Source organism: Rhamphochromis longiceps, linkage group LG10, assembly GCF_057381845.1.
Source record: "Rhamphochromis longiceps isolate RC_006_pf linkage group LG10, R_longiceps_female_GT1.1, whole genome shotgun sequence".
Taxonomy (NCBI): Eukaryota; Metazoa; Chordata; class Actinopteri; order Cichliformes; family Cichlidae; genus Rhamphochromis; species Rhamphochromis longiceps.
Window position 1 is genome coordinate 8784702 of NC_140566.1, and position 61844 is coordinate 8846545.

The 61844-nt window shown below is 42.4% G+C and overlaps 1 protein-coding gene across 2 annotated transcripts; it reads left to right on the top strand.

The window, feature by feature from the left end:
* Positions 1 to 27343: 27343 nt before the first annotated feature.
* mlxipl (MLX interacting protein like) lies at positions 27344 to 58958 on the top strand. Of its 2 annotated transcripts, none has more exons than XM_085420024.1 (17): positions 27344 to 27892; positions 29320 to 29426; positions 29588 to 29670; positions 29761 to 29850; positions 30083 to 30124; positions 33045 to 33219; positions 34853 to 34933; positions 40432 to 40583; positions 40709 to 41306; positions 41411 to 41484; positions 45745 to 46015; positions 52413 to 52528; positions 52682 to 52804; positions 53009 to 53136; positions 57539 to 57662; positions 58358 to 58487; positions 58592 to 58958. In XM_085420024.1, exons 1-17 carry the CDS (start codon positions 27546 to 27548, stop codon positions 58738 to 58740), a joined length of 2790 nt encoding a protein of 929 aa, XP_085276150.1. In that variant the 5' UTR covers positions 27344 to 27545; the 3' UTR covers positions 58741 to 58958. The 2 variants fall into 2 exon arrangements, with proteins under 2 accessions (XP_085276150.1, XP_085276151.1); XM_085420025.1 differs by having other exon boundaries at positions 45748 to 46015.
* Positions 58959 to 61844: the final 2886 nt, after the last annotated feature.

Consider the following 61844-nt stretch of genomic DNA (forward strand, 5'->3'; position numbering starts at 1 on the left):
TTATTTTTCCAAAGGAATTCGGACATACATGAAACTAGAGATCTGAACCAATCTTGTGGCGGTTTATTGGGATCATTGAGAATAAATAATTTATTTTTGGTAAGACCATCATTTTTATAGCGGCAACCCTTCCCATGAGTGATATGGGTAGACATTTCCACCTAGCCAGATCGCCTTCTACCTTCTTTAAAAGTGGGAACTCAATAGTGTGGATGCTTTAAGCATCCACACTATTGAGTTCCTCTTGGGACTTCCGTACACTTTTTGGCACTTAACTACTTCCACAATTTTCAGCCGATTTTCACCGTTCAAATTTTAAACTATTCTGCTATTTCTGCTAATGATGGCTATGTCTTTTGGTATTTTTCACTATTATACTTTTTAAAATATTAAGCTTAATTTGTCCCATTGAAATGAATGGGAAACTTCTGCAATTCTGCTAAAATTTTCTTGTTTTTGAAACTTAACTACTTCCTCATATTTTCACGTAGAACAACCATTCAAACTTTAAAATGTTCTCAAATTATTGGGCTATTCAGGTATAAATCAGCTTTTTCAAATCTTTTACCGTTTTACTTTTATGCCTCTTAAAGTTTTCAGTTGCAAAATTGTGTAAGAATGACTGTTCTGGCCAATACAGTTAGGAAATTATGGTCATTTGTTTGAGGGGAATCCTCACTATGGTAAATAGACTACAAAAATCCTGTTTCTGTGCTGGGTGTGTGCACCTGTTTTGGCGGGGAAAAGTACACAGCCTCTGTGGATTCAAACTCAGCAGCTCCCAGGCTGCTTGACTGAAAACATGCTTCTCTCTCCCTCTGTGTGTGTGTGTGTGTGTGTGTGTGTGTGTGTGTGTGTGTGTGTGTGTGTGTGTGTGTGTGTGTGTGTGTGTGTGTGTGTGTGCATGAGAGAGAGGGAGAGAGAGAGAGACCCTCTTTAGGGCAGCATCTCATTGTTGGAAAAAAATATAATATATTCTGACTAGTTGACTGGCATAGACCCTCCGTGTGTCTCTCTCTCTGTGCATTTGTGTATACATATTTGATTTTGTGTGTATCTGTTGGCTGTTCCTTCTTGTTTTTTAAATTTATTTTTATTTCTTTATTTTTTTTTCCACAGGTGAACAACAATTAGTTTTGAGGGAACTTAACCATGTTCTGTTTATTTTTCAGCTTGTCATCTTACTTTTCCAGTATTTTCACTTAAGTTATTACTATTCTGCTCAATCATAGTATTTGTTCTAAATCATTGTTATTATGCTATATTGTAGTATTTCTGCTAAATCATACTATTTCTACTATATTATATTTTTCTTTCTAAATATAGCATTTCTGCTATATAATTGTATTTCTGCTATGTTATGATATTTGTGCTAAACCAGAGTATTTGTGCTGAAACATAGTATTTCTGCCAAATGATAGTATTTCTGTCAAATTATAGTATTTGTGCTAAAACATAGTATTGATTTAAAATTACAATATTCATAGTTCATCACAGTGTCTCTGGTAAATCACAGTATTTCTGCTCTGTTGTACTATTTTTCTAAATCATAGTGTTTCTGTAATGCTTAAGTATTTTTGGCTAAATATATTCTTTCTGTTATCTTATACTATTTCTCCTAAATTCTTGTATTTTTGAGAAGTTATCATGTTTCTGGTAAGTTACAATATTTCTGCTAAGTTCTGCTATGCTATTGTATTTCTGCCAAGTATTATGTTTCCTCTAAGATATTGCAGTTCTGCTAAGTTATTCCATTTTAGCAAAGTTCCTTTGCTTCTGCAAAGTTTTTACAATTTATGCAACTTTTCAGCTTTTTCAGCTAGTTTTTGCATACAGCTTCAGCTTTAAAGCATCCACACTGCATTTTCGCAGGAAATGCAAATTTTTCTAGTTTAGTTAGATCTGCAAGCTTGGGAGAAACATTAATACCTAAATATTTTATATTTCCCAATTGCAGTGGTGTAGAAGAGGAATTATGGAAGGAGCAATTAATCGGAAGGACTGTAGATTTTGACCAGTTAATTGAGTAATCTGATATTATTGCAAAGGAGTTTATCAATTCAATCACCCCAGAGATATTGGTTTGTGAATTTTGGAGAAAGAGTAACACATCATCCGCATAAAGGCTGATTTTATGTTCCACGTTCTTGCATTTTATGCCCTTAATTACTGAATTGTGTCTAATTGCTGCTGCTAGTGGTTCAATAAAAATTGCAAACAGTGAAGGGGAGAGTGGGCATCCCTGCCTGGTGCCCCTCAAGAGACAGAAGCTGGAGGATGTCTGGTCATTTGTTCTGACACAAGCTGTTGGGGAGTTATATAATATTTTTAACCAGTTTATGAAAGAGGATCCAGAACCAAATTTGTGTAAAGTTGCAAATAGAAATTTCCAGTTAACTCTGTCAAATGCTTTTTCTGCGTCTAAAGAGAATATTGTAGTTTCTAGGTTTTTACTGTGTGAGTAGTCTATCAAATTAAGTAATCTACGTGTATTCATTGATGAGTGCCTACCTTTTATGAAACCAGTTTGGTCAGGATGAATTACGAGGGGGATTATTTTCTCCAGTCTCTTTGAGAGAGCTTTGCAGATTATTTTAAGGTCTACATTTATAAGGGATATTGGATGATAGCTTGAGGGATATACAGGGAGTGCAGAATTATTAGGCAAGTTGTATTTTTGAGGAATAATTTTATTATTGAACAACAACCATGTTCTCAATGAACCCAAAGAACTCATTAATATCAAAGCTGAATGTTTTTGGAAGTAGTTTTTAGTTTGTTTTTAGTTTTAGCTATTTTAGGGGGATATCTGTGTGTGCAGGTGACTATTACTGTGCATAATTATTAGGCAACTTAACAAAAAACAAATATATACCCATTTCAATTATTTATTTTTACCAGTGAAACCAATATAACATCTCCACATTCACAAATATACATTTCTGACATTCAAAAACAAAACAAAAACAAATCAGCGACCAATATAGACACCTTTCTTTGCAAGGACACTCAAAAGCCTGCCATCCATGGATTCTGTCAGTGTTTTGATCTGTTCACCATCAACATTGCGTGCAGCAGCAACCACAGCCTCCCAGACACTGTTCAGAGAGGTGTACTGTTTTCCCTCCTTGTAAATCTCACATTTGATGATGGACCACAGGTTCTCAATAGGGTTCAGATCAGGTGAACAAGGTGGCCATGTCATTAGTTTTTCTTCTTTTATACCCTTTCTTGCCAGCCACGCTGTGGAGTACTTGGACGCGTGTGATGGAGCATTGTCCTGCATGAAAATCGTGTATTTCTTGAAGGATGCAGACTTCTTCCTGTATCACTGCTTGAAGAAGTTGTCTTCCAGAAACTGGCAGTAGGACTGGGAGTTGAGCTTGACTCCATCCTCAACCCAAAAAGGCCCCACAAGCTCATCTTTGATGATACCAGCCCAAACCAGTACTCCAACTCCACCTTGCTGGCGTCTGAGTCGGACTGGAGCTCTCTGCCCTTTACCAATCCAGCCACGGGCCCATCCATCTGGCCCATCAAGACTCACTCTCATTTCATCAGTCCATAAAACCTTAGAAAAATTTTGAGATATTTCTTGGCCCAGTCTTGATGTTTCAGCTTGTGTGTCTTGTTCAGTGGTGGTCGTCTTTCAGGCTTTCTTACCTTGGCCATGTCTCTGAGTATTGCACACCTTGTGCTTTTGGGCACTCCAGTGATGTTGCAGCTCTGAAATATGGCCAAACTAGTGCCAAGTGGCATCTTGGCAGCTGCACGCTTGACTTTTCTCAGTTCATGGGCAGTTATTTTCCATGAATCCACATGGTAGGATTTGTAAAGAATTTATTCGTAAATCAGGGTGGAAAATAAGTATTTGGTCAATAACAAAAATACAACTCAATACTTTGTAACATAACCTTTGTTGGCAATAACAGAGGTCAAACGTTTACTATAGGTCTTTACCAGGTTTGCACACACAGTAGCTGGTATTTTGGCCCATTCCTCCATGCAGATCTTCTCGAGAGCAGTGATGTTTTGGGGCTGTCGCCGAGCAACACGGACTTTCAACTCCCGCCACAGATTTTCTATGGGGTTGAGGTCTGGAGACTGGCTAGGCCACTCCAGGACTTTCAAATGCTTCTTACGGAGCCACTCCTTTGTTGCCCGGGCGGTGTGTTTTGGAGCATTGTCATGTTGGAAGACCCAGCCTCGTTTCATCTTCAAAGTTCTCACTGATGGAAGGAGGTTTTGGCTCAAAATCTCACGATACATGGCCCCATTCATTCTGTCCTTAACACGGATCAGTCGTCCTGTCCCCTTGGCAGAAAAACAGCCCCATAGCATGATGTTTCCACCCCCATGCTTCACAGTAGGTATGGTGTTCTGGGGATGCAACTCAGTATTCTTCTTCCTCCAAACACGACGAGTTGAGTTTATACCAAAAAGTTCTACTTTGGTTTCATCTGACCACATGACATTCTCCCAATCCTCTGCTGTATCATCCATGTGCTCTCTGGCAAACTTCAGACGGGCCTGGACATGCACTGGCTTCAGCAGCGGAACACGTCTGGCACTGCGGGATTTGATTCCCTGCCGTTGTAGTGTGTTACTGATGGTGACCTTTGTTACTTTGGTCCCAGCTCTCTGCAGGTCATTCACCAGGTCCCCCCGTGTGGTTCTGGGATCTTTGCTCACCGTTCTCATGATCATTTTGACCCCACGGGATGAGATCTTGCGTGGAGCCCCAGATCGAGGGAGATTATCAGTGGTCTTGTATGTCTTCCATTTTCTGATGATTGCTCCCACAGTTGATTTTTTCACACCAAGCTGCTTGCCTATTGTAGATTCACTCTTCCCAGTCTGGTGCAGGTCTACAATACTTTTCCTGGTGTCCTTCGAAAGCTCTTTGGTCTTGGCCATGGCGGAGTTTGGAGTCTGACTGTTTGAGGCTGTGGACAGGTGTCTTTTATACAGATGATGAGTTCAAACAGGTGCCATTCATACAGGTAACGAATGGGGGACAGAAAAGCTTCTTACAGAAGACGTTACAGGTCTGTGAGAGCCAGAGAATTTCCTTGTTTGAGGTGACCAAATACTTATTTTCCACCCTAATTTACGAATAAATTCTTTACAAATCCTACCATGTGAATTCATGGATTTTTTTTTCACATTCTGTCTCTCACAGTTGAAGTGTACCTCTGGTGCAAATTACTGACCTCTGTCATCATTTTAAGTGGGGGAACTTGCACAATCGGTGGCTGACTAAATACTTTTTTGCCCCACTGTATATTGTGTTCCCAGATAAATCTTGAACAGCACATATAGTTGTTTTTTCTTTATTTATTTTTAGCTGGTTTGCTAGAGATTGACCAGATTTATTACCATGTTCATAATTTTGTAAGCGTAGTCTTTGTACTAAGAATTTTGTTTGTTTTTTTATCAATTATCTCATTTAATTCTAGTTTTGTTTTGCGTATTTTGTTCAATGTTTCCTGATCTTGGTGGGACGCGTAGGCTTCTTCTAGTGATTTGATGTTTTTTTCTAATTAGTGTGAATGCTTGTAAAAGCATTCACAGTATTGTTCTTCTAATCTTTATTAGTGTGAATGCTTGTAAAATGAGGAAATGCCAGGCGGGCATTTCCCCACACCGTCGGTAACACTTTCGGTCCGCTAGTAAAACGTAGTTCTATTAATCTGCGCTTGAATCGGAACCGGATGTAAGTTCCAAAAAACTGAATTTTGGAACTGAAATTGAATTGTAGAACTGAAACTGAATGGTGAGAAGTGAAACTGAAATTATTCAAGAGCTGAATTTTTAAAGGATAAAAAAAATTTCAAATTCGGTTTTCAAAAGCATTTATTCAAGTTACAATTCAGATTCAGTCTGAGCAATTCAAATTCAAATTTAACTTATTCAAATTCAGTTTCTGATGGCACAGATTTCTGCCCATAGTCACACTCCCCCCCTTAAGGCACTCACTCCTCCATGGAACGGGACAAAAAATCAGCCACCACATTCTTGTGCCCTGGTCTATACTGGATCCTGAAGCGAAATGGCTGTAGGGACAGATACCATCTAGTGATTCTGGCATTAGAGTCTTTCATTCTGTTCATCCATTGTAATGCACGATGGTCAGTTTCCAAAACAAACTCATCACCCATTAGATAGTACTTCAATGTATCCAGAGCCCATTTTATTGCCAGTGCCTCTTTCTCAATAGTGGAATATTTCATTTCCCTAGGAAAGAGCTTACGGCTTATATACACCACTGGTCGTTTATCCTCACCCTCACCCTGCAGCAACACTGCTCCAAGTCCTTCTCCGGAAGCGTCCGTCTGCAAAGTGAATGGCTGGGTAAAATCCGGGCACTGCAAAACAGGTTCACTACACAAACAGTTTTTAAGATCAACAAAAGCTGCATCACACTCTGCAGTCTATTTAACCTTTGTGGGGCTGGATTTACAAGTAAGGTCACTAAGGACCGCTGCTCTAGCAGAGAAGTTGGGAATGAAGCGAAGCGGCGATACCACCCCGCCAGACCCAAGAACGATTTCACTTTCCGTTTGGTCGTAGGAGGTGGGTAGGCACCCAGGGCTTCAATCTTTGACACCTGAGGGCGGATGACCCCACCCCCGATGACGTAACCCAAGTACTCCACCTCAGACTTAGCAATGTGACATTTGTGTGCATTTTTTTAATCCGTTGAAAGACATCAGAAAGGTGCTGAACATGATCCTCCCAGGTCTCGCTAAACACCACAATGTCATCAATGTATGCTGCAGCATACCTATCTGCACCTCTCAAAACCTCGTCCACCAACCTCTGAAATGTGGCTGGTGCACCGTGCAGACCAAAAGGCATTGTTCTGAAGCGATAAAGTCCACTGGGAACTCTAAAAGTTGTCAAATCTTTCGAAGACTCAGTCAAAGGTACTTGCCAGTAGCCCTTGCAAAGGTCTAGTGTCGTAAGATACTTAGCGTTCCCCAAGCGCTCAATCAGTTCCTCTACTCGTGGCATCGGATAAGCATCAAAAGCAGAAACAGCATTGAGTTTAGAGAAATCCACACAAAATCTCTGTTTAGGGTCATTTTTCTTCGGCACTAGCACCACTGGACTACACCACTCACCTCTAGATGGCTCAATGACCCCCATGTCAAGCATGTCTTCCACCTCTTGTTTTAATGCTGGCATCAGCTTTGTAGGAACCCGTGAGGTGGTGTCCCTAATAGGTTTTTGATTGGGACAGTGGAGTCGTATCTCATGTTGGATGAGATTGGTGCAACCTGGTTTGGTGCTAAAAAGATCAGCAGGCATAATTGCTTTCACCTCTGTCTGTTGTTTGGAAGTAAGATGACTCACATCAGGAACTAGTTGTTGACCTGCTGGAGAAGGAAAGAACAGCTCCCGTGGTTCCTCCTCTTCGACCACGGCACGAGCCCAACACTCTAGTGAAGATGCTGGTCGATCACACCATTCTTTCAACAAATTTACATGAAATATCTGATGCTTCTTGCGACGCTCAGGCATGTACAGTTCATAGGTAACTGGGCCCACTTTCCTACTGATCACATACGGTCCCTGCCACTTGGCAAGGAGACTGTTCTCAGATGATGGAAGAAGCAGCAAAACCTTTTGTCCCTCTTGAAAAATCCTCCTACGAGCTGCTTTGTCATAACTCTGCTTCTAACGTTGTTGGACACCAACCAGATGAGTATTGGCCAGCTCTTGGAGCTCCTCAAGCTTATCTCTCATTTTCAGTACATATGAAAGAACATTGCATTGTTTTCTGGGATTTGGAGCCTCCCAAGCCTCTTTCAACACATCAAGGGGACCCCGGACAGCGTGGCCATACAAGAGCTGGAAAGGAGAAAACCTTGTGGAAGCTTGAGGTACCTCTCTGTAGGCAAAGAGCAAGAAAGGAAGCCACTGGTCCCAATCCGCTCCTGTATCTTTCACAAACTTCCTCAACATAGCTTTAAGGGTTTTGTTGAAACGTTCAACAAGGCCATCTGTTTGTGGGTGGTAGGGAGTTGTCTTAATACCTTTGATCCCCAGCAATCTATAGACTTCTCTCATGAAGTTAGATGTAAAGTTGGACCCTTGATCAGTAATGATTTCTTTTGGGATGCCTACCCTCGAGAACATTTGTATTAAGCAGTTGGCAATCTGACGAGCTTTAACCTTTTTTAAGGGGAAAGCCTCGGGATATCTTGTAGCGTAGTCACACACTACCAAAATATACCTGTGCTCTGCACTGCTCCTCTCTAATGGGCCTATGATGTCCATCGCAACACGAGAGAATGGGGTGTCTATGACTGGCATAGGGATCAGGGGAGCCCTGTCACCTTTCCTTCCTGGTGCTGTTAACTGACACTCGGGACAAGACTTGCAAAACTGCACAGTGTCTGTAAACTGCTGTGGCCAGTAAAATCTAGTTGACATACGAGAGAAGGTTTTGGCTTGACCCAGGTGTCCTGCCCAAGGGACTGAGTGAGCTAACTGCAGTACTGTGGATCTTAAACTCTTAGGCACAACCAACTGGTCTCCAACCCTACTGCAGCGATATAATAGCTCACCCTTTAGGAAAAATAGCTCTCTGCCTCTCTCAGTGACCTCTGTTGCGTTTGTGACACTCTTTAAAAACAGGGGAGCTAAAGATGGATCCTCTCTTTGAAGCTGAGCTATTTCACCAGGTATGACTGGTAATTCATTACATTGTGGCACTGGAACTGGTTCAGTGAACTTTGTCCCCCTCAGCTTAACCTGTCGCCTCTGGGCTCTGCTCTTTCTTATGCGACCCTGACTTAATCCTTCAAAATCAGGAACATCACTGTTAGCAAAAGGAAATTCACCCCAACCTAAACCTTCTTCTGCGTGATGCTTATGTTTTGACCTGGTGACTGCTACCATAGACTCAGCTGTAACACTTGGGTTGATTTTCTCTCCCCTGGCTATCAGATCTCGCAAAATTGGAAGATCACGGCCCAACACAACCTGATATGGCAGTTTACTCATAACTCCCACGGAAAGTAAATACAGCTTGCAGTCAATCTGAATATTAGTGTTGGCAATTGGGTAATCCACATCATTACTGTGAACACACCAAACTTTTACCTTGCCACAAAATGTAGCATCCCTAGGAAGACATTCCTGCCTAACCAAGGTACGGCTACTTCCTGAATCCAGAAGAGCCACACATGGCTTTTCCTCAATAAAAACGCATGTGGTGCGCTCATGCTGAGAAGAGGGCGCTGAAAACTCAACTTCATCTTCGACACCCCTTGAAGAAAAGCACATATATGTGTTACTGACAGTCTGACTTGGACAATCTGCCCTAAAGTGACCTGTTTGACCACAAGAGTGACACACTAAAGGCCCACATTGCTTGATTTCCCTAGCCCGACTACTAGAGCAGGGCGATATGGGCAAAAATATTTATCACGATATATATTTGAAAATTTGCGATAACGATATAACTGACGATATAATTTATGCGAGACAAAATACAACTCCACAACATTACTAGCGCAAAAGGACAACCTTCCATTTATTTTCACTTAAACAAGAAGCTGGTTTTTATGTACATTAAAGCTTTATAAAAATGTAACAGTGCAAATGCAAATTCCTTGCTGAAAGTTTAACCAAAAGGCATTTCCAGTAGAAATGGGCTGACACATCCTGAGCATAACCATGTATAATATCCACTGAAGTTAAAAAGAGGCGCTTTGCAACATTAAACTGCCGTGTGCAGTACGTATTTTTTGGACCATAAGGTGCACGGGATTATAAGGCACATTAAGCGAAACAAAGCAGTCAGATAAATCAAACTTTATTCAAGCTTCCTCCACTTCTGTACCATTGATTCATTAATGCTGAATTCTCTGGCAGCTGCTCTATTACCATGTTGTTGCAGTATATTAATGACTAACCTTGTATTGTGGATGGATTATCTCAGTTGTTCTCCTGACTGAAGTTTGGTCCGTTTACAGCATCCTGCCATGCGATTACATTTGTCTCTAACTGTTAAGGAAAATGTTCTAAAACACTTCTTCAGTAAAGACTCAGAGAAGAGAAACACACAGAACTTCTTGCTAGCAAGAGCAGCCTCCAGACTGAGACTCGCACTAAGAAACTGCCCCGGTCTTTATTTATATTTCAGTGAGCGTTTGTTCTTTACATTGGAATGTGGAGGTGTACGTGTGTGTGTGTGTGTGTGTGTGTGTGTGTGTGTGTGTGTGTGTGTGTGTGTGTGTGTGTGTGTGTGTGTGTGTGTGTGTTACTGATCAAAGGGTCATATAACATGAAAGCACAAAAGGAAACATCCTTGGTCAGGAAGAGGGTAATCTCCCTCTCACCCTAGATGGTTCACCCTAGATAACACAGTGAAGAAGTCCAGCAGTTCATCTAGACAAAAAGGCACTTACACTAAAACAGACATAGCTATGTTAAAACAATAAAACAATAAAACAAGGTGCGACCTCTCTCATGCTCCCAGGACGTGGGGGTGAACACCCTAGAATGTTACAGACCTCCTAGGATGAGACATTCTTTCAATATGCCACCAACTATATACTTCTACACACAAATGATTACATGCAGCATTCTACCATATGCAAACTTATATCACTAAAAGATTATACTGACTACTAAATACAATTTTCCATTGACACTAACCATGAGGAACTTTAACGTTAACTTTTATAAGTGGAAAAATGTTAGTGTTCGTCCTCCAGGTTCACTGTTTATGTTATGCTAACATAGCTGTGTCGCTAGCGATCACGTAGCACATCATTATATACCAGCTAGCCCAACTTCAGTAACCCTACAAACGTCACTGCTGTTTAGTTTCCTGTCTTCATTTATGTTGGAAGTGATAGCAGAGCTGTACGTTTGATTTTTTTCAGAAGTCTCTCAGTCAGAACATGCAATATCATGCTTAGGTAACTAGCGAAACTAGCGAGCTAACTTCCGCTAGCTTCCTGCTAACTTCTAACTCCGTTAAATGTAATACATTTTGTTTTCATGGATGCCTTTAAGTTAAACTTCATAGTTACACCTGGTAAAGCAGCAATGCTGATCGTTTTATTAAAGATGAAAGAATTTAGACAGTTTTTAACTCTCAGTGATGCTGCAGTGTTCGTTTGACCTGAAGAGGGGGGTTTAGGACCCAGATTACTCCCAGATTTAAGAGCATCTTAGTCCGACAAATACGACAATAACGACGGCCGCTTGCATGTTCTGCAAAAAAATGTGCGTTGTGTTATGACCCGGGTCATTACTTGCAGTACGGTGTTGTTATTGTTTGTATTTGTATTCAGTGACGCTTGTTATGCAAGTTTCCAGGTGGAGGCCGCCCATTGGTGGAGGAAGGAACGAGGCCAGTTACAAAAGGGGTTGGACTGGGCCGGCGAGAAGACTTCCTGGTTTCCCGTGAGCTGTGTGTCTGGGGACCGTCGTGGCGTGTGACTGCGCGGGGCTGCAATATAAATGTTGAGAAAGGGTTGTACCTGGGCCTGGTAGCTGTAGGGGTTCTAGAGTTTTGCCTGAGGTGGGGGGCGTTCTCCCCCGCTCTCGCGGCGCAGCCCTACGGTGGCCGCTGGGGACCGCCGATGTTTTTATTGTCATGAGCTCGGTCATCTCGTTGCTTCTTGTCCCGTGCTGAGGGCGAAGGAGGTGGCGCGGACCAACATTTCGCCCGGGGGGGGGGGGGCGTGCAGTGTTGTTCTGCGGTACCCCGCCCTGGATTAATGCCGGTTGGCGTCGTGCCGCGGGGGATAGATGAGGTGTTTTGACCATTTGTTTCGACGGGGTTTTTATCGTTGTCTGGTGATGCGGGGGACTGGGTTCCGATCACCATCTTGAGGGATATGGGGGCGAAGCATTCTGTGGCGCGGCGTGGAGTCCTGCCTTTTTCTCAGCAGTCGTATTGTGGCTCTGATTTGCTGGTGTGGGGAATCAAGATGAGTATTTTACGCATGCCACTCCATACGGTTACTTTGACCTCGTCCTTTGTATCGGGCGCTGTGCGGGTGGGGGTTCGAGATCAGCTACCAATTAAGGGCATTGATCTTATTTTGGGAAATGACTTGGCCGGGGGAAAAGTGTTTCCGGCTACTCCGGAAGTTACTGAGTGTCCTACTTCGGATCGTTTATGCCAATTCCCGTCGGAGCTGGGCGACTCCACAGTTTTTCTGGCATGTGTGGTTACTCGTGCTCAAGCTCGTCGCTTGGGTGGCGTGGTGGACATATCCGAAATGTTTCCGGACGGTTCTGAGCCGCATGTTAGTTCTGTTCCGGGGGTAGATGGTGAGACGGCGAAGGTTTTTAGTGTGGTGTCGGAGGATTTGTGCCTGGCGGTAAACAGGGAGCAGCTCATTGCGGCTCAACAGGCTGATGATACGTTGTCTGCCTGTCGAGCTGCTGCCCTGCAGCCAGGGGCGTTGCCTGGTCCTGCATCTTATGAAGTTGACCACGGGGTTCTGTTACGCAATTGGGCTCCGGTGGGTGGGGTGGGGGGTGAGGTGGTCACTCAGGTGGTGGTGCCGACGGAGTACCGACCCCAGGTTTTGAGTCTGGCCCATGAGCATCATCTGTCGGGCCACCTGGGGATTAAAAAAACATATGACCGAGTGCTTCGTTATTTTTTTTGGCCGGGGCTTAAGTCTGATGTGGCGTGTTATTGTCAGTCCTGCCATGTGTGCCAGGTGTCGGGTAAGCCCAATCAGGTTATTCCACCCGCCCCGTTACATCCAATTCCTGCAATAGGGGAGCCCTTCGAGCATGTTATTGTGGACTGTGTAGGGCCTTTACCGAAAACTAAGGCGGGTTACCATAATGTGTGCGGCCACACGGTTTCCAGAAGCTATTCCCCTGCGATCGCTTAGGGCTAAGGCCGTGGTGAAAGCCCTAGTGCAGTTCTTTTCTACATTTGGGTTACCGAAGTACATTCAGACCGATCAGGGCTCTAATTTCCTGTCGGGGGTTTTTGCTCAGGTGATGTCTGAGTTGTCGGTTAAGCACCGGGTGTCTAGTGCTTATCACCCAGAAACGCAGGGGCCATTGGAGCGATTCCATCAGACCCTGAAGGCCATGTTGCGGAAGTACTGCTTTGAAACTGATTCCGAATGGGATGTGGGCCTGCCGTTATTGCTGTTTGCCATTCGAGAGACCACACAAGAGTCCCTGGGTTTTAGCCCGGCGGAGTTGGTTTTTGGGCACACCGTGCGTGGACCCCTACGTCTGCTCCAGGAGGGGTGGCTCGCGCAGCCAGACCGTCGTGGCGTGTGACTGCGCGGGGCTGCAATATAAATGTTGAGAAAGGGTTGTACCTGGGCCTGGTAGCTGTAGGGTTGGGAAGCCGTTTTCTTTCATTCCCCTCTTTTCTCCTGTTTCGGGTAGGGAGACAGGTTAGAGAATTGTGTTTTGTTTTGAATCGTGGGAGGTAAGTTAGCTCTGTTTTCCTTTCTAGTGTGTTTTGTTTGTTGTTTTGGCATTGCCCACCCTGAAGCTCGCTACCTGTTCAGTCAATAAATTAACTAATCCTCGTCAATCTGCCACGGTGTGATTTATTTTGTCGTTACTATGTATAGGGTTTACCTTTTTGTTGTGTTGCACCCCGGCCTTGGGCCGGTGTGTAACAGTTGTCGTGTATCTGACGGACAAACACCAAACCAGTTCCACATCACTGAAGTTGCACCATTTTTACAAACCAATTCTGGTTCATCTGTTTCACTCAACAATTGGCCATGTGCGTATGAAAACAAAGGCACTGCGCATGCGCGTTTTACTCATATTCTATCGCGATATTTCATTTTCCTATCATTGCCTAACATTATACCGGTATTACCGTGAACGGTATAATATGGCCCAGCCCTACCGACTACTAGTGGAATTATGGGGGCCCTGCCTGAAATTCCTAGTTTTTTGACTGTTACCACTCTCTGTCCTACCTGCTATTACAGGGGCTAATTGTTTGGGACTTGCATAGTTCTTTAGTGGCCGACGGGCTGCAAGAAAAGCGTCAGCCAGCTCTGCTGCTTGCTTAGACGTGGTTGGGTTATGCTCCTTTATCCACGTGCGCAGTTCAGGATTGAGAACTCTCAGGAACTGCTCTAAAACAATGACATCACCAATTTCATCTTTGGACTTTTCTCTTGGAACTATCCACTTATCATACAGTTCTTTCAAGCGTGTCCTTAACTCTTTAGGTGTCTCGCCATCGCCCAACATAGTGGAGCGAAATCGGAGTCTGTAAGTCTCCGCACATATTTCAAACTTTTAAAGAACAGCTTTCTTCACCTTTATATAGTCCATAATCTCATCAATGTCCATGGCTACAAAAGCAGCCCGTGCCTTACCAGTGAGAAGTGGAGCAAGATGTAATGCCCAATCCTCGTGTGACCACTGGCACCCGCTTGCGATCCTCTCAAAAGTTGTTAGGTAATACTCAATGTCTTCATCCTCGTTATAAGGCTGCATTTTAGGCCCTTTCCAAGCTGGTGGTCTTGTTAAGGAGGCAGACTGAGATGCTGTTGCGGCCTCCATGACGTTAGATTGTAACTGAGGCATTGCTGGATGCTCCGCAGTAGGCCTCAAACGTGTCTCTGTATCTGCTGTTGCACCTTCCACCAACAGCTGGTGCTCTCGACGTTCTGATTGCACTTCCTGCTGGAGCTGAGTGAACTGGTGCTGAATTTTCCGCCAGCGATCTTCCTGCCGCTGCTTCTCCAGTTCCCATTGGGCCTCTCTGTCACTTTGTTGCCTCATAAAACCACGCAGGAGGTTTGAAAGTTCAGCAAGGTTATGCAGTTCAGTACCTTGCTCTTGCTCTGCTTCCTCTAGCTGATTGAGCACTGGAGGCTCCTCACTTGCAGAGCCCATTGGCACTTGGTGCTTTTTTGGTCTGGCCCCTTTCTGCATTGCTGCTACCTACTGGCCTGGAGCCACTGCTGCCACCATTTGTGAAGTAGTCAGACTCGAACATCAAGGAAGGTGGTAGGGAAGCAGACTATGCAGACATTTTAGGTTTCCAAGGTGAGCAATTTATTTACAGTGAACTTAATTTAATGTATAACTTAACAAAACTTCCCCCAAATCAATTCAGTTAACAAAACTCAACATAACATGGCTCTGGTGACACAGCTCACCTCTCCTCCCTCCTGCATCTGGTAGAGACTGGCTTTAAATAGGGCCATCAATTTCCCTCCAATTGCCCAGCCAGTACCACTCACTCAACTGAGGGATCTAAAACTCTACTCAGGTTATCTAAAAACACAAAACCTCAACACACTTCTAATATGCACATTTACACAACTAAATGGCAGTATTAACAATAGGAAAAAACATTCAACAAATCCCTTTAAACCTTAACACAAACAAAAGGAAGCATCTCTCTGGAAAAAGAAACCCCTCCACTTGGTTTGACCTGATGATGTGACATGATCAGGACTTTAAAATGAGGAAATGCCAGGCGGGCGTTTCCCCACACCTGACCCTCATGATGACTGAAAAGACATACAAAGTAAGTATGAACAAATGACTAAGGCTACGTTCACACTGCAGGCGAAAGCGCATCAAATCTGATTTTTTTTGACCCTATGCGACCCATATCCGATCATGGTATGACAGTGTGACCGGCACAAATCCGATATTTTCAAATCTGATCTGGGTCACTTTCGTATGTGGTACTGAATCCGATACATATCCAATGTTTTAGAAAGCGACTGCTGTTTGAACGGTCAGGTCGCATTAAATCCATCTTTTACGTCACTGACACAAGACAGACGCCAATTATCAGCGCCAGAGAAGCGCCAGAGAAGACATCGCGAACGCTTCTCTGGCCATCCCGTGTAGATATCAGTGAAACTGTTGGGAAGACAATGTTGGAGAAACGTGAACATTTTATTTGTACTGTATAATCTGCAGATTCTGACAGAAATCTGCAACTATCCTTTGAAGCACCGCTCCTCTCTAAAACAGCAATAAGGATCATTATTAGGTTATTTACATTATTATGTAAATAACAAAATAACTTAAAGCAAAAATTGGGAAATGTAAAGTCCGAACTCTTTATATTAAAGGCCATCTATCAAACAATACTGTTTGCTCTGGGTCTAAACAGAGCGCGTTGTGTGTGAAGTCTTCTTTTGCGCATGCGGGCCGCTTTGAGCGTTCACACTAGAGCGCGTTTGCTGTCGCATTTTATTTGTAGTGTGAACACGCAGACAAAAAAATCGGATTTGATCAAAAAATCGGAATTGAGCATTAAGACCTGCAGTGTGAACGTAGCCTTAATCTGTAACATAATAAAGTATAAAGAAACATAACTTAGTATTTGTCTTAATTTGTAGAATGTTTGATTTGCCGGCAACAAAACGCTTACACAAACAAACCCGGGATAGTGAGTGAAGCAATGTTACTTGACAAATAGCAAATCATAGCAAATACATAGAAACAGAATAATGTGTACAATGTGCAAAAAAAAAAAAGGTAAACACAAATGGCACAAATGGAGAGAATTACAACTGCTTCTCCACTTTGTCACAAGCTGCTGACCAAAAAAGAATCCAGACGAGAGTAAGAGTGATGGACATGTGAGAAAAAAGTATATTCCTTACTGGTGTGGTGAAGGGAGCACCATGCATCGCAAAGACCAAAGTCGCTCATATACTGTTTGATTATATTTGTGGACTGCCAATTACGCTGAGTTCCTGCTGTATTGAGCCTATCAATTTCTTCATTTAGTCCAAGGTTGAGGTCGCCTCCAAGAACAAGTGTGCCACCTAAGTGTTCAGAGAGTGCACTGAAAAAAACGTGAAAGAATGAGGGATCATCAACATTTGGACCATATACACTTGCAATACATAGCTTTTTATCAAGTATAGATAGTTTAATGATTAAGAATCTGCCCTCTGGATCTATAACTGTATCGAGTACTGTGAAATTAATATTTTTATGTATTAAAATTGCTACTCCCCTTTGTCTAGAATTATAACAAGCTGAGAACACATTAGGAAACTCAGGTGTTTTAAGTTCATTCAAACCTCTAAGAGGTCTGTGGGTCTCTTGTAAAAGGACAACGTCTGCCTGTAGTTTTTTGAGTTGGTTAAATATTTTTAACCTCTTTTCTCTGGAGCCTGCTCCATTTATATTCCATGTAACGAACCTCAGTACACCCATAGATGTTTGTGTATAACTAGGGATGTATGCTGTGTGGGTCGCTTAGACAGGTGGAGAGAATACATCACTTGTTCATAAATAAAGAGAAGGAGAGAGAGAAAAAAATGTGTGGCGAGATGCTCCTTGAGTCTGACTATGTGTGTGCATATTTACTAATATGAGTAGGCTTGGCTTAAGTGTGTGTATCCTATACGACTGTGTGTGCTGTCTGACTGATGTAAATGTGCTGCCGTTGAGCGCATGACTGTGCGTGATTGTGCTGTGCGTATGTGTCGAAATAAAGGATGATATTTGTGGATGAGTGTCGAAGCAGGTGATCGAAGCAGTGAAAGAAATAAAGAAAGAAACCAAGGACAAGGGTGAGCAGCATAAAAACAAGAGGGGGAAAAGAGAGGGAAAAAAACGAGAAGAAAAAAACCCAAAACGTAAACATTCCAATTAAATCACTGACGGAGAGTGACGGTGTTAATTCTGCTATGAAATCACACTTTAAGATGCGATTTGATACCGGTAAGTTAAACAGATATTAATGCAAGTTAGTGTGAGTGGATAGGGAAAGGGTGTAGCTGATTCTTATCTGGTGTGAGGTTAATACAGCCACGGAGTGATGTTGGGGTCGCGGTGGAGCTGTCCATCCACGTAGGGCCGGTCCACAACGATGACAGCGCGGGAGTCCTTCTGGATGAAGCCGCGTCGGATTGGGAAGAGGACCCTGCGTCGTTCCAAGATCTCTTTAGAGATCGTTGGAACGACCGGTCACGGACTTCAGCGTGACCGGTCGTTCACGCTGAAGTCCGTTCCTTTTAATTCCCTGCCGCGGCTTTTCACATGTTGCTTTTGTTTCAAGTGGCCGAATTTTGCCACATAGGACGTGGTCTCCCGGCCGTAGCCCGAATGGGGCCGAGGCGATGCACCCCATCGAAGACACCTGAAGCTGTCCTCCGGCAGCTTCAGGTGGGTTTTGATGAAGCTTTTTACCGTGGTCTCCGCGTCCTCTCCAGCGGCTTCTGGAATACCAGAAAATACCAGATTATCACGCATGCTACGAGCTTGTAGATCAATTACTGTTTCATTTATTTTTTTATTTTCTCTATTGAGCTGGGTAACATTTTCTGTGAGACATTTCACCGACTCCCTTAGCGTGGCATTTTCAGCAGCAAGCGTTTCCACTTGCTGCTGGCTGAACACCAGGGATTCTCGCAAGCATTTAAATTCCCGGTGAAGAATCTCCACCAAGGACAGCCTTGCGTCGAAACTGGACAATCGCTTGTCGATCGACTCCAGTATGTCGGCAATATCTTTGCCGGCTGGCGATGTTGTCCCGGGGGAAACTAGTATTAAAATACATCGAGTCTGTTGTTTTCCAGGTTTTACGCTTTATTGCGTCGACTGCAGATCAGTGACAAGTAGTGTACAGAACGAAGCTGGGCAAGTGGCTCCTCCTACTTTGCTCGCTCCCGTAGATGGGGAAACAACTTTTGCCAGGGGTAACTACTTTGGCACAACACCGCTACGCTGCTCCATGTCTCTCCTGCTGCCCTACGTCCAGCCATACACGTCCCCTTCTCTGACCTGCCAGACCCTCCGTTGGCCGCTGCCAACAAGGGAGGCCCGATTGATTCCTGTCCCCTGTGCCCTCCAGGTGCATCTAATTGAGGAAGCAAGGGGACGGAGACTCTCCGGGAGAAGTCCCAATAAATACAATAAAAGCATGCAACACTAAAATACACTCAACATTAAAACAAAAAGCATGCAACCACTCGATAATAAAAAATCCTTCCCCGGATGACATTTGCATAGCTTTACGATGTAACCCTGGAGACAGAGTCGATCACATTAGCTAGCGGTGCATGTTTACTACAGTGAATGAGGTGATTGTGTGCACAGTGTCCACACGCTGCACAAGGTATTGTTTTATATTTATATATATTTACCTTCTGTTGACCATCACCTCAGCTTCCGCATTACACTTTCAGCCTACAAATGTACACTGTCTAAATATGAACACATTCAAAAAATAAAGTTGCTTACAACATTCATGTCTCAGAAATAAAGCACAGCTGTTCATGTTTGTCATTAGTTTTATTTGTATGAAAATTATGAACTTCACATTGTGTATCTATTTAAAGAACATTTGATAAGTCTGATTTACTCCTTTGCCTTATGAGAGCTGGAATAAATATATATCCTGACGATTACAGTTGAGCAACCTTCAGCTAAATCTTCAAACAGTAGAGACAGGAAATGGGATCAGATTAATCTTTGCTTAGTCAAAAGCAGATACCTCCTTGTTCAGTTTTCAATTTTTAATAACAAACTGTAACATGCACTAATATTATACATCTCACAACAACAATACATTTTTCAAACTTTTTGATCGTTGCAGTGAACAGACATGTTGCTTTTAAAATCACATGCAGTGTGTGACCATGATTGGCACACCGTTCACTGAGACCACGAATGCCACTTCGTTGAAGCATTCTTCTTCTTGCCATCAAAATGGAAGCAGAAAGAGCGCAAGCTGCTTTGATCTACTGAAAGGAAAAAGCAGAACATCTGAGCTGAAACCAGTCAGCTGAAATCATTAAGATAGAAACAATAATTCAATAATTCAGGCAGCGTAGCCTACTCGGTGCTGTGCGGAAGGTTAGGGGGGTTTTTTTCGCTGTAAAAAGACGTTTTCTTCGAACAGCGGACGCTAATGTTTTTGTCACGTTTTACGGAATCAAACTCAAAGTAAGGTCAGTACTTCCATGCTTTAAACGCTGCATGATCATCCTCTCTCCCACAGTCGATATATTATCCATTGTTGATCTGCACACAGCTGTTGCCACGAACGTCGCACTCGCTTACGTCATTGTCATGAGACACTCTCGCAAAATCACGGTTTTAGTAGCGCAGTAACAGTAATCTAATTACCTTTTTTTGCAATAGTAATCCCTTACTTTACTTGTGACTTGAAAAAAATAATCGGATTACTGTAACGCGTTACTGCCCATCTCTGGTCATGACAGAAGCTAATATTTCTGTCATAACAGCCTCGCTTCTGTCACTCTGCCCCAGGGCAGCTGTGGCTACAACTGTAGCTGCCTCCACCAGTGTGTGAATGTGAGAGTGAATGAATAATGGAATTGTAAAGCGCTTTGGGTGCCTTGAAAAGCGCTATATAAATCCAATCCATTATAACATCGTTTAAACCAGTGGTTCTCAAACTTTTCACAGTGAGTGCCACCTCATGAAATATCTGGGTTTTGAATTACCTGTCATGAAACGCTGAATGCAGGCAGGAGAGAGACCCAAACGCAAACTCACCAGAACAGGGACTTAACTCAAAATCTAGCTTTATTAACAGAATGGGGGGAAAGGCAAATACAAATACAAACAGTATGAAGCTAAACTAGGAAAGCTAAACTCACTGGGAAGACATGGGGAAGGTCATACAGCTAAGAGGGAGGACGAGACTCTTGTGTCCACATACTGTTGCATTTGTTCTGTAGATGCATTTACCAGAAACTCTATAGAGGACGGGAATGAGTATGTTGTTGTTGTGGTATTTGGGAAGAAGAAAAAATAATAAAAAAGGAGTTATCTCCAGTGATCCTCTGTTCCTACCTGCGTGTGTGTGTGTAATGCCTGCTGAGCCAACACCACACAGCAGCGACACAGAACTAAGGGAGACACGGACATAAATACACAGAAGGATAACGAGGGACGTGGGAGCACACAGGGAACACAGCTGATACTAATAATTATAACAAGACAGGGCAGGATCAAAAAAACGTGATGTACACTGACGGGAGACTATCACAGTTAAACAGGAAGTACACAGAGACGCAGACAGGAGGGAGAGAGAAAACACAGGAGAAATGAGACATGGAAACTCTCAGATATATGGAGAGGGACACGGGGTAAATACACGAGGAGAAAGCAAATAAACTAACTGAATAACCTAGGAACCAGCTCAGTGACCCCTGGGCGGGTCTCCACGACATGGCTATCTTCGGTAATTGTTCCGGATGTTGGCAAAGAACGTGACCGGCGAAACAAAATCGTAGCTCTAATGTGATTGTTAAGTGATGACGTGAGGAATCCTACTTCCGGGCCTAAAGTAGTCTGCGTTTAATATGGCTTTTGTGTTATTAACATGCTTAATGTTATGTATTTTCTTCTATTTAATCTCAAAAAGCTCCTAAAACAGTCAGTGATCACTGTTGACCTCCCTCGGCTTTTATTACCGCTAATCATTTATTTAAGCTCAGTTTTTAAAACCTTAGAATGTAACTACAGCCCATCCCATGCAGCAGTATATGAATGACTAACCTCGTATTGTAGATGGATTATCTCAGTTGTTCTCCTGGCTGAAGTTTGGTCCTTTTACAGCATCCTGCCATGCGATTACATTTGTTCCTGACCACCGAGAACACTCACGTTAACTTTTATCGAGTAGAAAAAAAGTTAGCTTGTTTATATTATGCTAACATAGCTGTGTCGCTAGCGGTCACGTAGCACATCATTATATACCAGCTAGCCCAACTTCAGTAACCCTACAAACGTCACTGCTGTTTAGTTTTCTGTCTTCATTTATGCTGGAAGTGATAACAGAGCTGTACGTTTTAATTTGTTTCCAAAACCCAGCAGTCAGGACATGCTATATTGTATTTAGATAGAAGCTAGCGAGCTAACTCCCTGCTAACTTCTAACTCCGTTAAATGTCATAAATTCCTTTTTCATGGATGCCTGGATGTTAAACTCAATTGTCACACCTGGTAGAGCAGAACGCTGATCATTTTATTAAAGATGAAAGACTTTAGACAGTTTTTCAACTCTCAGTAATGCCATAGTGATCGTTTGATATATGGACCTGCAGCGGAGTTTAGGTCCAGACGCGACTAGTGACGTCAGACTGAACAACCGGATACCACATCGGCTAGTGGTCATGAGGTGGTGCGCTGAAGGACCTTCCTGTTGATGTCGAGCGAGTCCGAAATCCCATTATTTGTACGGACGCAGCAGCTTGACTCGTGGTAGATGTTTCTCAGGGCTTGTTTAATCTGAACAAGCCTTTAAGGTCACATAATATGGAACGCCAGGACTGCCATAATGAATTAATTAAATACACCATTAAATAATTAATTAAATGTGGCAATAATTAATTAACTCATTCACTGCCAGCCATTGGCACTGAATGAGTTAAACCCATTGACTCATTCACTGCCATTGACGGCTATAGACGTCAATGGCAGTGAATGAGTTAAAATGTGAAATACATAAATAATTAATTAAATGTGTCAATAATTAATTAATTACATGTGTCATAACTATTTATTTAATTAATTAATTCCAATTTTAATTAATCTGAATCAGAATCAGAATCGTGTTTATTGGCCAAGTATATGTGCAGACACATACAGGGAATTTGGTTCCGGTAGATGGTGGCTCTCAAGCACAGTAATGTAAATCACACACACACACATACGTGTCTATATACACATTACACATACGTACACAAAGCTGTGTAAACCAACTATAAATAACGAATCTAAACTTATATACATAAAATACAGAAATGAATGAGGTGAAATGAATACTACAAAATGTACATAAGGTGCAGCTGCAGTCTGGCAGTGGGAGCAGTGTGACAGGTCAACTGTTAAGAAGGGAGATGGCGAGGGGAAAGAAACTGTTCCTGTGTCGGGTGGTCCTGGTCTGCGGGCTTCTGTACCGTCTGCCAGAGGGCAGCAGATCAAAAAGTCTGTGTCCAGGGTGTGAGGGGTCTGTGATGATTTTCCCTGCCCGTTTCCTGGTTCTTGAGAGGTACAGATCCTGGATGGAGGGCAGGCCGATGATCCTTTCTGCTGCCCGTACAGTCCGCTCCAGTCTGCTCCTGTCCTGTTTAGTGGCTGCTCCATACCAGACTGTGATGGAGGAGCACAGGACAGACTCAATGACCGCAGTGTAGAACTGGATCAGCAGCTCCTGTGGAAGACTGTACTTCCCCAGTTGTCTCAGGAAGTACATCCTCTGCTGGGTCTTTTTGAGGATGGAGTTGATGTTGGTCTCCCACTTCAGGTCCTGGGAGATGGTTGTACCCAGGAACTCGAAGATCTTCACAGTTGACACAGGGCTGTCTGATATGGTGAGGAGGAGCAGAGTTGAGGGATGTCTCCTGAAGTCCACTGTCATCTCTACAGTCTTAAGAGTGTTCAGCTCCAGATTGTGCTGACTGCACCAGAGTACCAGCCGCTCAACTTCCTGCCGGTATGCAGACTCATCACCATCTTGAATGAGGCCAATGACAGTGGTGTCATCTGCAAACTTTAGGAGTTTGACAGCCGAGTTCTTGGAGGTGCAGTCGTTAGTGTAGAGGGAGAACAGTAGTGGTGAGAGGACACATCCTTGAGGGGCACCAATACTGAGGGACCGGGTTTCAGAGGTGATCTCCCCCAGCCTCACTTGTTGCTTTCTGTCTGTCAGGAAGCTGGTGATCCACTGACAGGTAGCTGGTGACACGCTGAGCTGGGAGAGTTTGGAGGAAAGAAGTTCAGGCACAATGGTGTTAAAAGCCGAACTAAAGTCCACAAACAGGACCCTGGCATACTGTAAGTTCCCGGGTGGTCAAGGTGTTGCAGAATGTAATGCAGCCCCATGTTCACTGCATCATCCACCGACCTGTTTGCCCGGTAGGCAAACTGCAGAGGGTCCAGCTGGTGGCCTGTAATGTCTTTCAGATGGGCTAACACCAGTCGTTCGAAGGATTTCATGACCACAGACGTCAAGGCGACAGGTCTGTAGTCATTCAGTCCTGTGATGGTGGGTTTCTTGGGAACAGGGATGATGGTGGAGCGTTTGAAGCAGGAGGGAACTTCACACAGCTCCAGGGATCTGTTGAAGATGCGAGTAAAGATGGGAGCCAGCTGTTCAGCACAGGTTTTGAGGCAGGAGGGTGAGACGCCGTCTGGTCCGGGGAAGAAAAGTGCGAGAGAGCGCAGTACCGAGGCTGTCATCCGCGGCGCCATCTTGAAAAATAATTATTGCCATATTTAATTAAGTATTTAATGGTGTATTTAATTAATTCATTATGGCAGTCCTGGCGTTCCATAACTTAAAGGCTTGTTCAGTTAATGATCACTGTCAGCCTCTCTTGGTTTTTATTACCACTGTTCAATTTAAAGCTCAGTTTTTAAAACCTTACGATGTAACTACAGCCCAGCCCATGCAGCAGTATATGAATGACTAACCTTCTATTGTGGATGTGTAACGGAGTTAAAAATACCTCTGAAAAACATGCACTTACCTGTTCTTAATTATTATTTTAAGTGTGAATTTTATCATTTTTTTATTGTATTTTATTTTGAAAACCCAGAAACCGGATCTCACCCTAGCATTTAGAAGCTGCTAAGGCTTCTGCTCCTCACAGCGCGCGTTTTCACTGTGAGGGTAAGTTCTGTAATGAAAGGCTCTGGCATTTTTATGGTTTCTGGTGTGAATGTTGTTACATAAGTTGTACATGTCGATGTATATAGGTTCATACTGATGTTAGAAAGTTTCTGTGTAACCGAAACAAAGGCTGGTTGCTGTTAAACAGTGTTTCTGCCGTATTTATGCTCTTTGGCAGTAAGCTTTTGTCAGCTCCCTAGTGGTTGCTGCGCATTTCAGGAAATGTGTTTGGATTTACTGTTTTTCTGTGCTTTTTGTGATGTTGTTTTACATTGTAGGAGCTACAATTGCTGGTACCATCAGAAGACACCTGTTGAGTGTGTTTTATGTCTTCTGCAGGAATAAACTGTGAAAAGCCAACCTTTCTGAGCGTCTGTGATTTTTGAAGAGCTGGAAGTGTTACAGATGGATTATCTCAGTTGTTCTCCTGACTGAAGTTTGGTCCGTTTACAGCATCCTGCCATGCTAGGGGTTTGTCTCTAACCATCAGGAACCCTCATCAAGTGGAAAAAAGTTAGCATTCATCCTCCAAATTCACTGTTTATGTTATGCTGGCATAGCTGTGTAGCTAGCCAACCATGTAGGACATCATTATATACAAGCTAGCCCAACTTCAGTAACCCTACAAAAGTCACTGCTGTTTAGTTTTCTGTCTTTGTTTATGTCGGAAGTGATAGCAGAGCTAGTGAAATACACCTCTCTCAAGGCTACTCCCTCTCCGATGCAGAGCGGGCCTAGAATCCTCTCTCTCTCAGCCCTGGGTGATGCTCTCGAGCTCATGGAGAGCATGCTGTTCTTGCTAGGAACGGATGACGGGGGATTCCTCTTCACTGATGTTTTCTTTCAACAGTTGCCAGCTCCAGTGCGAGCTGGCCTCGCCAACTCCCCACTGCTGGCCACGAAGGACTACCGCTCACTCACAGAAGAAGCGTATCGCATTCTCCTGGCTACCAGGAGCTTCAGGATCCAGGCGATAGTTCCCGACTCACTGATGGCATCTCCCGTGCCCCCGCCTATTCTCCCGGGCTCCTCCAACTCATTGATGGTGGCTGGAATCGCGCGTGACAGCACCGTGCCGCCTTTGCAGTTTTAAGGGAAACGAGCCCGCCAGCATTTTATAGCGGCTGCGACCGCTGACAATAAGGAAAGGCTGCTCTTCATAGAGGACACACTCTGGGAGACGTTTTCTGGTTGACTCCGGCACTCGTTGTATTACTAACATCGCTTACTTTTAATAGTCATTCTACGAATGCTGTCCGTTTAAATGGTCTTACCTGTAAACTCTGCGGTATTCACCAGATTCCAGCGAGAGTGGATTCTGGAGTACTTCCCATGCTCCTGTTAGTGATCATCCATCTGGATGGATGATAACAACCTTCTGAACAGTTTATTATCATCCATCTGGATGGATGATAACAACCTTCTGAACAGTTTAGGAGGTAGAGAAGGTCAATCCTGGCCCATATCTATGGGACTGATTTCTGCTAATAACGTCCACTGTATGGACTGATAACATCCGAAGCGGGTGTACCCCTCACAATATGGGCATTTTTAGGGTCCTCCATGAACAGCCAGAGACTCATTAAAGCTTAGAGAAGTGACCAGAAGGCTGACTGGGCTAACAGGCTAAGAGACTGTGAAAGGTATATTCAACTTGAAGAGCTGCACTTTGTAGTTATTTTTCCTTTGTCATGACTAAGAATGAACTAATATACACTCATTGGACACTTCATTAGTTACATCTTGGTTGTACCATGTTGGACCCCTTTTTGCCTTCAGATCTGTGCTTGTGGCACAGATTCAACAAAGTATTACAGAGTGTCATAGAGTTATAGAAGATTTGTTGGCTCCAAATCCATGATGTGAATTTGCTGTTCTACCACATCCCAAAAGTGCTTTTTTAAATTTAGATCTGGTGACTGGAGGCCATTTGAGTACAGTGAACTGTGAACGGTGAACAATCCCCAACAATCAGACAGTCCTGTTGAGCAAGCACTTGGCAAATGTGGGAGGGAAAAACCCTTTTCAACAGGAAGAAGCTTCTAGCAGACCCAGGTTCGGGGAGGGACAGCCATCTACTACAACCAATTGGAGGTGAGGTGAAGGGAAGCCCCACTCCTTCGTGTCTGCTTGCTGTGGAGGCTTTTTAAATTATTTTATCCGGAAATATTTCAAGAAAATATTTTCAGGCTTAACGCACACACACACACACACACACACACACACACACACACACACACACACACACACACAGAAATAATTAGAAAACATGCAACAAAGAATACCGCCAATAGAGGCCGGTATTTTTTGCTTTATGGGTTAAAAAAGCTCCATAATATCAATTATGAAGGATCAGAACTTGTTAATAATCATTCCTAAACACAGATATATGTGATATGTTTTAAATGTGCAGAAATCCTTTTACATGCACAGAATTGTTGCTTGCTGAAACACATCTAAAATGTTAAAGTTTAGAAGCAAATTAAAATATATATACAGTTCCCTTCAAAGCTGATAGTTAAGGTTGTGGTTGTTTGTGTATATAGTGATGATAATATGAATCTGTGACACATCCACTTGAAGCCGGTTTACTCCTACTTTCTAATACTTTTTTTTTTTTTTTGGTTTATTAATAATTACCACTTTCTGTCTATTTTCTTCGGGACTTTACCAGTTCGAGAAGTTGACATAATGATAGTATGCTGTTACACAACAGTCCACACACACACCGTGCTCCAGAGGTGTAGGTCCTGCAGCTGGTTGGCTGAGCCCTCCACTGACAGATGAGGATAATCATTGCTTGATAGCAAACGGCTCTTCCTTGAGGAAATATTCAAATATCTGAAGAAAACAGGACAGGAAGCGGGGGAAGACAGCTGAGGAGAAAGTTCACTTTCTGTCCGATCCTCACCGCTGAATGAAAGTGCGCAATGGCGGGCAAAGGGAGTGTTTGCTCGGCCGGAGAGAGCCAGCTTCAGGACTTCTTAGAATCGGACTCTGACCCGGAGGGGGAACCCGCTCGGGTGGCCGGCACCGGGCCGTCGCCCGAAGCTTTCCCCCGCACTCAGGTGATCCACAGCGGACACTTCATGGTATCCTCGCCCCACAGCGACTCTGCGGCGCGGAGGAGGAAGAGTGGAGGGTCTCTGAGGTACGACTTTGACACGGTGAACAGAACGGGGTGTCAAACGTACCGCTACGGTCCACTCAGCTCCGGGAGCCTAAGCATCGACCCCACTCTGACCCGCCTGTTCGAGTGCATGTCACTGGCCTACAGGTGGGTCCCTGCTGCGTGCAGTAGGGGGAAAGAATGAAGTCGGGGTTTTAATCAGCATTTTTATTTTCAGCTTTCTGCTTGTTCAGTTCAGCTAAACCATGTGGAAGAAAATATCTCCAAAGAATGTGAAAGTGTCTCATTCTGAGCTGACATTTAAAGCAGCGATATGCACAGGATCAGTCTCTGTTTTAAAATAAGAGTATTGTAAATTAACCGAAGCTCACTAAACGAACTAAACTAAACCATATTTTAAAATATATTTTTTAATATATATATTTATATTTGTCTTAATAGAATTCCCTTCAAAGCTGATAGTTAATGCTGTGGTTGTTTGTGTATATGTGTTGTCAGTCTGTTGCATAACCAGTTTGGAAATTTTCACCAAAAAAAAGTGGACTTTGATTCTAGTTGGCAGGACTGGACAAAGGACAGTGTGACTGATGCAAAGGAAAGAAACTCCTGACACGATGCCCTAGAAATTTGTTTTTCTGTTTGAGAGCAGCCATTTGTTACAAGATGTCACAAATAGCTCCTGCATATAGCAGGAGCTATTTGCAACTATAGCAGAGGAAGCCGCCGCACTTAAAACAAACCAAATACCAAAGAAACCTCCCTATACTCTCTAAACATGCTTACGTTTCAGTAACATCAGACTACACATTGATTTTTCATTTACTTAAAAAATGAGGACCACTTTCTTTGAAACCGTGTTTATAAGAGCTTTCATCAACCCTTGGCCCAAAGAAGACTTTTTTTTTCTTTCTTTTTTTTTAAAATCTGCTGTCACTGGGTGGAAAATTGCATTTGTTTATAGATCTAGTTTCACAAATTGTGGCACTGTTTCAGGATTCATTGTGCAACTATTATCAAACACAAAAAAAATAGATTTAAAACAAGTACTTTTATTATATATTTATATATATTTTCCAAGACTATGACATGGCCTCTTATTCCGCACAGATTGCTGCTCTGCTTTCCGCTATTTATCATTAACCAGACTGATGTAAAGTGGTTCCTCTGCTGATTGCTCTTTGTTTTTTCGCAATAGGCTGTCTCTGCTGTTCGGGCTGAATAATACGCAGCCATGTCAGTCCATTAAAAGCATGTTGAGAATGATTTCCCCAGGCTTCCTAGCAACTCCTTGAGCACCTCACATTAGGAGCTCTATTCTCAGCAGGCAGAGAAACAGTGAGGGAGGGGGGGGGGAAAGCACATAAAGCCGGGTTGTATACCGGGGAATAAGTTGATTGGCTACTATTAGTCAAAATCAGGGCAGGTTTGAGGCAGTGTTCCTATTGTTTTTTTCTAAAAGAGGCATAAACGTCATTTATGCACGTTTATGCCTTTTTGCCTCAAAGACTATAAATGAAAGGGCTTTCACATTTTCCCCGAAACAAATACATATTCCACCTTTCTTTTCTCCACAGTGGTAAGATAGTCTCTCCTAAATGGAAATCTTTTAAGGGTCTGCGGTTGCTGTGGAGGGATAAGATCCGTCTGAACAATGCAATCTGGAGAGCATGGTTCATTCAGTGTGAGTGCTGGTGCTTTTTTTTTTTTTTTTTTTTTAAATTGTGAGACTAGAAGAACCGGGTGACCTAACATGGGTTGAGAGAATCCACATTTCACCAGAATGAATGTCTACGCCGCAGCTGATTTTTCTTGTCCTTTTTTCCCTCTTTCTGCTTGGCTCAGATGTGGAGAAGAGGAAAAACCCAGTATGTGGCTTTGTGACCCCGCTGGATGGCTTGGAGGCAGATGCGCATCGAAAGCCCGAAGTGAGTGAATGAATGATGTAGGTGTTGCATATTTAAGCTCATCCTTGGAAAAAAAACATACTTAGTGTTTCACTGGCATCCTGTCAACAGGCGATCATATTAGAGGGCAGCTACTGGAAGAGAAGGATTGAGGTAGTGATCAAGGAGTACCATAAGTGGAGGATTTACTACAAGAAGAGGGTGAGCGCTCACCTTATTCACAGTACATCTTTAAACTGTCTCTAAGTCAGTACCAGTACCTATTGGTTGGACAGTTTGTCACGTTTTCATAGTCCCCAAAGGATGAACCCCAATGGCCCCACTTTCCAACACTTTTACCTGATCAAAACTGTAATTAGTTAACATAAGGTGATGTGCATAAAAACAAAAACATGGTTCATTTCCACACTCGCTCTGTCTTTTTCTGCTGCAGCTTCAGAAAAAGAAGGATGACATCCTATTAATGCTTCAAGAGGTAAGTCAGAAGTCACACATTACTTCATTATTGCTACATTATTGCAATATTGCAAGGAAATTAAAGTTGAAAAGTATTGATTTTGAAGAGTGGAGGCTGAAGCTGGCCAACTGACCCAACATATATTGTAATTTTTGGGTGACCTGCTGGCATTGTTTACTTTTGAATGTCCTTGTAGTGACATAGGATCACTAAAGACCACCAAGCGACTATTTTTAGCATTTGAATTTAGCCTCCCTGGCTGAACAAGGGAGGAGGGGAGAAAAAAAGAGATTTAAAAAAGAAAATAGAAATGGGCAAAACAACTTGGGCTGTGCGTCACAACCTGACATATGAAGGCAACTGACCCAGCTAACTGCCTGCTGCAACAATACCCATAACTCTTAATCTTTATTCAAGAAAAATGGTGAAAAAAATGAATGTAACCTAATCAAATATGACCTACTTCCAGCAGCACTTGGCAAAAACCGGGCAGCAGAGGGGCATCTGCTTTCGACAGAGACGCTAAGGTGGCAGAGACAAAATATTTAGTGGCAGAGAGGAGAAACAGCGGGGGGGCAGAGAGAGGGAGGTGCCTCATTCATGATAGTATTCCTCATATTTCATCTTTCATGGGCTCTAATTTTTCATTTTTCTGTAGATGTGCTGTGGCACTGGAAGTCCAAGCTTTACTTGAGTTCAACATTAGGAAAACTTCAATAATAATGCTGTGTCTGACCCGTCTTTTGATGGATTACGCGGCAAGGCCAATATCAGCAAGTAGCTGACAGGTCAAAGATCACTTCACTGTGTTTTTATGCTCTGTGCACTCATATCCTTATCACACCATTCTCTTAACAGATTACATTTAGTGCTTAGAAAAACACTAGTCAAAAGTGTGAATGTCGTATGTCATATATGCAGTTACACAGTTACAGTTGTGCACTTTTAACCTGTGACAGCCCTAGTCTAAAATTTAATTGGCTTTACATTTTTAGCATCAACCACTTTCTAATAAAGTAGAATTGTAAAATAACGTTCAGATTATTATCTACAGTGACAATGTATTTCAATAGATTTTTACACAGTTCATTTACAGACTGTAGCAGGGTGTGGTTTGTGGCTCAGCTGCATGGGAGAGGTGGAGCAGTGGGTTCAGGGGAAGCTGACCCTGAGCTGTTCTTCAAAACCTGGTCACACCTTCCCTATTTCAGTAGGTTGCAGGGACCTGAAGGATGTAGTGTGTGGTTTAGAGTGAAGAAGGCAGCTGGAAAGCTGCTCTAATAATAACACGAAAAAGGCTGAAAATTAAGATCACTAGACTTAGCCCTTATATTCAGTCTGAGAGTGAAATAATATCCTATTAGGTGATAATGCTGTGTAAACGAGTAAGGAAAAAAAAAATCTCACTCTGCAAGAGGGAGACACACACATAAGTAAACAAAATGAACACACACTACAAGCACTGTACACTCTGAGCCATCAAATAATTTACAGAAAAATCAAATGTTTTTGAATACATTATTTAATGAACAACAATGAAAAACAATCACACTGACAATGTAGCAGTCTCAAAACCTCACCCATTAAATACGAAGCACTTGGTGTTACAGGGTTAAGCTGCCTTTTTAAACGGGCACAAAGAGAATTGAGCTGTTCTGCAGTTTTGGAGCTAAGGTGTGGAAGGCACGATCAACCTCATTTCTTGGACTGGCACACGGAACCGTAAGAAGACCCCTCTCTGAGGACCAGAGAAGTCAACTTGTAGTGCAGGGATGAAACAGTTCAATAATTTAGGTGGGCCCCCTCTCCACCAGGAAGGAAGGACCAACGTCGTTGAATGAAATTCAAACTTGATAGGTGGGAGATGCAAATGTTTTAAAAGTGGGGTAATCTGTAGGGTAGGGTAAGGTTCACTAATAGCTTTGATTAAAAAAAAAAATTGCGTCCTTCTGGATACCAAAGTTTAGTTAGATTTAGATCTAGGAGAATCTCTTTTGAAATGAAACTTCTCGCCAAACGATGTAAACGCACCCTGTCGATGCTGCAGTCTTTCAGCCGCTCATATGCATGTGTATATTTTCTCCAAGCAGCATCAGTTTGTGTTTAGCAGGGGCCTTTTACAGTTTGCATGCACGTGTGTGTGTGTGCGACTCCCAGAATTAGGTCAGGGACAAAAGGCTGCCGCTCTTATTGAAATGGTGAGACATCAAAATAAAGAAATGAACAAAGCCAACATAATGAAAACCTGTGAGGGCCCACTGTTTCTGAACAATGTGTCAAAACAGCTTTTTCATGATGCACCCCACATGCACACGCGCACACATACACACATACATGTGCGCACAACAATCTTACCTCATTTCTGCTCGTGCGTGCTTGTATTCTAAGAGGGGATGTCGTGTGTTCAGACGTAATCAGAAATAGTTTCCGGCTCAATCTGGTGGGCTTCCCTATAAATGTGGCCCTGGGCTTAGAAGTGGAAGGTAAAGGCGGAGTAGAAGATCGGGGTGAAACAAAGCATCTCAAACAGGCTGGCTTTGGCACTTCATTTCTGTGAGTTGTTCACTGGGTTTCCAAAGGAGAAGGGGCAGAAAGGGATGGGGGGGGAAGAGATGACAGCTTAGCACATGTTTCATGTTGAAGTTGTGAATGCTGTAGGTGTGCAGTTTTGTTTTGTGTGTAACTGGAGATAGATGTTTTTTTTTCTTGCTGTTTTAATATTAGTTTTGAGAGGCATTTTGTCATTTATCAGCGGAACAAACGTGACACAAAGTTTTCATAGAGCACTAATTGCAGGCACAGATTGGGAGAACTAGAAGTCATTGATGAATTAGGACTTTCCAGCTCTATTTATGTTGAGCCCCTAATGGATAGATCTGGGATTAACTTGGCATGTCAGATCCTGTAAGTGTTCTGATTCCTTGTTGATGTTTGGCAGGGTCAGATCTGCCAAGCCAGGCAGGACAAATGGCCCTATCAGACATACCAGGAACCTGAAGCTGTCCCCGCGGAGGTCCACATGTTTGACCTGGACTGCCTTCTGTCCGACATCTCTGACACCCTATTCACCATGACACAGAAGCCATGTCCCTGGACCAGCGAGCGACACAACAGTGAGTAGTAGACAAGTTTGTGGAATGACTTTCAGCAGGGACTTGTGTCTCAAATCCTGCAGAATTTGATCGGAAGCATTTAAAAGCAAGGCTGATCGTAGGCTGCATAGTGCATGGATTAAATAATTGATTCCAATTAGTTGTTACTGGGCTGAAAATTATATCCTGGTTCATTTTACTTTTAGAATCAAATAAATTGCCCAAAATAATATTTCTAACTCAAGTCTGTCATAGACAGGAGCTTTAGGGACAGATTTTCAGCAAAAAAGGAACATAATCATAGAGATATGGTTGGACTTTTATTTCTCTCATTTTAAATGTGGTCTTGTTTTCAGAAATGAATGCCCTTTTCCAAAAAAAAGGTAAATAACAGCAGAATGCATTAATTTTCAAATAATTAAAAGTTAAATTTGATGGAAAATAATACATGGGCATCATATAAAATGCAGAGAAATTGAGAAATACACATATATATATATTTTTTTCTCTTTAAAATTTGATACCAGCAACATATAAAAGTAGGGATGGGGCCTGTTTACTGCAGTGCTACATCACCTGTTTTTTTGTTTGTTTGTTTTTGTGTGTGTGTGTGTGGGGGGGGGGGGGGGGGGGTTTGGGGGTTTTTAACAGTAGCCTGTCATCCATTCGCACTTCCCAACGCTCTCATTATCTGTCTGTTCAAAGTATGCCTTTACCCAGCAGATGGTTGTCCTAGCTTAAAAAGATGAAAACATGGGTAAAAAGGCAATGTGGATCAGCACGCCTAAAGCTCAGTCAGAGCTGGGGACTATCAGACACAATACATTTTGGAGTCTGTGCTGTTTTCCAAGCCATCTCACGGTGACAAGGGAACAACAAGGCAAAGCAGGAAGTCCCCATCAACACTTTGTTTCTTGTGCAACCTAAACAAATAAGATATGTGATTTCTTCAGCTGGCAGGTGGACAGGTTGCCTTTAAACACAGCCAGCTGGCTGTTTCTGCCAGTGTCTGGGGTGACTGTAGCTCAGGTAGCAGAGCAGGTCAGCCTCTAATCAGAAGGTTGGTGGTTCGATCCCAGGCTGCCTCTTGGCTGCATGCCAAATATCCTTGGGCAAGATACTAACCCCATGTTTGCCTACTGGTGGTGGTCAGAGGGCCCAGTGGCACCAGTGTACGGCAGCCTCGCCTCTGACAGTGAGCCCCAGGGCAGCTCTGGCTACAACGTAGCTTGCCATTGCCAGTGTGTGAATGACTGAATGTAGTGTAAAGCGCTTTGGGGTCCTTAGGGACTGAGTAAAGTGCTATACAAATGCAGGCCATTTACCAGTGTCCACTTTTTGCTAATCTATGTTAAAAACAGCCTTTGATGAAAGATCCATCTTCTAACTCTCAGCAAGAGGGCAAACAAATCCAAACTATGCTTTAATATAATGTAGAAGTATTTCACTTTCTAAGTTCCTACCTCAGTTTGGTGACTCTGTCTGCTGGTCACATGGGTTAGCAATTCAGCCAATGAAACCCACATTACAAATAAGGAAATTCCCTATGATGAAAGATGACTTGTCAAAAAAAAACAAAAAACAAAAAACACAATAGCACTAGAGCATTTCTTTCTCACGCATGCATCTATTATTATGTTCTCTTCCACTTCAGCATACACCAGCAATGCTGACATGATTCAACCAGGCTTGACTCCACTGCAGCCCAACCTGGATGATTTCATGGATATACCAGGTACTTTCTACCCTTTCATATGTCCATCTGTTTATCTGTAAATGTGAACATGTGAAGAACTGATTAATGCATCCAATCACAGGTTGATTACAGTTAGATGCTTGCTGACAGTGCATGATATAGTGTGAAGAGTACTTGAGTTTTTAAGATTAGATTCTTATCAGCCATATTTGGCTGATGATTATCTTAATCATATTTTTGTAGTACATAAATTAAGTTTCTATTCCAGATGTTGATGAGTGAAAAAACCTTGAGGGACACTCCTCTGATTTGTGCTATGTCAGCAGTATGTTCTTTGGCATTCATGAGTTAAAGGATTGTCAAAGGCAGGGTTGAACTGGGGAAAATGGGGAAGTGGAAGAGGATGTATTTAACCACTATTGCTACTTTTGGCACCACCTAGAAACTAGGGAAATAAATATTGATGGGCTGGAAGATGATTATGATGATTTTCTATTTTTTTTATAAAGTAAAATTATGTTGTTACCACAATTCCTATTGAGCTGTAGCTTTCAGGTCTGTGATTTCATTTAATTTTGATTGGATTTTATAAATTCATGGCATAGGGAGCTAATATAACATAAATTGAGCTGAAATGAATGAAAGTTGCACTAATATTGATTAGATGGACCAACACATGGCTTCACACAAGTTTCACTCCTGCTTTGTATCATTTAGAGGTATAAATATGCAACTGTTAGCAAGCTTGCCGGCTTTAAAAGTGATAGCATAGCTTTTACAAATGGCTGAAAGTTAATTGATGCAAGGTAAAGTAAATGTCTTTGTAAAGCATGACTAAATGTAGAGAACCTAACTTACCAAGCTGACACGTACTGGACAAGAAGCCAATATGGCAGTATGCCTGGGGTGTCTGCTTTAGTCTTTATACTGAATCGAGTCAGCCTGCAGCAAAAGAGGAGCAAAGCTTCAAGCAAGATGAAGGAACCAGGTTAGAGTTTAGTTTCTTGCTCAGGGCAACAATGGCTGTGATTTTTCTGGCATTTGTATTACTTTCAGTGATGCAATCCTGCAGCCCCATGGCTACAAGTAAGTCTTTGTAACCAATAGACAACCTGTTGCCCACTGCTGTGTTTGTGTGTGTGTGTTTGTTCTTACTGCCCTGACAGGCTCCTGAAGTATCAGCTGTGTGGTGTCTTTGCTTTTTTTGTCACAGTGACCAGGCAGCTAGTATCTGTCAGCGCTCTTAATTAATTCATGATTTCTCTGTATTTCTCTTACATGAAAATACTGAGTTTTCTTTTTACTGAGATAAAAAAAGAGCTTTTGGTATGCATTACCTACTGTGAGATCATGAGGCATTCTGAACAATGTGTCTTGATGAAAGACGCTCAGTTCAGGAAAACTTAGGGTTACTGCCAGTTTGAGTGAAGACAGTTAATATTGACTGCTCAAACCTTAAATAACATGTGAAAAAACTGGCAACCTGCCAGCATAGATTTAAAACTATGTGACCTGGCAAATAAAATGTAAATACCCTGACTGATTATCTCAATCAGAGAGCTTCACATTGTGTGAGGGTTTAATTTTCCATTTCTGTTCTTTGTCTCTTTTATCTTAAAATAAAGACGGAAGAGACACTATACTGCAAAAAGTATTCAGTTGTCTGCCTTCACACGCAAATGAACTTGAGTGACATCCCATTTTTAATCCACAGGATTTAATATGAAGTTGGCACACCCTTTGAAAATATAACAGCTTCAGCTCTACTGGGAAGGCTTTCCACAAGGGTTAGGAGTGTTTATGGGAATTTTTGACCATTCTTCCAAAACTGCATTTATGAGGTCAGAAACCGATGACTGATGAGAAGACCCAGCTTTCAGACTCCGCTCTTATTAATTTCAAAGGTGTTCTGTGAGATCAGCACTCTGTGTAGGCCAGTTAAGTTCCTATCACTGGAACTAAAAGGCCGAGCCCTACTCCTGAAGAGCAATGCCACACTATAATCCCCTCTCCATCATACTTTACACAATGCAGTTAGACAAGTAGGGTTCTCCTGACTCTGCGGAAAGTTAGTGACCTCTGTTAACTATGTGCCTCGGCATCCACTGACACTGCTCTGTGAGTTTACGTCGCCTACCACTTTGTAGCTGAGTTGCTGTCGTTCCCAATTGCTTCCACTTTGTTATAAGACCACTAACAGTTGATTTTGGAATATTTAGCAGTGAGGAAACTTTAAAACTCACTGCACAGGCAGCATCCTGTCACTAGAATTCACTGAGCTCCTGAGAGCGACCCATTCATTCACAAATGTTTGTAGAAGCACTCTGCATGACTAGGTGTGTGATTTTTTTTTTTTTTTTTTTACTTTTTTTTCTTATATACACCTGTGGCCATGAAAGTGACTGGAACACCTGAATTCAGTGATTTGAATGGTTGTGTGAATACTCATGGCTGTACGGTGTAAGTACTAGTGTTATACAGTGGGGCAAAAAAGTATTTAGTCAGCCACCGATTGTGCAAGTTCCCCCACTTAAAATGATGACAGAGGTCAGTAATTTGCACCAGAGGTACACTTCAACTGTGAGAGACAGAATGTAAAAAAAAAATCCATGAATTCACATGGTAGGATTTGTAAAGAATTTATTCGTAAATTAGGGTGGAAAATAAGTATTTGGTCACCTCAAACAAGGAAAATCTCTGGCTCTCACAGAGCTGTAACGTCTTCTGTAAGAAGCTTTTCTGTCCCCCACTCGTTACCTGTATGAATGGCACCTGTTTGAACTCATCATCTGTATAAAAGACACCTGTCCACAGCCTCAAACAGTCAGACTCCAAACTCCGCCATGGCCAAGACCAAAGAGCTTTCGAAGGACACCAGGAAAAGTATTGTAGACCTGCACCAGACTGGGAAGAGTGAATCTACAATAGGCAAGCAGCTTGGTGTGAAAAAATCAACTGTGGGAGCAATTATCAGAAAATGGAAGACATACAAGACCATTACGTGGTCAGTACACACAAACAAAACAGTGAAGAAGGCGCAGCAGCGCCTCTTCTTTCTCAGGAGGCTGAAAAGATTCGGCATGAGCCCCCGCATCCTCAGGACCTTCTATCACTGTGCCATTGAGAGCATCCTCACTGGATGCATCACCACCTGGTATGGCAACAGCACCGCCTACAACTGCAAAGCTCTCCAGCGAGTAGTGCGGTGCTCTGAACGGATAATTGGAGGTGAGCTTCCCTCCCTCCAAGACATCTACAGGAAGCGGTGCCTGAGGAAAGTGGGGAGGATCATCAAGGACTCCAGTCACCCCAGCCATAAACTGTTCAGACTACTTCCATCAGGAAGGAGGTTCTGCAGCATCCGGTCCCGTACCAGCAGACTGAGAGACAGCTTTTTCCATCAGGCCATCAGACTGCTGAACACTTCATAGACACCTCAGCTTCACTACTGGAACTTTAACATTATGCACTCCATACTGTACAGTAACGCCACTGTTTTGCACATGTCTCACTCTGTATATTTTATTTTATATATTTTATTTATTGTTTACTCTATTTAATTTGTAAAATATGTGTACACACACACACACACACACACACACACACACACACGTAGAAAAATATTTAGTATACACATCCAGAAATGCATATACTATTATATATTGTACATATATTTATTAGTTTCAGATGTAGCCATTCTTGTATTTTGCTTGTTTACATTATTGTATTTTGCACAACTCTGTTGCTTGTGAAGCTCGCACACAAGAATTTCACTCACATGTGCTGTACCAATGTACCTGCACATGTGATGTGACAATAAAAGTGATCTGATTTGATTTGATTTGATTTTGATAATCTCCCTCGATCTGGGGCTCCACGCAAGATCTCATCCCGTGGGGTCAAAATGATCATGAGAACGGTGAGCAAAGATCCCAGAACCACACGGGGGGACCTGGTGAATGACCTGCAGAGAGCTGGGACCAAAGTAACAAAGGTCACCATCAGTAACACACTACAACGGCAGGGAATCAAATCCCGCGGTGCCAGACGTGTTCCGCTGCTGAAGCCAGTGCATGTCCAGGCCCATCTGAAGTTTGCCAGAGAGCACATGGATGATACAGCAGAGGATTGGGAGAATGTCATGTGGTCAGATGAAACCAAAGTAGAACTTTTTGGTATAAACTCAACTCGTCGTGTTTGGAGGAAGAAGAATACTGAGTTGCATCCCAAGAACACCATACCTACTGTGAAGCATGGGGGTGGGAACATCATGCTATGGGGCTGTTTTTCTGCCAAGGGGACAGGACGACTGATCCGTGTTAAGGACAGAATGAATGGGGCCATGTATCGTGAGATTTTGAGCCAAAACCTCCTTCCATCAGTGAGAACTTTGAAGATGAAACGAGGCTGGGTCTTCCAACATGACAATGATCCAAAACACACCGCCTGGGCAACAAAGGAGTGGCTCCGTAAGAAGCATTTGAAAGTCCTGGAGTGGCCTAGCCAGTCTCCAGACCTCAACCCCATAGAAAATCTGTGGCGGGAGTTGAAAGTCCGTGTTGCTCGGCGACAGCCCCAAAACATCACTGCTCTCGAGAAGATCTGCATGGAGGAATGGGCCAAAATACCAGCTACTGTGTGTGCAAACCTGGTAAAGACCTATAGTAAACGTTTGACCTCTGTTATTGCCAACAAAGGTTATGTTACAAAGTATTGAGTTGTATTTTTGTTATTGACCAAATACTTATTTTCCACCCTGATTTACGAATAAATTCTTTACAAATCCTACCATGTGGATTCATGGATTTTTTTTTTTTTTTTTTTTTTTTTTTTTCACATTCTGTCTGTCACAGTTGAAGTGTACCTCTGGTGCAAATTACTGACCTCTGTCATCATTTTAGGTGGGGGAACTTGCACAATCGGTGGCTGACTAAATACTTTTTTGCCCCACTGTACCATGTCTAGAAAATCTGCAAAAACTGGTTTTTATCGGAATGCTACACTGGTCACTGTATATACAATGTAACAGAAACTGCAGTACACAAAATACAAAATCCTTATTTGGTATAACCTCTGTTTCTTCAGTTGTCCACCAGAGAGCACTATCCTACTTTCCATGTATTATTTTACCATGAAGTAAAATATCTAAGGTGTGTGTGTGTGTGGTGTGGTGTGGTGTGGTGTGTGTGTGTGTGTGTGTGTGTGTGTGTGTGTGTGTGTGTGTGTGTGTGTGTGTGTGTGTGTGTGCCGCTGGCAGGCCTTTAAAAGTAAGAAGAATATTTCTATCATTCATTAGACAGGAAGGCGGGGTAGGATCATTTAATTTTCTACTTCCTACTTCCTTTTCAGCATAAAATTTGAGTTACTTATAAACAGTTGATTGATATATTGGTTAGTTTTTGTTGAATGTCTATATATGCCACGTGTACTTTATTTAATTAGATTATTCTTTTAAATGTTTTATCTTCCTGCTGTATCAGAGCCTTTTCCAGTTGATATTCTGAATAACATACTATATATACTGTACTCTTTCTCAGATATCTTTATGAACAACCGTGGCCAACCCACCGAGCACACTGGTTTTGCGGACTGTAGCTATTTTGGGAGTTCTTCTGGTGCAGCGTTTGCTCCAGTTCCCTCCCCTGTGGCAACAGCGCCCCGGCTTCTCATCGACACGCAGCTGGCTCAGGTACTGCTGCTGTTATCAGCTTCTTCTGTTTGTGTTTATTGTCTGCTTGTGCAGAATTATTCAATTATTCCAGCATCTAATGTTATTCTTGTTTAATCAGTAAAACAGATTAATTTTTTTCCCAGCCCAATCTACTATCTGACAATCTGTCCCACCCCTCTATATCTAATACCCGGCCAAACCAGACCAGCTCTGGCCAGGATTGTGGAGAATACCACACATCCAACATCATAACAGAAGCCATGCCTTATGGACATCAGTCATACCATGATGCACCAGTTTCTATAGCATTTAGCAGCAGCACTGAACAGACGGCCTCTGCAAGTATTCCCTTTTTGTACCCACTGCCATGCCACAAGTTTGGTTACTATACGACAAGCAGTGGAACCTCCACTGTCATCACTCACACAGCCTCCACCATGGGGGCTCAGGGTGCTGCGCAGCAGGCTCACGGATACCCTCACACAGGGGAAACGTACTCCCAGACTCCCTGCCACTCTCTCTCTTACCTAGCTGTTGTATCTGACCCGGTCCATGCAGCGCTGCCCTCTGTCACAGCAGCTCACTGCTTCTCAGTGCCAGAACAGGTGACATTTACGGGGGCCAAAGGGAAGCATAAGCAAAAGACAGGAGGAGCGAGGACAGCTGCCCCCCCTGTACTTCCATCCACTCCCCCACCCACTAGCTGTCTGGCTAAACTGCTCTCCACTGGGGCTCATGAACGTGAGTGAATTCTGACATGTTCTTCCTCAACTAACAGTTTTTTAAGTAAAACAAAAATAAAAAATGCAGTGGGCTAATGTTTAATTTTGGATTTGTGTTATCAGGAAAGCCAACCCTGGGATTTGATACTGCTCCAGTGACAGCCAAAGCTCAGAGGTCATCATCCTCTAGCTCCTCAGTGAGTGTGGAAAACTGGCTTAGCACAGCATGTCAACAAGAAATAACTAATGAACTTTAGTGACTTTTACCAAGTGCTACTGGAGAATGGATATTCATATCATCAAGGCCACTCAGCATTGTATTACTGATATATGTATGTAAGTATGAGCAACTAAAGGAGTGCTGTGTGCTGGCAATAGACACAGGTGTCCTTAGTAAGCCGCACCTTAGTGTTAATGTTTTTGTAGAAGACTGCAGAAATTTTCAAAAGCTTACCTGATAAATAGGTTACATCTAAAAGTTTACTCATCTAACCTAAACAAAAGAGGACATAGCAAGCGGTCTCTTTTCATTCAGCAAGCAGATTTATGTCCATTATAAGTTCCTAATCTCATATATATATATATATATATATATATATATATATATATATATATATATATATATATATATATATATATTAGGGGTGCAACGATATTCGTATCGATATTGAACCGTTCGATACAGTGCTTTCGGTTCGGTACGCATATGTATCGAACAATACAACATTTGTAAAATTATTTTATCAATTTTCCTTCTGACGATGCTGTCTGTGTGGAGCGCTCAGTGAATCTGTGTTCGACTACTCCGCCTAGGCTGCACTGTCGAGCGCAGATCCACTGAGCGCTCCACACAGACAGCATAGTCAGAAGGAAGAGCACAGGGCAAGCTAGCGAGACAGAAGTTAAGCTCTCCTTGCAACAGGCAAATTGACCCTCATTCAGATCTGGCGTTTGGAATTATTTTGGTTTTCATGTGACGTATGACCCTGAAGGGTAAGCGAGTCATGGACTAAAGTAAAACAGTATGTTGGATGTGCCATGCAATGCTCAATTACATTGGTGTGAACTAGTGTGTTAGCGCAGTTAGCTCGTTAACGTGTTGGCCGTCTAGCCCCATGCACGGAGCGATCGGCGGTAGCTCGTTAACGGAGATTTGCCGTGTTGTGGCGTTAAGGTCATTTCAACGAGATTAACCTGAAAGCACTAGTGGGAACACAACGAATATGACTGCACATTTACACCGACATCATCCTAGTGCAAAGACAAAAACAACAAGCATGCTACTAACTTTAGCCGAGTCATTTAGACAGCTGTTAGCACATGATTCTCCTTATGCTGCTGAGAATATAGCCCAGAAGAAGCGGATAGTATAGCTTTTATTTTGGAAAGAGCCATTTCTCTGTAATAAACTCTCTTTTCCAAAGATGAGTGATTCCTCAATCAGATACAGGGCTTGCAATATCGCTAGCCCGACGTCCCGGAGCTAGCGATTTTTTCAGTCGGGCTACCAAAATCTATCTCTTCCCTGCCCGTCGGGCTATTGTAGGAAAAATATATGTCAATGCTTTTGCATTCTTTCAGAAATGTAGCTGGGTAATTATGTCATTGGCATCGGTGAGCCACTGTCAATATGTGACATATTGAAGTCGCGTTTGAATTTGCGCTCGTTTTTTTGCTTTCACTTTGCAATCGTGCGAACTGTGTATAGAGAGCGACAGTACTGATCTGTGAGTGATGATAATTTGTGCACCAATTCCTCTGACATCGTCTTATTAATCGTTAGCTTACTATGCAAACATGACAAGTGAAATCTCCCGCAGCAAGCTTAAACATGTGAGAGGTTGATCGCGCAGAGAATCGCTGAGTGCGCGTGTAAAAGCATTTCAGTTCTGCTGAGCCAAATAAGACAGGTCAGGGTGAAGAAGTGACAGCCAAATAAAAGCTTACCACAAAACGGAGAAGTTATGACAAATCAGACTATAAGGCAAAAAGAAAGTGCAGCTTTATGGTTTCATGGACAAAATAATTTCTGTGGCTGCAATATGACGAGCTATATAACCAGGGCTGCACATAAGTGGTCCGCAGGTGCGCATTCGCTGTCAAAATAAAAAACGCGCACAAGGGTTAGGGTTAGGGTTAAATTTAAAAACTGTACTTTTGAGTTAAAATATATATTTATAATTTTAATAAATGACAAATTAAAAATGCATGAACATTTTTTTTGTATTGAAAAAATATCGAACCGTGACACCAAAGTATCGAACCGAACCGAACCGTGAATTTTGTGTATCGTTGCACCCCTAATATATATATATATATTAGGGGTGCAACGATACACAAATTTTTAATTTGTCATTTATTAAAATTATAAATATATATTTTAACTCAAAAGTACAGTTTTTAAATTTAACCCTAACCCTAACCCTTGTGCGCGTTTTTTATTTAGTATTTAGTATTTATTTATTTATTGTCATTGTCAAGAACAATGAAATTGCGTTTGGGGCTTCCATACAACCCAAAAAAAAAGAAGAAAATAATAAATACCCCTTAAAACCCAAGTGTACATATTTAACCCAGTGTGACTCCAATGCAATAAGACAATCCTTAGCAATAATGTTCGTAGAAATTCAGACAAAGACCTGAGAAACATGACAAAATACAACAATGCAACCCATTCAATATTATTGTACTGTGAGATATGATATCAGATATGATAGTTATCTATTTAAGAAAGAGGGGGGGGCAGGAGGGGGAAGAGAATAAAGATATGATGCACCAATGCAGACCAGTTCATTGCTATTAAGAAGTTGGATATGGTTATTGTCCGTGAGAGCGAATGCGCACCTGCGGACCACTTATGTGCAGCCCTGGTTATATAGCTCGTCATATTGCAGCCACAGAAATTCTTTTGTCCATGAAATCATAAAGCTGCACTTTCTTTTTGCCTTATAGTCTGATTTGTCATAACTTCTCCGTTTTGTGGTAAGCTTTTCTTTGGCTGTCACTTCTTCACCCTGACCTGTCTTATTTGGCTCAGCAGAACTGAAATGCTTTTACACACGCACTCACATAAGCTCAGCGATTCTCTGCGCGATCAACCTCTCACATGTTTAAGCTTGCTGCGGGAGATTTCACTTGTCATGTTTGCATAGTAAGCTAACGATTAATAAGACGATGTCAGAGGAAGTGGTGCACAAATTATCATCACTCACAGATCAGTGCTGTTGCTCTCTATACACAGTTCGCACGATTGCAAAGTGAAAGCAAAAAAACAAGCGCAAATTCAAACGCGATTTCAATATGTCACATATTGACAGTGGCTCACCGATGCCAATGACATAATTACCCAGCTACATTTCTGAAAGAATGCAAAAGCATTGACATATATTTTTCCTACAATAGCCCGACGGGCAGGGAAGAGATAGATTTTGGTAGCCCGACTGGAAAAAATCGCTAGCCCCGGGACGTCGGGCTAGCGATATTGCAAGCCCTGTATCTGATTGAGGAATCACTCATCTTTGGAAAAGAGAGTTTATTACAGAGAAATGGCTCTTTCCAAAATAAAAGCTATACTATCCGCTTCTTCTGGGCTATATTCTCAGCAGCATAAGGAGAATCATGTGCTAACAGCTGTCTAAATGACTCGGCTAAAGTTAGTAGCATGCTTGCTTTTTTTTGTCTGCTTCCACTTGTCTTTGCACTAGGATGATGTCGGCGTAAATGTGCAGTCATATTCGTTGTGTTCCCACTAGTGCTTTCAGGTTAATCTCGTTGAAATGACCTTAACGCCACAACACGGCAAATCTCTGTTAACGAGCTACCGCCGATCGCTCCGTGCATGGGGATAGACGGCCAACACGTTAACGAGCTAACTGCGCTAACACACTAGTTCACACCAATGTAATTGAGCATTGCATGGCACATCCAACATACTATTTTACTTTAGTCCATGACTCGCTTACCTTCAGGGTCATACGTCACATGAAAACCAAAATAATTCCAAACGCCAGATCTGAATGAGGTTCAATTTGCCTGTTGCAAGGAGAGCTTAACTTCTGTCTCGCTAGCTTGCCCTGCGCTCTTCCTTCTGACTATGCTGTCTGTGTTGAGCGCTCAGTGGATCTGCGCTCGACAGTGCAGCCTAGGCGGAGTAGTCGAACACAGATTCACTGAGCGCTCAACACAGACAGCATCGTCAGAAGGAAAATTGATAAAATAAATTACAAATGTTGTATTGTTTGATACATCTGCATACCGAACCGAAAGCACTGTATCGAACGGTTCAATACCGATACGAATATCGTTGCACCCCTAATATATATATATATATATATATATATATGCGCATGTGTTGGTTCAAACCTCTGCTCTAAATACTCTGTGCCACATCCTTTCAGGGGAAAGTGATTTCATTTTTGTGAGACAGGTCTCCTAATTGGATACCATGTGTTGCTCAGCAGACAAGCAGAGGATCGCATGTAGGTGGACCGTCATCACAGCTGCAGCACGGGGCCGGTTGGTCGGTAGGGATCCCCGTGTTGACACCTCTGCAAAGCCAGAGTGCCACCCTGGGCCACAGTGGACCTCAAACTAGCACCTCCAGAGGCTCTGCTGTGTCTACCCGGCTTACCCACGGTACCTCAGACACTGGCACAACCCTCCTCGTTCCCAAGACTGAGAAGCTGTCACCTGTTCAGCTCTACAGCACTGACAGGAGCAGCTTAACTGGTAGGACCTCACTGCTTCAGGGAGTGATACAACCCCATTTATAAAAAAGTGGTACAGAAAGCAATGATTTGCAAATCTTAAAAACCCTTATTTGATTTACAGTAGAATGTGAAAAACATACCAGATGCTTAACTGTCAACAGGTCAGCACGATTTGATAGTTGTTGTTTTTTTTTTTTTTTTTTTTTTTTTTTTTTTAAATCAAATGTGGGTTGTGCCCATGAAAAATGTGCCATCTTCTCTGCAAATGTCAAACAGCTTGTTCTGCTACTGACTCTTGTGTAGTGTCATTCATTAGAGTGGATAATTGAATTCTGAAGAAACAAACCATATCAGCAATTTAACAGTTTATCCATTTAACAAACAGGGACCTTAGTAACATGTGGAAGAACCATACACAGCCACAACAGCCTGGCACCACTTCCTCATTCTGGTCACCAGCTTGGACACACAGTGCTGTGGGATGGCATCACATTCTTCAGCCAGCATTTGTTGTAAGTCAGCCTGTGTGGTTATTAGGGATGGGTATCGAAAACCGGTTCTTGTTGAGAACCGGTTCCCACTGTTTCAATTCCTTGGAATTGTTTGCCATTTTTGCAAACGATTCCCTTATCGATTCCAGTCGCCCCGAATGACGTCACCACGTTGCGGAGCGTCATTTACCTGGCAGGAAACACAGCACCTAAGCGGCTCAAACGCTCAAAAGTTTGATTATACTTTACGAGAACGGATGACAACAGGGCAACTTGCAATACTTGCAAAGTAGATACTTCATTTAAGGGAGGAAACACTACGAATATGCAAAAGCATTTCCTCACAAAACACGCGATGACCTTAAATGAATGTCGTGTTTTTAATTCCGCTCCGGACTCGTGAATCTCAACCCAGCAGCAGCGGTAACGTTTGCACGTCCTCTCCCGTTAATGCGGCAGGTAAATAATCAACTAACAGTGCATATTATGTTAGCGCGATCTGCCTTATTACAAAACCTGCCATTACTGTGCATTTAGGTGATCGTGATGAGAGAGACAGACAGAGTCTGGCTCAGATGCTGCCAGTTCTCGCTGCAGTCTACCGGTAGCATCTCCTTTCAGGCCAGGATAGACAAATGTCACCGAGCAGTGACTAAGTTTGTGGTAAAAGGCTTGAACCCATTTGCCACAGCAGATGCCCCCGATTTTCGGTAAGTGAATGTGTTTAATTGTAGGCAGGGACATTACTGGATATTCTTGTGTAATTGCCACAGAACAATTTATGTTATACTTTGTTATTGCTACAGACGAATATTTATTTTATTATTTTACATTTACAATTTTTTTTTCCTGGGGACCCTGTGACACCCCATTGAAGAGCCGTAGGCTGGATCTCTTAAGATCTCACTGTTGGGTTTGTAAGGCCATGTTACTCCTAAATGTCTACCTTGTTCAAAGAGAAGATATAAAACAAAGTTCTAAGCTGATTAGCTTAGAACTTTGTTTTATAAAAAGGAGAACACTAAGGTCGATTGACCTTAGTGTTCTCCTTTAAAAAAAAAAAAAAAAAAAAAGAATCGATAAGAGAATCGATAAAGAATCGAATCGTTAAACAGAATCGAAAATGGAATCGGAATCGTGAAAATCTTATCAATACCCATCCCTAGTGGTTATGTTGGCTGTCTATGACTTGTTCCTTCAGACTTTAATCATCCAATACAATGAACAACATGGCATTTTTAGAGAAGTAAAGTTTTACATCGGTGCAACCCACTCAACCCACAAATGCATTTTCCTTGGAAATGTGGCTTTCCAGCAGTATAAAATTTATTGCCAGCAAGCATTATTACAACAAAGAAATAATCAACTAAGCACAAATTTAAGATTCCTACATTTTTTTGTTTTGTTTTAAAGAGAAAGGCAGCGATTCACCAATCAACAAAAAAACTCTCTTTAAATTACACAGCAGTGGAGAGTAGACTTTATCAAAGTAGATGTCTTTCTGAAAGCGCTGTAACTAAGTTTAAGAATATAATCCACCCACTGTTATCATCTTCAATGCCCTGTACCAACATAGAGCAGAGCAGCTATCTGAATACTACTCCAACAGAGGTCGATTATCTTGTTAATAATTTTACCTCCTCACTACGTACGACTCTGGATACTGTAGCTCCGGTGAAAACTAAGGTCTCTAATCAGAAGTACCTGACTCCGTGGCATAATTCTCAAACACGTAGCCTAAAGCAGATGTCTCGTAAGCTGGAGAGGGAATGCCGTGTCAAAAATTTAGAGGATCATCATTTAGCCTGGAGAAATAGGTTACTGACAAAAAGTCAGAGCTCTTTTGAGCCAACCATCCCTTTAACATTAACTAGTAATGACTTCATGAACTTCTTCACAAAAAATATTTTTATCATTAGAGAAAAAATTACCAATAATCATCCCACAGATGTAATGTTATCTACAGCTACTCTTAGTAACATTGATGTTAAGTTAGACTCTTTTTCTCCAATTGATCTTTCTGAGTTAACTTCAATAATTACTTCCTCCAAACCATCAATGTGTCTTTTAGATCCCATTCGTACAAAACTGCTCAAAGTCCTGCCATTAATTAATTCTTCGATCTTAAATATGATCAACCTATCTCTAATAATCGGCTATGTACCACAGGCCTTCAAGGTGGCTGTAGTTAAACCTTTACTCAAAAAGCCATCTCTAGACCCAGCAGCTAATTATAGGCCAATCTCCAACCTTCCTTTCATGTCAAAAATCCTTGAAAGAGTAGTTGTCAAACAGCTAACAGGTCATCTGCAGAGGAATGGTTTATTTGAAGAGTTTCAGTCAGGTTTCAGAGCTCATCACAGCACAGAAACAGCTTTAGTGAAGGTTACAAATGATCTTATGGCCTCTGACAGTGGACTCATCTCTGTGCTTGTCCTGCTAGACGTTAGTGCAGCATTCGATACTGTTGACCATAATATCCTATTAGCGCGATTAGAACATGCTGTAGGTATTACAGGTACTGCACTGCAGTGGTTTGTATCATATCTATCTAATAGACTCCAATTTGTACATGTAAATGGAGAGTCCTCTTCACACACTAAGGTTAATTATGGAGTTCCACAGGGTTCAGTGCTAGGACCAATTCTGTTTACATTATACATGCTTCCCTTAGGCAGCATCATTAGAAGACATAGTATTTTTACATTTTCACTGCTATGCTGATGACACCTAACTCTATCTATCCATGAAGCCAGATAACACACACCAATTAGTTAAACTGCAGGAATGTCTTAAAGACATAAAGACCTGGATGGCCGCTAACGTTCTGCTTCTTAATTCAGATAAAACTGAGGTTATTGTACTCGGCCCTGGAAATCTTAGAAATATGGTATTTAACCAGATTCTTACTCTGGATGGCATTACCTTGGCCTCCAGCAACGCTGTGAGGAACGTTGGTGTGATTTTTGACCAGGATATGTCCTTCAACGCACATATTAAACAAATATGTAAGACTGTGTTCTTCCATTTGCGCAACATCTCTAAAATTAGAAATATCCTGTCTCAGAGTGACGCTGAAAAACTAGTTCATGCATTTATTACTTCCAGGCTGGACTACTGCAATTCATTATTATCAGGATGTCCAAAAAACTTGCTGAAAAGCCTTCAGTTAATCCAAAATGCTGCAGCAAGAGTACTGACAGGGACTAGAAAGAGAGAGCATATTTCTCCTGTTTTGGCTTCCCTTTATTGGCTTCCTGTTAAATCCAGAATTGAATTCAAAATCGGGCTCCTCACATACAAGGTCTTAAATAATCAGGCCCCATCTTATCTTAATGACCTTGTAGTACCATATCATCCTATTAGAGTACTTCGCTCTCGCTCTGCAGGCCTACTTGTTGTTCCTAGAGTATTTAAAAGTAGAATGGGAGGGAGAGCCTTCAGTTTTCAGGCCCCTCTTCTGTGGAACCAGCTTCCAGTTTGGATTCGGGAGACAGACACTATCTCTACTTTTAAGATTAGGCTTAAAACTTTCCTTTTTGCTAAAGCATATAGTTAGGGCTGGACCAGGTGACCCTGAATCCTTAGTTATTAGTTAACTAAGGATTAGTTAACTAATAACTAGTTATTCTGCAATAGACGTAGGCTGCCGGGGATTCCCATGATGCATTGAGTTTTTCCTTTTTAGTCACCTTTCTCACTCACTATGTGTTAATAGACATCTCTGCATTGAATCATATCTGTTATTAATTTCTGCCTCTCTTCCACAGCATGTCTTTTATCCTGTCTTCCTTCTCTCACCCCAACCGGTCGCAGCAGATGGCCGCCCCTCCCTGAGCCTGGTTTTGCCGGAGGTTTCTTCCTGTTAAAAGGGAGTTTTTCCTTCCCACTGTCGCCAAAGTGCTTGCTCATAGGGGGTCATATGATTGTTGGGTTTTTCTCTGTATCTATGAAGCTCCTTGAGGCGACTTTTGTTGTGATTTGGCACTATATAAATAAAATTGAATTGAATTGAATTAAATTATGGGCCAATATTAAAGTAATGTTCATCAGCATAAAAGAAGTATGAAGACCTTGACTGTCTCTTGACTACTGGTACATTACATAATATCATCAAAAGAGTCTGAGAATGGAGAAATCTCTGTGTTTAAGGGGCAGCACTGATAATAAATACTGGATGCCTGTGATCTTCAGGCTCAGGCGGCACTGCATTAAAAACGTGAATGTAGTCAGGAACACTTCCTGAAACCTTAAAGCTCTGATGTGCAAAGAAGAAGCGGTATGTGAACAAGAAAGTGGTGTCATTTTAACATTGAATACACAAGCAGCTGTTAAAGAATGTTACTGTAAACATTAAAAGTCACAGAGCACAATCTGACTGCTTCAAAATATAAATATTTGTTGTGCTGTGACAGGAGCTGACAACTAACTAATAAGAGATTCACTTGCAGAAACTAATGAGCAGCTGATAAATGAGTTTATTCTTTTAGAACCAAAGTTATTTTGAAAATCAGTTTTCCTGCTTGAGCACTGCAGAGTAAATGTTATTTTAATTATTTATTAATCTGCAGCTCATGACCAAAAAGAGAAACTAAATCTAAATGGTCAATCTTAATTTGCAAAGTGTTGCTTTGTTATCAGTGTCACAGTCTGGCGAGGGCAGACTGTAGGTGTTGGCAAAAGGACCCAAACGCAACTCCATAAACTGAACGTGGCGTAGATTTAACAGAAAATAAGCCGTTTATTGAGGCCAGCAAAAGGGGAGTACAAACAGCAGGACACAGGTGAACACTAAACCATAGCCTAAACTGGGTGAACTAAAGCTAAACATGAAAAACCTTAAACGTGGTGAACTGACATAGAATGCTGACGTGAGGGTATGGATGAGCAGACGACCTGACAAATGACATGCAAAAACAGAGGACTTAAATACACACATGAGGTGATCAGGGGAAGTGGAGACACATGAGGAAACAGCTGACTAACATGAACCTAATGACAGGAGCAGTGAAGCTAAATACAAAGAACCAAGAACACACGACTCCTTCCAAAATAAAACAGGAAACATAATGAAACGCAGACATGACAACCAGAACTTGACAAGGTAAGACACAGACATGAAACACATGAAGAGCAGGGGAGACTTAACATGGATTGGAAACACGAGGGGGAATTAATAAGAACTAAAATCACCTAGGCATGGTAACAAATGAACTTAGAAAACCTGAAGGGCTTAACATAAACTATAAACATCAAAATGAACTAAAACTCAAAACACTGGGTCATAAGACCCAGGACCGTGACAATCAGACTTCTGTGGAGTCTCAAATCTAAACTCATCATTCAATAAAGAATGTTATTTTCAGCCATCCCAAGTCCGTTTACAGTGCACCCTCACTATTTAACAATTATATCTATTTATGGTTGATGGACATTTTGTCAGTTTTGGTGACCCAAATTTATTACACAGCCTATTCAAAAACCTATCATGATAAAAAGTATCATATAGTGTAACAGTGTATCAGTTTAATAGTTTTTGGCCTCTGCACAGTTGGGGGCTGGGCTGCTACAAGCCACTTAGCAACCCACCCCCAACCCAAGCTCCTCCTTTACCGCTCTCCTCACCTTCACCTTTCCTGTTATGAATATTGAGTGGCACATTGAATGCAAAGCCCCAGAGGAGAGCCATTATACCAAAGATAATAACTGCAGATAAAAATATCAATCTTCTTTTGAGCGTACTGGTCCTGACTAAAACTGTACTGCTGAAGCCTTAATTAAATGCCAGCATCCACAGCCACAACATGTCTAGCTGATTTAATGGATTAAAAACTCATTACTGCAGGGTTTGACGCACATAGGTGCATCTGATTTCCAACAAATATAATACATAAATGTCATGTATGTTATTTATTTTTTCTCTAGTTAATTTTCCAACACATCAAGGACAAACATCACCACCAAACCCTCTAGACAAAGCCTCCAACCCAGAGTCTCCACACTCAGGGTTCTCAGGATATGGAAAGCTAGAATCAAGTAAGGTAGGACGTCCTGGATATATTCTTTTTTATACATATAAATATAATCAAGTCCTTGTTAAGTGATGAGTGAGAACATAGGAGTCTTATTGTTATCTCAGTATGTGAATGTGTGTGAAGTGTGACAAATATATTTCTGAGCTCTGCTGTGCGCAGCAAACAGACACCAGGAGGATAACTCACATCTCAGCAGAGCAGAAGAGGCGTTTCAACATCAAACTGGGATTTGACACTTTACATAACCTCGTGACAACACTCAGCTCTCAGCCAAGCATAAAGGTACTGTGAAAACGTGTGCTGCTGCATTTTAGATGGATATGCTGAAAGTTGGAGGCAGATTGTAATATGTAACATGCAAATGCTAAGTCTTAGCATTAACAGTGCAACCAGATTTGAGCTTGTCGATTTAAATAATTATTCATAATGGTGAATAATTTTTGTATATGATTAATGTATGGTAATCCCTCTCTCTGCTGTGTGCAGATCAGCAAAGCCACCACACTGCAGAAGACCGCCGAGTACATCACTAAGATGCAGCAGGAGAGAGCTCAGCTGCATGAGGAAGCTCAGAAACTGAAAGAGGAGATTCAGCTCCTGAACACTGCCATCAAGTGAGACCTTTAGCTAAGCTCAACCTCTGCCTGTGCATATGTGAGCAGGCATGTAGGTGTATGCAGTGTTGGGAAGGTTACTTTTAAAATGTATTCCACTACAGATTACAAAATACATGCCCCAAAATGTATTTTGGGGCATGTATTCCGTTATGTTACTCAACGAGAGTAACGTATTCTGAGTACTTAGGAGTACTTAATATATTATCATGCTTTTTACAACTACATGAATATTGCTGTGTGATTTATTACTATCAGTGTTGGGGAGTAACGGAATACATGTACCGCTGTTACGTATTTAAAATACAAAATATGAGTAACTGTATTCCGTTACAGTTACCGTTTAAAAGGGTGGTATTCAGAATACAGTTAATTTATTCAAATAAATGGATTACACTGCGTTACTTTCCTGTTTCATATTGTAGCGGGTCAGGACTGTTTGGGTTTTGTTTGACAGCTACGTTCTGTTGTTCCAGGCGGCAGCGTTACGGTTGCCATGGTTACAGGGCGACGCTCTCTCTCTCTCTCTGCGGCTGTGTGTTTCCTGGGTGAGAGAGCACCTTTTCGTTGTTGTTGTTGTTGTGCTAAGCTAACAGGCAGAATGCTACAAGCATAGCTCTAAAGAATGTAGCATCATGGGGAGTGTAGTCCGTGTTGCAGGGAGAATGGACTGCCATACACGTTATGGGTCTGTGAGCGCGAGGAGGGAGAAAAAGGGGAGTGGAAAGGTACGAGTTGTCATCGAGGAAAAACGGGAGCTGGAAGCATGTAAATATAATAAGAACCACTTCAGTCAAGAAGAGTGCCTGACGAGCCCAGTTGTAAGTAAGCTATTAAGACTCGACTGTACACCGTGTTCGTGTTTTCCTCCGAAAACAATAAGTTCCGTTGGAGCAGTCTTTCAACGCCTCTCTCTGTCTCTTGCAAGAAAAGTTGACCCACACAACAAAGTAAAGCTATTTTTCGGCTACGAGCCGACAGGGACCCCGCCGTATTAGTCAGAGGTCCCTTTACTACAGTTCGGAGTCGCGGACCTTCAGTAATAGTAATAAATAACACAGCAATAGTAGTCAAAGGAGCTTGCAAAGAAAAGCGTCTGGACTTCTTTAAGTTGCTTGAAGACGTTTCACCTCTCATCCGAGAAGCTTCTTCAGTTCTAAGGTCAAATGGTGGAGAGTCCCAGATATAAACCTAGTGGGAGTATCCCCCCACAGAGGGACAAAAGGACCCCGTGATGATCCTCTAATCGCCTGAGCCAAGGTGTGAAACTGGGTGTGGGTCCCAATCAGCCAGAGTTTTGGGTGTGTTCATTGTGAAACCTGGCCCCACCTTATCACGTGAATTCCTGAGGTCAGATGGCCCAGGATGTGAGTGGGCGTTAAGGCGTCTGGGAAGGGATCTCAAAACTGGATTATAGATGGCAGAGAGTTGGTGTCGTAAACCCCCGCCTCTGTTCAAAGATGGTCGCTCACAGTGGACATAGATGGCTTCTTTCACTCCTCTTTCAAACCATCTGTCCTCTCTGTCCAAAATGTGAACATTGGCATCCTCGAAAGAGTGTCCTTTATCCTTAAGATGCAGATGGACTGCTGAGTCTTGTCCTGTGGAGGTGGCTCTTCTGTGTTGTGCCATGCGCTTGTGAAGTGGCTGTTTGGTCTCTCCAATGTAGAGGTCTGGGCATTCCTCGCTGCACTGTACAGCATACACCACATTGTTAACCAGTTTTTGTCTGAGCGTGTTGCTGGGTCTGAAATGCACCGGGATGTCATGCTTGGAGAAAACTCTCCTGTGTTTTTCTGATACACCGGCTACATAGGGGATGACAATGTTGTTGCGTCTGTCCTTCTTATCCTCCCTCGCTGGTGTCTGGTCTTCTTTTCTGTGCCTCTTTGCTGACTTTAAGAACGCCCATTTAGGATAGCCGCACGTTTTGAGTGCTTCCTTTACATGTGTGTGTTCCTTCTTTTTTCCTTCAGGCTTAGAGGGAACATGTTCTGCCCGGTGGTGTAGGGTCCTAATTACCCCAAGTTTGTGTTCCAAAGGGAGATGGGAGTCAAAGAGGAGGTACTCACACACACGGACCAGTACCTCCTCTTTGACTCCCATCACCCTTTCTGAGAACCTTCACAGACACACAGCAATAGTACATTCACGTTGTTGTAAAAAGCATGATAATATATTAAGTAATCCAAAGTATTCCGAATACGTTACTGTCATTGAGTAACGTAACGGAATACGTTACAGAATACATTTTGGGGCATGTATTCTGTATTCTGTAATGGAATACATTTTAAAATTAACCTTCCCAACACTGATTACTATTACTGAAGGTTACTCGCCATACCAATTCCAATTAGATTTTTAAATCTTAATATAAAACGAGTAACAGTAGGGCGGACATTAGGTAAGGCTGCACTTTTTGCATATGTGAGCAGGCATATGCTCACATATGTGTAGAAAACTATTCCGCGCATATATAAAACAGGTCCGCGGCTCCGAAACATAGTAAAATGGTAAATGGTAAATGGCCTGCATTTGTATAGCGCTTTTCTAGTCCATAGGACCCCAAAGCGCTTTACACTACATTCAGTCATCCACCCATTCACACACACATTCACACACTGGTGATAGCAAGCTACATTGTAGCCACAGCTGCCCTGGGGCGCACTGACAGAGGCGAGGCTGCCGGACACAGGCGCCACCGGGCCCTCTGACCACCACCAGTAAAGGGACCTCTAGCTAATACGTCGGGTTCCGTGTCGGGCTCGTAACTGAAAACTAGCTTTACTTTGTTGTCTGGGTCAACTTTGCTAGCGAGAGACAGAGAGAGGCGTTGAAAGGCTGCTCCAATGGAACTTACTGTTTCGGAGTAAAACACGAACACAGTGTACTGTCGAGTCTTAATAGCTTACTTACAAGTGGGCTGGTCAGGCACTCTTTTGGTTGTAGTGGTTCTTATTATATTTACATGCTTCCATCTCCTGTTTCTGGTCAGTAACACCTCGTACTTTTCGACTCTCCTTTTTTTTTCCTCCCTCGCCAGACACATAACATGTATGGCAGTCCATTCTCACTGCAGCACGGACTACACTGCCCATGAGCCTACATTCTTTAGGGCTATGCCTGTAAATATTTAGGGGCCACAAGTAAGGATGACATGGGCCGTGAGAATGAGACACAGGCATTAGAGCCTCTTAATCTGTGTTTTGTTTGGGTTTCCACTGGCCTGGAATTACCAAAAGTAGAGAGGGCATAGCCTTACATATAAAACAGGAAAAGACCACCATGTAATCCATTTATTTCAACAAAGAAACTGTATTCTAAATACCACCTTTTTAAACGGTAACTTTAACGGAATACAGTTACTCATATTTTGTATTTTAAATATGTTACGCTGGTACATGTATTCCGTTGTATTCCTTGTATTCCCAACACTGTTTGCGTATACTTTTAATGATTTCTTTGAGCTGTTCCTTTGCCAGGGTAGAAAGATTTCCCAGCATGCATGTTTAATAATTTCAAAAAGTTTGAATTTGTTCAGGATTTTCGCTGATCCACAAATAGTCAAATTATACATTCAGGCTCAAATATATACATACACTCACTTGTATCTTTTAAAAGGTCAAGGCCAAGGTATATTAACTTCTCATTAGTGATCATGATGGACTACAACTGGTAGTTTCCTCCTTCCTGTCCTTGCCAGCATATAAAAAAACTTATTTTACAGAACTCATTGGATTAACCAATACTCAGAACAATGGGTGTATCTAAAGTCAAAGCAACTCAAAATCAAAGGTGAACTGCAGGTTTACACAAGTTGGGAAAAGCTCTTGGAGTCATTAACAAACATTTGCAGATTCCAAGATCAGCACTTCAGACAACTGTATGTAATTCACAAGTTTCAGTATTCAGGTGTGTCACCACTGTTCTAATTTGTGGACTATGCTTTAAAACCCGGTGAGTGTGAGGAAACCAGTTTAAATGCATGCTACCGAGTCTGCCAAGAAGAGTGGTCAAATATATAGCCACAGTTATGCTAGATGGTTGTTAAGGGTTACCAAAGACATCTGGTCAAGGTGCAGCTTGCTAAGGGACATTTAATCAAATTGTTTAGGTTGTGTGTATATATTTCAGTCTGAATGTATAATTTGCCTATTTGTGGTTCAGAAAAACTTTTTTTTTTTTTTTTTTTTTGGTTGGTTTTTTTGTTTGTTTGGTATTTTTTGAAAGTCATTAAGGATGTATTCTGTAAATCATTAATCCCTGGAAAAAACTCAAAGAAATTATTAAAAAAAACCAAACAAATTGCCATGACATTGCAGTTTTCAACAATCCAATCTTACCCTGCTGACATGAAGATGCTCTGGACTGCTTTGTTGACTTGGTTTATTTCTTGGTGCAGTACGTGCCAGCAGCAGCTACCAGCCACCGGTGTCCCCATCACACGCCAGCGCTTTGACCACATGAGGGAGAAGTTCAGGGAGTATGTCCGCACACAGACTCTGCAAAACTGGAAGTTCTGGATCGTATCCTTATGCATGTAAATGTGTGAAATGTTCATTGGAACAATAAAATGCCACAAACTTAAAAAAGGTTAGACAAAACAAATGACAGCAGTATAATTGGAGGCTGAGTAAATGTTCCACTCTATTCCTGTGGGAAATTCCTATATTTCACATTGTTTCAAAACACCATTGGTGAGAATCCAAATAATGTTCAATAAATACACTTTGGTACAGTACATTTCCAGGCCTGGGCTTGTTACACATTTCATATTTAACAATATAGCTGTAGTTTAAATTGTAGTTTAGTTTAGTGTGGTATATAGTTTAGAAAAAGCAAAGTTATTTTCAATTTGGGTGTCTCTTAGCTGATGAAGTCTGCCCACTTTTGCTTCATATGCTGCAGATGAAAATGAATGGTCTTTTGATAGTAGTAGTATTAATTAAACCATTAAAAACACTTTATTAATGCAGTGCTGTTCTCAGTGACATGTCCCTTTAGCACAGTAAAGGTGGGCACTGTGGTTTATTTTGTGTTTCATACACTCGCATGTCCACTTATTGTTGACATGTGTTATGAGATTTTTAAAGAATGTCTGACATATTTAAACTGTGGAAGCCAGTTGAAGCAAAAAAAAAAAATGCATATATTAAGCAAGATATAAAATAAAGCCAAGTTTATCCTTTTATCACTACATCTTTCCTCAACTTGGTGTCAGTTCAGTATCATCATGGAGCCGCTGTTTGAGTCATATAATGGAATGGTGTCAACTGCCAGTGTGGAGGACCTTTGTCGATCCACTCTGACCTGGATGGATCAGCACTGTTCACTGCCTGCTCTAAGACCCAGTGAGTCACATATACCTGCAAATCTCAACTGCCCACACTTACAGCCAGCATGATAGCAAGAATAGTTAACTTGTTTTTGTACTTTCCTCACATGTTCTCTTCAGTGGTTCTGAGTTCACTCCGTCTCTTGAGTACCACCACGGCCATCCTGACAGATCCCAGCCTACTGCCCGAGCAAGCCACACTCGCTGTCACCCAGGGTGACCCTGCTGCTGCCCTGGACCACTCCTTACAGCCTGCCCCTCGGCAGTAATATACACCCCATGTTACCTTTGAAGAACAGCGTGAACGGAAACCCTTCAGAAGGCAGAGGAGACCACATATTAGAGAGCAGCCTGTGGAATGATTAAAAAAACACTCGGCTCAGAGACTTTTAAAAATGCATCAGATTCTCAATAAAAACTCACTATCTGCAAAAAAAAAAAAAAGTACTCCAGTATACCCAACAGTCATAGAAATGTTATCCATGTGTGTGTGTGTATGTATATATATATATATATATATATATATATATATATATATATATATACATATATATATACATAAGGCAACATTGCAGACATAGAGGACAGTTACAAGTACCTGGGGATCCCGCAGGCAAATGGGAACCATGAAGAGGCCGCTAGAAAGGCTGCAACCACCAAGTACCTGCAGAGGGTCAGGCAAGTCCTGAGGAGTCAGCTGAATGGTAAGAACAAGATCCGGGCCATCAACACATACGCCCTGCCCGTGATCAGGTACCCTGCTGGGGTAATAGGCTGGCCAAAGGAGGAGATAGAAGCCACTGACATAAAGACAAGAAAGCTCCTGACCATGCATGGAGGGTTTCACCCCAAGTCCAGCACCCTGAGGCTGTACGCTAAGCGGAAGGAAGGGGGCCGGGGACTGGTGAGTGTCAGCACCACAGTCCAGGATGAGACAAGGAACATCCAAGAATACATTGGGAAGATGGCCCCAACTGACCGAGTGCTCAGTGAATACCTCAGGCAGCAGAAACCCAAGAAAGAGGAGGGAGACGAGGAACCATCATGGAAGGACAGGCCCCTGCACGGTATGTACCACCGGCAGATAGAGGAGGTGGCTGATATCCAGAAATCCTACCAGTGGCTGGACAAAGCTGGACTGAAAGACAGCACAGAGGCACTAATCATGGCAGCACAAGAACAAGCTCTGAGTACAAGATCCATAGAGGCTGGGGTCTATCACACCAGGCAAGACCCCAGGTGCAGGCTGTGTAAAGATGCCCCAGAGACAATCCAGCACATAACAGCAGGGTGCAAGATGCTAGCAGGCAAGGCATACATGGAACGCCATAACCAAGTGGCCGGCATAGTGTACAGGAACATCTGTGCCGAGTATAACCTAGAAGTCCCGAGGTCAAAATGGGAGATGCCCCCAAGGGTGGTGGAGAATGACCGAGCTAAGATCCTGTGGGACTTCCAGATACAGACGGACAAAATGGTGGTGGCTAACCAACCGGACATAGTGGTGGTAGACAAACAGAAGAAGACGGCCGTAGTGATCGATGTAGCGGTTCCGAATGACAGCAATATCAGGAAGAAGGAACACGAGAAGCTGGAGAAATACCAAGGGCTCAGAGAAGAGCTCGAGAGGATGTGGAGGGTGAAGGTAACGGTGGTCCCCGTGGTAATCGGAGCACTAGGTGCGGTGACTCCCAAGCTAGGCGAGTGGCTCCAGCAGATCCCGGGAATAACATCGGAGATCTCTGTCCAGAAGAGCGCAGTCCTGGGAACAGCTAAGATACTGCGCAGGACCCTCAAGCTCCCAGGCCTCTGGTAGAGGACCCGAGCTTGAAGGATAAACCGCCCGCAGGGGCGTGCTGGGTGGTTTTTTATATATATATATATATATATATATATATATATATATATATATATATATATATATATATATATATATATATATATATAGCTATAGCAGAGTATACTGACTGCCAGAGCTCTTAAAAACACTGACCTGTTAAAATGCTGAATAATAAATTATTCTCTGACCTGCTTGCCACACATGTAAGTGTGATAAGCATTGGCTCTTTCAATTATGCAGGTCAATTATAAATCATTCTCCTAATAAGCAAAAGAAACCTATTTTGGACCCGGGATGGTACAGAAATCCCTTTGGGGTTACAAGGTAAAAAATCGACAAGCTCAATCATGTGGAGCCTATGCACTGTGGTGACCCCTTGTGAATGATGGAGCAGTAGCTTTAATATCAATAAAATTGTCATTGGAGAGCCCTTGCAACTAATGTCATGTAACAGTTTCTACACTGTGCACATTGAAACATGGCCTGTAGTTTATTTTCTGCACTGGTATTAAGCTTTTCTTTATCCTTCTGGTTTGTCACATTGGGAAAATTGTGCCCCATTCAAATTACCTAAGGAAGATCAAGACCTTGAAATTAAAACATTCAAAGGGAATTCTCCCATCACCATTACAGCTTTCACACTGTGAAGTGTCAAGCAGCAGATGAGTCTGCTGTGAAGTTTTTCTTTTGGGAGATATGACTTCAAAATTAGAAAGTGAACTGGTCCGCTGTGGCATACAAGGCTTAGTATTAAATCCTTCAAGCAGAAATACTGTGGAATCATCCCTCTATGCAGTAGCGGTTTTTGATACGTGTCGCCCAAAAAATGCTCGTACTCATGCTGCCCCAACATCAGCCAGCGCATATTGGGAATGGCATAGGCACCGATCGGTTTTCTATTGCCCATTTGCTGGGAGTAAGGACGCCCTTCGTTTGCGAGGTGTGCCTGCTGCTTGCGGCACAGGGAGGAGAGGTCGGGGCGGCGGGGGATTCTCTGACTGGCTGGAACAGCATCTAATAACCAACTCGCAAAATAAAACAAAAATAAAAACAAAACAACAAACACGAAAACACCAGACATCATGATACAGACTTTTAATTTGCACCAATGTTTTTTCTAAATTCTATGCGCGAAAAGTGAGCGCAAGAGCCCTCGGTGCGCCTGCTCGCTGCTGAAGTCAAAGTAAACTTTATTGTCATCTCCGCTATACAGTCCAGTATATATATATAGAGAGAGACGAGACGACGAGGCTCCAGTTACAGCAGTGCAAGTAAACAAACAATAAATATAAGAAGAGTAAGAAAATAAATATACACTTTAGGACCAGGGGTGAAGGGATCAATAACAATTTAAATTTTATAATTTACAGTTTGATTTGATTTAAAGTCTCACACACAACCCGTCGAAAGGGGAGGGGGGCCGGCTGCTTCCAAATAGAGCACATTTCATTCATAATGCTGTAAATCCAAGCCCATTACGTATTCATGATTTGAATCCTGGGTTGTGTGAAGTAAATAAACCCTAGACAAAGT

Bases quoted from the DNA above. Each gene is read 5' to 3' on its own strand.
- mlxipl (XM_085420024.1), top strand. From the start codon at position 27,546: ATGGCGGGCAAAGGGAGTGTTTGCTCGGCCGGAGAGAGCCAGCTTCAG. The intron at 40,584-40,708 runs GTACTGCTGCTG...TTTTTTTCCCAG, and splicing joins TCGACACGCAGCTGGCTCAG to CCCAATCTACTATCTGACAA. The intron at 52,529-52,681 runs GTAGGACGTCCT...TGCTGTGCGCAG, and splicing joins GAAAGCTAGAATCAAGTAAG to CAAACAGACACCAGGAGGAT.